At 43.2% G+C, this 72089-nt stretch overlaps 3 protein-coding genes and 1 gene segment (V, D, J or C); all 4 read right to left on the bottom strand.

Annotated features, from left to right (window-relative positions):
* Nucleotides 1–5164, bottom strand: part of LOC111857922 (immunoglobulin lambda-1 light chain-like) — a 21896-nt gene extending 16732 nt beyond the window's left edge. Inside the window, exons 1-2 of the mRNA XM_072705029.1 lie at nucleotides 5086–5164; nucleotides 4671–4996 (exon numbers count right to left, since the gene is read on the bottom strand). Coding sequence (XP_072561130.1) covers nucleotides 4671–4996; nucleotides 5086–5125 — 366 coding nt within the window. The 5' untranslated portion in view covers nucleotides 5126–5164. The remainder of the gene's footprint in view (nucleotides 1–4670; nucleotides 4997–5085) is intronic.
* Nucleotides 5165–24113: 18949 nt separating this feature from the next.
* Nucleotides 24114–33241, bottom strand: LOC140581639 (immunoglobulin lambda-1 light chain-like). The gene is made up of 4 exons (XM_072704998.1): nucleotides 33147–33241; nucleotides 32738–33063; nucleotides 25428–25461; nucleotides 24114–24662 (listed from the first exon to the last, which is right to left on the bottom strand). Exons 1-4 carry the CDS (start codon nucleotides 33184–33186, stop codon nucleotides 24343–24345), a joined length of 720 nt encoding a protein of 239 aa, XP_072561099.1. The 5' UTR covers nucleotides 33187–33241; the 3' UTR covers nucleotides 24114–24342.
* A 1124-nt stretch (nucleotides 33242–34365) lies between these two features.
* Nucleotides 34366–50377, bottom strand: LOC111854105 (Ig kappa chain V-VI region NQ2-48.2.2-like). The segment is given in 4 exon segments: nucleotides 34366–34645; nucleotides 41520–41553; nucleotides 49889–50208; nucleotides 50305–50377. Coding segments are annotated over 4 exon segments (540 nt in total).
* A 4697-nt stretch (nucleotides 50378–55074) lies between these two features.
* On the bottom strand, nucleotides 55075–71373 carry LOC111854074 (immunoglobulin lambda-1 light chain-like). Its single transcript, XM_072705115.1, has 4 exons — nucleotides 71280–71373; nucleotides 70872–71196; nucleotides 56193–56227; nucleotides 55075–55605 (listed from the first exon to the last, which is right to left on the bottom strand). The coding sequence occupies exons 1-4, from the start codon at nucleotides 71317–71319 to the stop codon at nucleotides 55286–55288; spliced, it is 720 nt and encodes a 239-aa protein (XP_072561216.1). The 5' UTR covers nucleotides 71320–71373; the 3' UTR covers nucleotides 55075–55285.
* Nucleotides 71374–72089: the final 716 nt, after the last annotated feature.

Below are 72089 nucleotides of genomic sequence, written 5' to 3'. Positions count from 1 at the left end.
AGTTGAAGGGCTAAGTTTGTTGATATCTTCTGCCATATTTGCTGATTATTGAAGGGATCTATACAAAGATCTGTCACGCCAAAGCCAGACCATTAATCTTTGCACGACTGGAAAAAGTTCCTCATTGGTCAATCCAGCTTCATTAATGATAAATTTAGCTGTTATCTGTTTCACCTGTCCCTTCTTCCAGGTGTATCTGAAACAATAGTCTGTCTCATATCAACCTAAATCTTTCTCTTTAGAGTGATATTCCCTAAATATCAGGTGTTTTCCTGTCCTTCAAAATTCCATCCATCTTTCAAAAGGAGAACCACAAACTGCAACGCAGTATGACATGGTTCTCTCTGTCAAACTACACTAATTAGGATGTCAAACACCATTACAGTAAATGCTATTAATGTGGTTTTTATAATGAAATTGACAGTATTATTTCTTAGGTAACACTTTACTAAAGGGTGCTCTATGAAGAGTACATAACACCAACATAAACTCTTCATGACAGCTGACTTATCTTGAGAAAAGCGTTTATAAAGGTTTGTTCCAGCTTTTGCAGCTGTCATAAATGCTGACATTGGCAACTCCTGTGTTAAGCTGACATATCACCAATGTCGACTGTCATAAGCTTATGCTGACATGAAGTAGTGTTATGGCACATTTTCAAGTGTCATAAAATGTTATGACTGAGTCTACACTTCAGTGTTTCAGAGTGACATAAAGTGACATAATTTGTCATGCAAAGCCAGCTGTAAAACAGAAGATGAATACTTTTTAAAGGAGTGTTACACATGGCGACAATGAACAGCAGCATAGCCTCACACCTCCAGAGGCTGGTGGTTTGTATTTTATCTTTGTGCGCCTGTGGTTCTGTGTGTGCAGAGCTTACATGTTCTTCCTGTGTCTGTGGTGGGTTTCCTCCAGGACCTCGTTTCCTTCCATGGACAGAATTATGAAGAATCAGGATGATAAATTAATGAAGTTTAAGTGTATTTGTTGCTGTGTTCCAGACAACAGCCCAGAACTTTTCTCAGACTGTCACCCATGTGATGCAGGTATATGCTTCAAAAGGATGCCCTGTAGTTTCTCCTTACATGGAAACTGTGTGTAAGGTACATTGACACTTGGTGAATACTTTGATACTAACAGCATTGATTTTGTATGTTTTCTCCTATTTGCATGAATGTCTATGTAATGTCATGACACAGTAATAACTGCATCATGACAGTTTTTTGACCCTTAAATGAGATACAGTTTAGAACATATAAGATTAACATAAATGCCTATGAAATGTAATGATCAGAGGTTGCGTTAGATTTTTTTGACTGACAGGATGTCATCTATTATTAGATGTCATTTAAATTTAATTTTTAAAGACATAATTAGTTGCATTTAATTTTCATTCATCGATTTTCATTTTTTAGTAATTTATATACAAAACAAAGTTATAGATTATTTATTTATAAGGGCATTGAGAGAAAAGATGAACAATGACACTTCCATGTGTCGTTTTCCCATCGCACAACAGAAACTGTGTCATTTATGCTAAATAAGCATTGGAGACACAAAAAGTGTATAGGTGCTGCTATGTAATATGTATGTAATTTACTTCATATGAAAGTACCCCGCCACCACAAAAAATGGAGGATGAACAAGTCGTTTTGTTAGTTATTTGTTAGTTACTGGGAAGATCGATCGTGATCAAAACAGGACACAGTCTTTTATTTATATTTATGTGGGGATCTGAAGGGACTGGCAGGAGTAGTCACATGGCACTGATAATTACACCATATTGGTAACCACATGAGCCAGGTCATGTGATCTACCAGGAATGTATAAAAGGCTGCCAAGGTGGCATCTCATCCTCTTGCTACTGGGTTACCACTGGACATGGGGTGGGTTTGTCTTCCCTGTGGGTAAGGAAAGGGGGAGAGGGCTTTGAGAATTTAAATGTTTATGTGTGATTTTAATTTTACCAGGGTGATTACTAGCAGCGAGTAACTCTTCATGGAGGACACAGAGGTGACTGTTTGGAGTCTTATCATTTGAAGTGATCTCCAATGAGCTGCTGGGCTACAGACATTGAGGCTCTGGTAACTTGGGTTATATTGGGGGATTTGGCAAGGTCTATGTTTTGTTTCTTTGTTGATTATGTTTCTTTGTATCTGTAGCATTGGGACGCGTCTTCTTGGTCTTACTGTGCTGCGAGGGCATTAAGCATTCCTGCAAAGGACCAGACCAGCCACTGTTTTATGGTTATTGAACAGGGTTTTTGTTTGGGTTTCTTTTATTAGTTGCCCTGGTTGCTGCTATGGGCTAAGCTGTAAGGTACTGTAGTAACGCAGCATTGTATATTGGGTGGTGGATACCGGTTGCTCCCCTCCCCCTGTGTTTGTACAGTACCTGAGATCTGTCTGTACAAGGCCAGATCCGCACGGGCTTTTGCTCTTCGCTGTTGGGCGCCACACTTTTGCCGCATATTGCAGTGGTATTTGTTGTGTGTAGTGCTTGTTGTGTTGCATGTTGTGTGGTGTTGGGTTTTGTCTCTTTTGTCACCAGGCTTCCTGAGCTGAGAGCTGCGCGTGCTGATCTGACCTTATTATCTGGAGGAGAGTCAGCTGGCCACCCCTAGCAGCGTTTTTATTTGTTTAATGGATTTTAGTTATTTGTAAAAGTGGATTGGGTTTTAATTTCATATGCCTCTTTGTTATTGTCCCTTTGCGGGGAGGGTTCAAACCTAGCCACATTACAGGCATGAACAGTAGGGGTTCCTCCTGCCCTTATTAGGAGGTGGCGTAGGCAGAGTAGTGTGGGTATCCTGTGCTTGGGGTACCACATTTAATTTATACGACCCGGAAAATGTAACTCGTTTTTAAATCTGGCCAGCAGATCAATCTTTTGTTTTCCACAGAATAAAACGGTGTAACATTATTCCGTTATTCTGGCAAGTTTCACTGTTGACAGTGACGGTGAGACAAAAGTATATTGGTTATACATCAAAAATTCCGATGCAGAAATATGGATACACAAGGAGAAATATACTCTTCATCCATTAAATTTAAATAAAGTACAAAAATAATTCCACCTGCTAAATTTCTGGGGCCGGTTGCACAAAACACCTTAAGTATGATACTTAAGGTTTAATTTCTCCTTAGCTAAGGGATTTATTTAAGGGTGTTGCACAGAACCCCTTAAAAGGTTTCCTTAGTTAAGGAAAAACATTAAGGGATTTACAACATTGAAAGACGTTTTACAGCAGTAAAATTGTCCCGTTTCCATGGAGACAGTTCATATGCTCGCACTCGCACCTGCTTGTGATACCCATTATCGCTTCAAAGTTACTCACAAAGTAAAGAAAAAATGAAAGAATTGTGGAGTGATCCAAATGTAGACAATCGGACAAATCATAAATTGACTGCCAGTCAAATTTATAAAGCAAAATCAAATTGTATCTAAGGGGTTATCCTGGTCGCGGAAAACTCTTTTTGGGATGCGTTCTTTTTCGTTATTATAATAAACTCAGCCATGTTGCAGATAAGGTACGGTTAGAGGTACCTTAATTTTTCCCCCTTAGTTTGGTTGCTAAGGTCTTTTCTGCAACCGTTAAGGGATTCCTTAAGTATAAGACCAAGATGAGGAGAAAAACTTAAATACTTAAGAGAATTTTGAGGAAACTTAAGGGTGTTTTTGTTATGCTGGCCGAGCAGGGAGGAGGCGAACCCCAAAATGCGGAGGTAAATGTTTTTATTTCTGGGATCGGGTTGTACAGAAACCAAGAGGGATGTGCTGAATCGTAGTCGAGAGGCAGGTGAGAGTCGGTAACCGTGAAGATCATTCCGGGACAGGTGGACTGGGAGCATCACACACCCCTTTCCAGCAACCTCATGACCCCCCATGATCTCCCAGTCCGTCTACTGAGTCACCAGAGACATGAACGTCGCTGCCAAGGTAAGTGAACCTCTCAATGCTCTCTCCGCAGACAGACATACTGCTGACAGATGTGCCCAAGAGGTCATTAAAGGCCTTGTCTTGAGAGGGGGTCTCCACAATAAACTTGGCTGAGCAGGTGGGGGGGTCCCCCGCAATAAACGTCACCTAAGCTTAGCACAGACATGAAGAGGTTGCAGACAGACTTTAGAGACTGAATTGCATAGTTTATGAACTTGAAGCCAGTTAGTTCTACTGAAAGTACCAACATGGATGCTTTTGACGAGCGTTGGGGCAGTTTGCAAACCCTACAGACTATTTACAAGGTAATAAAACTTACAGTCCTACACCCTGGTTTGGTTATGTTGTGTGAAAGATGTTTATAATTGTGCGTTACCTGCAAATCACCTATTTCAGATATTGTTATTACGTAATTATTATTTATGTGATTATTTTTAGTATTTATTACTGTATAATATTACTAAATATTATAAGATTTATGGCGTTATTATATTATATAAAACAATGCACAATCCGTATTTCCTTGGTGTGCAGGTGGGTGGGCCGCTGGCAGTGAAGTTTGCCTTGGGCACCACATGGGCTTCCACCGGTCCTGATGCTAGTTATTACTCTAACTGCATTAAGAGTGGTTGTGATTAACTGTAATTGAAATACTACAAATGCTGATGGAATATTAAAGCAGAAGTGAAACTTGCAGATTTTTGTCATGGTGTGAATCACTGTGATACTGCTTCAGTGGGAGAGCTAAACCATTTCTTACAGTAATACACAGCAGAGTCGTCCACCTCCACACTGCTTATTACTAACTGATAATCTGTGTTGGACTGGGCTCTGGAGGTGAAGCGGCTGGAGGAGAATCCACTTCCATATGTGGGAGAGCTGTAAGTACGGTAGTAATACAGGACGAACTGGGGAGCTCCTCCTGGGACCTGCTTGTACCAGTAAATATTATTGCTATCATCTACGGGTTTCTGGCAGTGCAAGGTGGCCGTTTCTCCTTTACTCAGAGTCAGTAAGGAGGGTTTTTGTGTGACCATCCTTTGGCCGCTGATACCTGTGAAGGCAAAAGGAAAGAAATACAAAGAAATCTACAAATAACACGCTAAACAAGTAAAATAAACAGAGAGGAGGCGCGTTTCTTACATGCCAGAGCTGTGATGAAGGTGCACAGAGTGAACAGCATGATGTCAGTCTGTGATCAATGAGCAGACTGGAGTGTGAGGGGAGGGGAGGTTGCAGCCCACAGATATGAGGATGTTGGTCACATCAGGGGGAGGAGCTTCTGTTCTCAACCAATCAGTGACACTATGTGCAGTTACACCCCCAACTGCTGGCTGCAAGGCAAAGTGAAAAATATCATCCATCCATCCATCCATCTCTCATTTAGCTGCTTAACCTGGACAGGTCCATTTGGGCGGTCGGATCTTACCTCGATCCTGAAACATATCATTTACTCATTGATATTTGTCAAATGAACCAAGCTGCATATTAATCTTCAAATCACCTCTGTTTCTACATATAAAATCTGTAGTTGTGGGGCTAAGTCTAGTGGCTTCTGTCATATTTGGAAGTTGTTGCTGGGATCTGAGGATAGATCTGTCACGCCAAAGCCAGGCCACTAATCCTTGGACAAGTGGAACATGTTCCTCATTGGCCAATCCAGGTTCATTAATGAGACTACATGATAAATTTAGCTGTTGTCAGTTCTGCCTGACCCTTTTTCCCCAGTGTATCTGGAACACTAGTCTGTCCTGTATCAACCCAAACCCATTCAGGTTAATGAGAAAAACCAAATGAACAATGTTTGTTTGATAGGTTATTTTCAGAAATATCTTCAAAAATAGCTTTATTTTAATCTTCCCTAAATGTCAGGTGTTTTCCTGTCATAAGTCCACCCGTCTTTCAGAAGGAGAACTACAAATTGCAGACCAATATGACATGGTTCCCTCTGTCAAACTATTTAGGATTTGAAACAGCATTATATGCTTTTAATGTGATTTTTTTTATGAAATTGACAGTATTCTTCTTTCTAATGAGGATGATGATGATAATGTGAATCAAATGAGGCTGAATTAAATGCTGATTCTTTCATCTTCATCAGTTCAATAAAAATATGTGAAGAAAAAAAAAATTCCCCTTGCCACTGTCCAAATGGGTCTATGTAGGACGTAGAACAGGGGTCGACAACCCTAGGCACGCATGAAACAGCATGAGACGAGCCAGCAGGTGTCTCTCAGTTTCAGCTTCAGGGCGGCCATCTTGTTCTGCATGACATCAGCAGCAGGACTCGCATGGCTGATAGAGCAATGAAAACCTATTCAAGCTGCTCATTCATGGACCATTTGCTAGTCTGACATTTTCTAACAGCACTGAAGACAAGCCCACTTTATATTGTAATGACATACTAATAGTTTATTTTAAGTTGAGTAAATGATGGAAAATATTCCTTTTTATTTATCGTCTAGGGGCAAAAGTGTTCTTATTCTCATTTATTCAGAAAATTCTTACATGTCTTAGTTACATACTGATCTCATGTCAATTCACGTGACGCATGTTTTATCTCAACCAGTTACTGTTGCTGTGGTTTTTCCATCTCAGTCAATCAGAAGTTAGGAGGCACTCTTGTAAATATTCAAATACAGTCTTTATTGCAACCACAAAGTTACAATCAAGGCTGGACACTCTGCAGAAGTGTGTCTAATGACATTTTACATAAACTGCAAAAAAAAGTCGGCATTTCAATTTATATCAGGAAATACGTAAGAGCCATTATTACAGCTCAGCAATGTTATGCAGCAATAAAGTGAAGTAAGCTGAGTTCCTGAATCTATTGAATGGCCAGGTTACACCTCCATCCATCATCAATGGATTTTTTTCTTCCCTGTTGGCATGGGCATATTCCAGGACAAGAATTGCAAAATTTATTGGGTTTGAATTGTCAAAGAGTGGTTCAGGGAGCATGAGGAATCATTTTCACTTATGACTTGGTCACCACAGAGTTGTGACCTTAACCTCATTGAAAGTCTTTGGGTTATGCTGAAGGAGGCTTTATGTGTTCAAGTGGCTGTACATTGTCCGACTGAAACTCGCTACAGTTTCCCGTTTTCTGGCATGGAGGTAGGCTAGTCCTGTTCTGTGCTAATAGGAGAGGCAGTGATGGCAACAACAGATATGCTACCTCCGTTTGATGCAAAGCTTCAAATTTGGGAGGAATACTGCAAAAATTTGGAGCAGTTTTGGGAAGCAAATAGGATTTGATGATAGTGACCAGCAGAGAGCTATTCTGCTAAGTGTAGTAGGACCGCAGACGTAGGGTTTGATGGGTAACCTCCTCAGTTCTGAGAAGCCAAAGGAGAAAATATATCAGTTGGTAAATCTCTTGAAGAACCACTTTGACCTCAAGCCAAGTCAAATTGTTCAATGATATGAATTTGACTTGTGTTTTCAAAAGCCCAGTGAAACTGTTACCGATTATGTAGTGGAACTACACAAGATAGCATGGAACCGTAATTAAGGCGATACTTTGCCTGAAATGTTGAGAGACATAATTGTTTGTAGGAATAACGAAGATCGAATCCAATGTTGTTTATTGTTGGAAACAAACCTCACATTTGACACTGCCTTGAAAATTGTGCTGTCAGTGGAGGCAGCTGGTAAAAACACACAAGACTTACAAAATGAAGGTACAGCTCTTCTGTGTCACAAGTTGACAAGAAGTGCAGAAAGTTGAGACCACGGTCGCAGAGGATGGAGCGATTGTGCTGAAATTTGGACCTGCTACAGATGCATAAGAAGTGATCCATCATCAATGGATTTTTTTCTTCCCTGTTGGTATGGGCATAAAATGGAAACCTGCGGGAAGATTGGGCATATCGTGAGAGCCTGTTGAACAAAATAAAATTAAAGTAGAGAAAAGAAAGTTAATAAAAGCAGTGCTGGAAAGGGGAGGAAATACAAGCATTATTCCTGTAAAGTGAAGGATGATGATAGTCATGGTGAAAGTCATGGGCACGATGAAGCATTGGCCTGCATTAAACACCGTGTGGGACAGAGGAGCAACAACAATAATGGAAAAGTGGATCCATATACAGCTGAAAAGGGAAGTAAATGGCAAAACAGTCAATTTTAAAGTTGACACTGGATGAAGTCAGACTGTTATGAATGAAACTAATTTCCAAGAGACATGGGGGGGGGAAGGCCCCCCACTGAAGATGACTGACATTAAACTTGACACATATACAGGTCAGCCTATTAAAGTAATACAAACCACTCAAGGTGATGTTAACTATCTGGGGCAAAGGGAAAAATTCCTACTTCTTGTAGTCACAGGCAATGGACCTACAGTAACCTCTTGGAAAGAGGATGGTTAGAAGAAATCTGATTAAGGTGGGATCAGATAAAGCAGACAAAGCAGGTACACTATGTACAAATGGAGAAAGAGGCACTACAGTGAGTTCTGGCAAACAATGTTTTCAAAGAAGAGCTGGACACATTATGAGGGGTCCAAGCTAAAATCCATGCATCTCCTGATGCTGTGTCAAGATTCTTCCTCCCACAATCAGTGCCATATGCAATGCATGTGAAAGTGGACCAGGAAATAGAGTTGTAGTTCTCGAGATCGGGTCTTGGTCTCGAGACCAGTGTTGAGATTGCTCAACCTGATCTCAGCCTCGTTTCGGTCTTAAGTCTTGACCTTTTCTTGGTCTTGGCCATAAGTCTCAAAATATTACAAAACATATTCAATATGCAAATATACTTCTTTCCCCTCACTAAGCAAAAATTAATTTTCCTGCGCTGTCTTCTTGTAGCAAGTTGGGTAAGTTTTCATCTGGGTAAGTTTCATCTGTGGAGCACTCCCCATCAGGGCCATGGCCAGATATGAGGTGACCAAGGTCCGGAAAGTTTTTTTAAGAGCTAAAAATAAAATTTGAAGCTAAATATCCACCTGACTAAAGAAAAATCAGCAGGCGCAGGTCAAGTGCATTCTTTCGAATGTGTTATTAATAGTGTGTGTGTGTGTGTGTGTGTGCGAGTGGGTATACCTATCCTTATGGGGACACAATGTCCCCATAACTTGATAAATATCCGTTTTCCTGGTCCCCATAAGAGAAAACTCTATTTTATAAAAATCGGTGACTGCTATGCAAAAACTAAAAATGCAAAAACTCTTGTATTTTGCTTGGTTACTTTTGGTTATGATTAGGGCAGGGTAGGGGTTAAGGTTGTCATAGTTAGCGTTAGCATTTTTCCCATGGAAGTGAATGAGCGGGCCCCATAAAGATAGGTATACCCGACATGTGTGTGTGTGTGTGTGTGTATGTGTGTGTGTGTGTGAAAGAGACAGAGAGAAAGAGGGAGAGAGCTGGAGCATTCAGTATGAGCATGACAGAGGATGCTGACTCCTGAACTGCATGCATGCACTTAACTGAAAGCAGTATGAATTCACGTTGTGTGCATGTGACCATGCAGCTTTCTGAGGGAGGTAAGACAGAACAATGATCATTACCTGTAAAAAACGCTCCAAAACTATGACCTGCTATAGCACTTGGAGTAAAGATAATTGTATGAAACATGCTAAATATAGGTGTAGGCTAAGTTACTCTGGTCATGTTAAAGGTTGGGTTTATTTCATATTGTGTATAATGGGCTAGATTAGGCTAACTAACGTTTCTGTCACATCCCGCTCCGTACGATCCCGATGTGTGCCACGCCCCCCTCATTACCTCGTGTTCAGCCCTAAATGTGATCGCCTGTGTCCTATTAAGTCTAGCTTGTCTTGTGTATTTAGTCCTCGTCTGAGTCAGTCTTCCCCAGACTTGTCATTGTAGTGTTACCCTTTGTTTGCCGTCCTGCTTCCCCAGTCCTGTCCTGCCCAATAAATCCCCGCTTTACCCGACTCCCTGGCTCCGTTTCCCTGCTCGCCTTCATCCCGTACCGTGACAGAATGACAAGTCTCCGTAACAACACGACGCAGGAGACCGAGCACCACCGGCTCGGTCTCCTGCAAGACTTCGTGTATTGGCAATCCCAGCCCGAAATCCTGGAGGATCCGGTAGCCCTGGAGCTGGCCACCCGGGGCGCGAACCTCCTCGCGGAGGAACGCCCGCCCGGACAAGACTACCCGCTGACGAGGGCACGGAAATGCCTTCGTCGCCTGCAGCGCCGGCTCACCGAGAGAAGGGAGAAGCTGCAGGAAGAAACGCCATCACTCTTCCTGGGAGCCTGCTCTCTTCTCCCCGCCTGGGATGACACCGCCGCCGCCTGCCTAGCCAGCTTCCACGGCGAGCAGCCGCCTCCGTTGGAGGCTTATGCTACGTTCACACTGCGAGCGGCGAGAGCGTCAAAGCGACCGGAAGTCATTCATTCTCTATGGGAGGGAGCGTCGGGAGGCGTCGAGGAGCGGCGCGGCGCGGCGCGTCGCGATCTTGGCGGCGGGAGCGTCAGACAGAAGTTGAATCCAGTCAACTTTATGGTAATGAGCTGTGACGCGGTTGGGCGGCAACCAATGGGAATGTAGAGATGCTCCGCTAAAGAGAGCGCCGCAGAACATAAGCGTGTAAACTTTTGTTCCGACCCAACCGTTCCTAGGCACAATGGAGGAGAGACTTATTATTGCTGTGGCCGGGTAGCCAGTTATATATGATGTGTCTCTGTTTGCATACAGGGACATAAATAAAAAAAAATGAGGCATGGACCAGAGTGTCCGAAACAATCGGTGTTCCAGGTGAGATGGTGAAGTGCATAATATATTTTTTTGTGAAAAAGGAAGGAGATCAGTAGTAATTTTGGCGCCATAGCAGAGAAAACAGTGCAAATTGTCCGTAATGTTAAACCTATTTATAGCATTAGTGTTTGTCAAAACATAATTATGTGTTTTAGTAGAACTGTCGTGAAACATTTTAAGTACTATTTATGTTAACTAAAGAAACATAAAGCACAAGCAACTACTTGGCGATCATCCATTGTGATCCAAGGTAAATTTAAAAAGAAGCGCTACACTATTTATAGGTAACATTTTCCCTCCAGAACGCTTGATTTTAAGTGGGAATGCAAATAACTATGGAGGGCTAAGAGTACCAAAATTAAATAAATAAATACACCAATAATTAATTAATTAAATGTGTCATGAATTGTTTAAAATGGGAAATATAAAGATAAATTATTACTTAAATGTGTCATGAATTATTTAAAATGGGAAATAAAAATATCGTTAATTAAATGTGCCATGAATTATATCTACCATTAGAAATAAAATCATTATTAATTAATTACATGTGTCATTTATAATTATTTCACTATTTATTTAATTTTGGCACTTTCACCACATCATGAATTAATTTTATCTGTCAGTGTGACCCATCAAAGTCAGTAGGCGGGACAAACAATGATCTATCTGGATCTTGTGCAGCCGATTGTTTTGGTCTGAAGCTGTGTCATTTCCAACATGGCGCTACCAATCATGGACCAGGCCCAATACTGCGCATGTATTCACATTTTGCGGCAGACTGTGATTCAGGGCATGGATGTCGTGTATCATCATTCATTGGTCACGTATTGTGAGATGGGTCATTGATGTTTATATTTATAGTTCAGCCGTCACTTTATTGTGGTATTTAAACCATATTGCTTTGCAGATTGTAATATTTGCATCTGTGTGCGCGTTGCTTTTAGTGCCGGTGTTCTGACAAAACATCCTACCTATCGAGACGTGCTATCGAGCCTTTCTGCGCATGTGCAGTTCCACCGTTTTGGGATTAGGGTTAGGTTTTAGGGGTTAGGGTTAGGGTAAGAGTTTTAGGGGGTTTTGGGGGGTTATGGTTAGGGTAAGAGTTAGGGTTAGGGCTATCGATTAGCACTACGGTAGGATGTTTTGTCAGAACACCGGACAGTAATCTTACACTTTCCCAATTGATATTGCTGAATAGATGCCTTTTCTTTAGAAATCGTAATAAAATTGAGGTGTATATCAATCTTGTGTACCCATATTGCTTATCAAGGGGCTGTGATATATGTACAGCATTTTCTAAAAAAAAAAAAAGTCACTCCAAAATAATAGTTAAGAACTTTTATTTGCACAACATAAACAATGTTTATGTTGTGCGGTTTGGCCCAAGATAAAACAATCGGTCGTCTGTCAGAAACAAATATAATTTGCTTCATTTAGCACCACAAAACACAGCTGCCATAACTGACAGGAGTGTGTGGTAATTACACTGATACAATTAAGAAAAGAAATGACTAAGGAGAAAAAAGCAGGCTTAGTTTAAGTAACTTCACAGCACATCGAACTGGGAGTAGTACATAATGGTAACATTAAAGTAATGTCACCTTTGACTAAAATTGATGGCCATACCCTGTATTTTACGTCGCTCCTTCTGAAGCACATTAGCCATCATTAGGCATTAAAGGCCTATGCGAAATAAAATCTTTTAAAGTCGAAGGACTCCATCATTATCCGGTTAATTCTCTTTCCTCTCGCTGTCGACATTATCATAAAAAATCAACAGACGATGAAATGTGACGCGATGCCATAAAAATAGCACGCCTTCTTCCAGAAGTCGCAAGCGTGCGCATGCGTAGTAGCGGAAGTTACATTTTCGGTAGTGACAGACACCCCTACCTATATCGCTCAATTAAGGCCGTTGCGAAATTCTTCTTCTTCTTGATTATTATAGGTAGCAATGTAAAAACAAAGAAGTTGAATCCAGTCAACTTTATGGTAATGAGCTGTGACGCGGTTGGGCGGCAACCAATGGGAATGATTTTATTTCTAATGGTAGATATAATTCATGGCACATTTAATTAACGATATTTTTATTTCCCATTTTAAATAATTCATGACACATTTAAGTAATAATTTATCTTTATATTTCCCATTTTAAACAATTCATGACACATTTAATTAATTAATTATTGGTGTATTTATTTATTTAATTTTGGCACTCTTAGCCCTCCATAAATTACTGGCTCACAACAATATTTATTTGACAAATTATGTCCTATCAGGAGTCGGTGCAAAGATATAAGCTACACGTTTCTCACAAGTTCTCAGAGCCTGGCATTCAGAGCGGCCTTGTCCCCGCCCACTCTGACGTCAGAGAGCGTCTCCGGCGTTGAGTAGCGTCGCGTTCAGGGCGGCGGGAGCGACGGCTGGCGTCTTTGACGCTCGCGGTGTGAACGTAGCATTATTTTTATCGGCCGGAGCGTCTGGGGCACGGCGGCATTCGTGCCGTAAGAGACGGCATTCCCCGGGTGCCCAAAGCCCGTAAAGGGAAGGCGCCTACGCGCTCGGCATCCCTCCTGCTAGCTCCGGACCTGCATGCTCCGGTTCTGCCCGCGGCTGCGCTGCCTGCTGCCGCCGCCGATCTGCCCGCGGCTGCGCTGCCTGCTGCCGCCGCCGATCTGCCCGTGGCTGCGCTGCCTGCTGCTGATGCCGCCGCTCTGCCCGCGGCACCGCCTGCTGCTGATGCCGCCGCTCTGCCCGCGGCACCGCCCGCTGCAGCTGCCGCCGCCTTGCCAGCGGCATCGCCTGTCCTGCCTGACCCGCCTACCCAGCCTGCGGTCCCTGCTGCAGCTGCCGCCCCTCTGCCCGCGGCACCGCCTGCTGCAGCTGCCGCCCCTCTGCCCGCGGCTGCGCCGCCTGCTGCTGCCACCGCCGCGATGCCCGTGGCACTGCCTGACCCGCCTGTCCTGCCTGATCTGCCTGCAGCATCGCCTGACCCGCCGGTCCAGCCTGACTCGCCTGTCCTGCTTGTCCTGCCTGCTGCAGCTGCCGCCGCTCTGCCCGCGGTACCGCCTGCTGCAGCTTCCGCCGCTTTGCCAGCGGACCCGCCTGTCCTGCCTGACCTGCTTGCCCTGCTTGTCCTGCCTGCTGCAGCTGCCGCCGCTCTGCCCGCGGCACCGCCTGCTGCAGCTTCCGCCGCTATGCCAGCGGCACCACCTGACCCGCCTGTTCTGCCTGCAGTCCCTGCAGCTGCCACCACTCTGGCTGCGGCACCCGCCGCGGTGCCCCCTGCTGGCCGCGAGATGGTGGCACCCGCCGCGGTGCCCCCTGCTGACCGCGTGAAGGCGGCACCCGCCGCGACGCCCCCTGCTGGCCGCACAATGGAGGTGCCCGCTGCGGCGCCCCCTGCTGGCCGTGTGACGGCGGCGCCCGCCGCGGCGCACCCTGGTGACCAGGAACAGAGGGTGCCTGCTGCAGCTCCGACTGAGGTGCCCTCCGAGGCGCCCCTTGCTGGCCACATGACGGCGGCGCCCGTCCTGCCGGCTCTTGACCTGCCCGTCTCGCCTGTCCTGCCGGCTCTTGACCTGCCCGTCTCGCCTGTCCTGCCGGCACCTGAACTGCCCGTTCTGCCGGCTCCTGACCTGCCCGTCTCGCCCGTTCTGCCGGCTCCTGACCTGCCCGTCTCGCCCGTTCTGCCGGCTCCTGACCTGCCCGTCTCGCCCGTTCTGCCGGCTCCTGACCTGCCCGTCTCGCCTGTCCTGCCGGCTCTTGACCTGCCCGTCTTGCCTGTGCTGGTGGTGCCTGCTGCGGCGCCCCCTGTTGGCCACGTGCTGGTGGTGCCTGCTGCGGCGCCCCCTGTTGGCCACGTGCTGGTGGTGCCAGTAGCTGAGTCTGAGGTCCCGGTGCCGCCTCCGCCTGCACCCACGCCCACCGAGGCGCCCCCTGCTGGACACATGCCCGCGGCCCTGCCTGAGGCCGCCTCTCCCGAACTGCCCGCGGCCCTGCCTGAGGCCGCCTCTCCCGAACTGCCCGCGGCCCTGCCTGAGGCCGCTTCCCCAGTCCTGCCCGCAGCTCTGGCTGCCCCGTCTGCGGCCATGCCCGCGGCTCTGGCTGCCCCGCCTGAGGCCCTGACTCCCTCGCCATTACCCCGGCAAGGCCAATGCCCCCCAGGACCCCGACTCTCCGTCTCCAGCAAGGGACGGGGACATAGGCGTAGGACCCGGGTCCCGCCCTCCCTGCCCCCTGGCTCGCCCGTTCGGCCCCTGGCTGTAGCTCGGTGGCTGCCTGTGGGTCCTCCGGCTCGGGGTCGGCGGTCGCCGCCGGGTCCCCCCCTGGATCCTCGGTGCCGGTCCTCGGTCCCTCCTCCGGCTCCATGTCGGTCGCCTCCGGGCCCCCCTGCTCTGGCTGGGCGTCGGACGGCGCCTTCGCCGGCTCCGGCTGCGCCTCCGCCTGCCGCGGCTTCCCCCTTCTGCCTGCCTGCACCGGTGTTCCCTCCTGCTCCCTCCGTGTCCCCTCCGTCACTCCCTCGTCCCGTTCCCTTGACCCCTGGGTGGTCCCCTCCTGCTCCCTTCTCCCTCTCCCCTGCGGCCCCTCCGGCCGCTGCCTGTCACCCGCCTGGGTTCCTTCGGGCTCCCCTTGTTCCTCCTCCCTTTCTGCCTCCTGTCTCTGCTCCTCGGCCCTCTGTGTCTCCTCTGTTCACTCCTGGCCCCTTCGTGTCGCACCCTGTGGGTGTTCCCTCTGTGTCCCCCTTCTCTGTTTGCCTGTCTGCGTTTCCCGTCCTCTGTCGCGTCTTGTCCTTCTTCTCGTCCTTGTTCTTGTTCTGCGTCTCCGTTCTGTTCCCTGTTTTTGGTTGACGTTCTGTTTTGTTTTCCAGGTCCTGTTTTCCCGGTTCGTCTCGTCCGTCGCCTCTCCTCTGGCGCGCCCGGTGTACGCGCCTTTGGGGGGGGGTTCTGTCACATCCCGCTCCGTACGATCCCGATGTGTGCCACGCCCCCCTCATTACCTCGTGTTCAGCCCTAAATGTGATCGCCTGTGTCCTATTAAGTCTAGCTTGTCTTGTGTATTTAGTCCTCGTCTGAGTCAGTCTTCCCCAGACTTGTCATTGTAGTGTTACCCTTTGTTTGCCGTCCTGCTTCCCCAGTCCTGTCCTGCCCAATAAATCCCCGCTTTACCCGACTCCCTGGCTCCGTTTCCCTGCTTCCCTGCTCGCCTTCATCCCGTACCGTGACAGTTTCACATAACGTAATTAATAAAAAATAATAATAAAATGCCTAGCCTTCATCCTGTGTTAGCTCTCTGTTCCTATCTCTTATGTTAGGCGGGTCGGTGCTGATCCATGTCTTAAATCAGCCATAAAATACCCTCAAAACAATTATTTATTATCCAATTTGTTTCTTACCTCTTGGTTACCTTGTCAGCTTCCTTATCCATGAAAGGATTGGTTTTAAATTTTTTGTGTGGCTTTCTGGACCTTTCTTTTGACAGCATACCTCTCACTTTCAAGAAAAAAATAATGGTAAAAAAAACCTCAAGAGAATTATATAAATAAACTGAATTGGTCTTATCTTGTCTTACATGTATGTGTCACGCCCAGCTCCGTCCAATACTTGTGTGTGTTCACGCCCACCTCGTTACCTCGTGTTAATCCCCGATTGTGATCACCTGTTACCTGTTATTTCAGCTTGTTTCATGTATATTAGTCCACGTCTTCCTTAGTTGGGTGTCCGTCATTCATGTTGGTTTGTTGCCGTCTGCCCCGTGTTTCCTTCAATAAACCCACTTGTCAGAGGATTATCTCCTTCCTGCCTCATCCGTCCCCATGACTCTGACAGTATGGGCATGCCTTGCCTTTATTTTGATTTAATTTATTTTTTTAAATAGAGATTCCTGACAAAATCAAAAAGCCTTGATGCAGTACACAACACATATATCGTTTTATCATTTATCTGAATCACCAGCATCAGATCCCCTCCTCAACACTGGCATCTGAGGTCCCCCTTTAGGATTCTATAGGCATCTCTATAATGGCATTCCTTGGGCCATTGATCAGGCCCTGTGGCCTGCTCTGCTGCCCCTGTACATTTCTTTTCCTTCCTCTGACGTGTGCTGGGTTTTCTCCCTGGGCAAATGAGCTTGGGCAGGTCTTGAGTGTGTGTGTCAGGGCTGATTACCGTCCCAGCACATACACTAGGGAAAGCTGGCCTTCCTCCTCCCCTCCCCATACCTGGTGGTCACTTGTTTCACAGGTGAGTCTTCACTCCTCCACTGTTCCGTCTGTTTCAATCTGGAGCCAGATACCAATCAGTATTTTGAGGAGTTCCAGTGACAGAAGGGTGTCAGAATCCCCCAGGCAGTCCTGTAGGGCTCGTGTCTGGAGAGACCACTGGCACCTGTACCTATTTCTTTTTGGCAGTTAACTCTTCCAGCTGCATCCGGCTCAGCTTCTTATTCAGCTTTTTCCCCCTTCTTTGGCATTGTGCTCCCCTTCTCTGTAATCCTCTACTGCATGTATCAGGTGGTCATGGTGCTGTTCTTCCAGCATACAGGTGAGCCCCACCACCTCTGCTAGCCAGTTCCCTAGGCGCCTCCCCACCACTTTTATAAAAAGTCCCCTCATCATTGGCCCCTGCAGGTCCTGTTTAGTTTCTGTGCACCACATTTTTTTTTTGAGCCTGCGGATAACTAGGTGGGTTCTTTTCATCTTTCAGGGGGTCTACCCTCAGCTCTAACATGTCCACTCGCATTGGTCCACCCACTGTCCCTCCCAAGTCGGCACCTCTCAGTCTTCTCCCCATTTGGGGCCAGTGTGTGGCTCAGGAGGCTGGGCCTCTGTGCCTATGATCAGAAGGTCAGCAGTTTGAGTCCAGCCTCAGCGCATCTACAGGTCCTTGAGCAAGGCCCTTAATCCCCAGCTCCCTGGGTCCTGCAACAGGTGGCTGCCCTTTACAGTCAGTCATCTACAGAGATCAAGTTGGGGGAGGTGTAAAGAGGATTTCCCCACAGGGATCAATAATGTATCTATTATTATTATTATTATTATTACTAATTATTATTCCTTCCACCTCCAAGACTCACGCCTTGACATCCCCATCACTAGAAGGCGCCCTGTTTCTTCCTCAAATGCCCTGATCCATTTTCTGCCTTCATCTGCTAGAGTAGGGAGTCAGAGACGCAGGCCTTCCAAATCCTGCCCCCCATAAATGGCTGTGAGTTTAGACAATCTTATTTGAGTAATATTATACCTTCTTATTTGCAACTCATATACTTTCTTTTATGTTCCATTTTGATGTGAATGTGCAATGCTCTAAAGGCTTTTATTTTGGCAGATACGTGAATGGATAACGAAGGTGAAATGATTATGGTTTAATCAATAATTCCAATAATGGAAGGTCAAACAAGGTACAATGTGTTTATTTTTCTTAGGCTATGCAGTAGTTGTGTACCACGAGCTTGGATATGCATTTTATGTGTGTGTCACGTGTGTGTCAACAAATCCATTTTGCTCAGTCAGCATTGTGCACCTTTATAAATGTTAAGTGACAACAGATTTCTGAATCATTGTATGTGTTTGGTATTATTGCATGTTCGTCAATATCTACTTATGTGTTACAGATGTTTAATGCTTATCGTGCTGATTTATATGTTAGCAGAATCTAAAAGGAGACGTGGAAATTATAAAAATTTGTATTGTTTCCTTTCCATTAGATTGTACAGTAAATTCAAGATTCAAGAAACTTTATTGTCATTCCACACATGTTCGCACATGCCGTGGAGCGAAATTTAGTACTCAGGTCACAGATAAGCCACAGAGCTAGTCACACATACTTATAAAAATAAAAATTAAATATAAAGGTATTGGAGTATAAAGTATGGAATATAACTTAGCAGTATGTGCAGTGACCAATACACAGAAGCAGACACAGAATGGGTGCAACATAAAACAGATCCAAGTAAGTTACTATATAAGAGTAATAACTTAGTTACTGTATTATAATGAGCATATACTATGTTATGGGGAAAATTGCACGTATGAGTGTTATATGTCACTATGGTCTGTTGGTGGTGGGGGTGGGAGGGTTTAGCCTATTTGTTATTTATTGTGGTGGAGATGGGGGGGGGGATTTGTGCAGGGGCTAAAGGGGGGGGGGGGGGGGGGCAGAGTTCAGCACTCTTACAGCATCTGGAAAGAGGCTGTTACACAGTCTGGTGGTCCTACTCCTGATGCTCCTCAGCCTCCTGCCTGGGGGGAGAGGAACAAACAGTTTGTGCACTGGGTGGGTGGGGTCCCTCATAATGTAAGAAGCCCATCTGCATAGAAATGGATGGTAAAGATGAAAGCGCGCTGAGTGGTTGCAGGTTAGGGTGATGGAGGACAATGTTTTGCAAGCGATTTCTTGCCATTTCTGAACAAAACGTTCAGCAGCAGCATCTTACGAACTGCCGCCATCAACTAAATCATGATGGGAAATATTTAAGGCCAATTTATATAATACTACTGATCCCCCTCCCGCCCCAAAATGCATTCATAATTTACCGAAGTCACAGTGGAAGGTGTAGATGATGTTGCTCCCAGCTGTGTAGCGATACTGTCACGTTGCGTGGTAGGCGGACAAGCAGGAAGTTGAGTGGAGCCGGGAATACGTACAAAGGGAGTTTATTCCGGGGCAGACTGGCAACAAACATCGAACATGACACCACAATGACGGATCTGGGGAAACTAACTGAGACACGGACTAAATACAAAAGACAAGCTAAGGGTAACGAGCAACAGGTGGGAACAATCAGGCAGAAACAGGAGGTAACGAGGTGGGCGTGGCACACATTAGGATCGGACGGAGCGGGGCGTGACAGATACCATGTTTGCAGCGCGAATACCTGCCAAAACTGCACATTCTATCGCCTCTAAGTGAGCGGAATTCGCCATGTTGTCCTCCATCAGCCCTAACTTGCAACCACTTAGTGCACTTTTGTCGTTACCGCCCATTTCTATGCTGTTGGGCGTGGGGAATTTGCATATGTTCTCAACATTTAGAGTCTACATTTAACATTTATATTTACATTTACGTTTTACATTTAATATTTAGATATGTTAACATTTATATTTACATTTAACTTTTATATTTAACATTTACATTTAATATGTATATATACACATACCATTTATATTTACATATGATACACAATTTTGAAAATAATCTACACAGCAAAAAAATCTGATGATCCACAACACCATTGACTTCTAGCTAAATGTCGTAAAAATGTTGAAAAAGTGGCCAGTACAAAAATGTTTAGTACCTTTACAAACGGCGCCCCATACCATACTGTGCACTGCATTTACTGACATGATCATGTGGTAGAAAAATTATAAATCAACCTCTCTGATAATAAGACTCTGGACCTCTTAGTTTATGAGTAAAGTAATCTCTTTTATTTGGGCAATCCAGCAAAGCGCTCCCGTCACACTCTTCCACTCGGTACCAAGTAACCCCGAGCAACCAGTTAATAAACCATAACCCCCAATTCCCAATAAGGACTTCTAAGTAGGCTACTGATTGGTCACAAAACAATAACGAACCAAGCTCAAACGTATAACAAACACAATTCTCCTGCTCTATTGGTTCACCTTGATAGCAATATAAAATCCACCCATCTTGCCCAATTTACCAGTCTCGACTTCTAGACTCTACTTGAGATATGTATATAGATATTGATTATATGACATTGAATCACTGTTAATGTTTGGGTGTTCCATTGGTTAATGATTAACACATTGACGTACTGTCATTGAATCACTGCAAATACATGGTTAACATATGATTAATATGATTAATATAACGATTACTTATACATTTGCATTACCGCATAACATATTGTATTTTGTCTACTGCAACTATTTTACAACTATAACTCTTTGTGCACCAGTTGGGGCAGCTTTGAATCTCTTCCTGCAGGTGGTTTCTCCCATCCCTTCCTAGGCTGTCTGCCTCTCTAAGGTCCAAACTCTCTTCAGGGTCTGCGGAACTAACCGCAGGCAGCTATCACGAAGCAAGGTCACACAGTATTCAAAACAATCTCTTCTTGCCTAAGGCCTAAGACATAACAGACCCAATATGCCTCCCCTCCCGGGCCTACCAATGTCCAATTTTCCTTCCACAATCAGAATGCTCAATATAATGTGACAGCATTACATTCAGTAACATCGAAAGACGTGGCATCCTAGGTGACAAGGCACCTGTATGTCATGATGTCACCATCATAGAGCTTTGCCATCACTCCTTCAAAGGACAATAAAAGAAACAACAGTACAAAAAATAGACTTTTCAGGGTCCATTACAGTAGGCAGACTGGTTGCCTTCGGTGCACAAACAGAAGTCTGCTGTAGGTCTCTAGCCTGTTGAGATGCTGTAATATAAAGTTCAGGGCCAAACCAACTGAGTCATGACTGACTGCTTGGGTCCGCATGCAAACTGCATAGGGTCTAACAGCAGGTCTGTGATGGTCCTCAGGTGAGTAAGAAGCAGAAGTTCAAACACCTTCATGACCACAGAGGTCAAGGCAACTGGCCCATAATCATTGAGTACTGCAACCTTTGTATTTTTAATGCATGAGGGAAAAGAGCAGATGTCCAGCCATCTATTTAAGACTGGGGCAAGTTGCTCACAGCAGTGCTTCAGGGTGGATGTGTAGACTTGCTCTAGGCCTGCAGCGTTTTTCACCTTATGACCTCAGAAGAGCTTGGTGACTTCTTCCTCTCTGACAGTGGCTACAGGCTGGCAGAAGGGAAGCTGGACAAACTGGATTTGGAAGAGAAATGTCTGGTAGCCAAGAGAGTGGATGAGAATACTAAAGGTGAGGCTGAGAATGGTCCTTTGTTCCCTCAGATCTGCAGTAGAATGTATTCAGTTAATTAGTGTGCTGCAGGTCACTGAGTAGATATAGATTATTATACAACACTGTATAACAGTGAACGTAATCCTTGGGACAATTCTGTAAAGATGTAACCTGCATCTTTAGAGAGAGCAGGTCAATTGCTGCTGCATGATGTGATCAAAACTAATTATGAATAAGGACATTGTGTTAGCTTAGAAGTTTCTGTATCTGTTACTCATCTTATGCTACCTTGGAAGTTTTGCTTTCCCACCATTGTGTCCTGAGATTCTTGCCATATGGTGCTGGACTTTTTGCAATAAATATACAAAAAACATTTTAAGGGCCATTTTGCTACTATCGTGTTTTCTAGAAGGTTCAACCAAGGAAATAATTAGACCCCAAAGACAGGACATAATGGTGAAAACATGTAGTGATGTGGAATAGCTGAGCCCTATAACGAGAAACACAATGGTAGCAAATGTGTCCAGGAAAGATTATGCTTGGGACACTCCTTGTGACGAATATCTTGAAATCAGTGTAATTCAGCCTGTGACATTGTCCTGCAGGGAGTCCGGTCTTGGATGTAACCTATGAGGATACAATAAACAACTGACTTTGGAATTCTACACAAGCGACTTCTGACTTCTGATTTGGCTTAAAAGGATTAACCACGAAAAGGAGTGGGGGTTTATCTCACCTTGTATTCAGTGAGTTTGTGGTGGCCTCTCCAGGCTGAGGATGCGCTGTTAGCAGCCTTTGATTAGCTTGCCTGTACTCTCTTGGCTGCCTTAATCCGCTTCTCGAGCCTGTATATGGACTCCTGGTCATTTTTGTACCTCACCCACATTCTGGATAAAATTCAGTTTGCAGGATCAGGTTATTTAAATTTTCTGTTTCATTCATGCTATTCTGGAAATCATAATCGTAATGATCGTAAAGATTAGGGGTGAATATTCTAACCGCAGACGTGTGAAGCTCGAGTTCAGATTTCTAACGTTCCTAAATGCATGTTATTCGTGTGTGTGTGTTTAAAACAGCTAAAAAAGCAGAAGTGAAAATATTAAGCAGGGAGGTTTTTGTCATGGTGTAAATCACTGTGATACGTGTTCATTAGCAGTGCTGTCTCTGTCCCATGTACTACAGTAATAAACTGCTGAGTCTCCAACCTCCACGGTGTTGATGATCAACCGATAATCTGATTTACTCTGATGGTTTGATGTGAAGCGGCTGGAGGAGAAGCCTGTCCCATAGTTGGGGGAGCTCCATGTATGGTGATAACGAAACACAAACTGGGGAACTCCACCTGGGACCTGCTTGTACCAGTCAGCAACAGTGCTGCCTGTCCCAAGGTTACAGTCCATAGTCACTGTCCCTCCTTTGCTTGCTGTCAGAGCAGGAGGCTTCTGGGTAACCACTGTCACTCCACTCACACCTGTCAAATAAAATCGTTATTAAAAGAAGATCATATAACAGACTTACAGCGCTACAAAAAGTGTTTTGATTGTTATTTCTTACATGAGAGAGCAGTGATGAGAGTACAGATTTTTGCCAGCATGTTGTCAGCGTGTGGAGTGCAGAGTCCTCACTGTCCAGCTGAGATATGAGCAGGTCACAGTATGAGGAGAGAGGCAGCAACAGGGCCCAGATTTAAGAGGGGGATGGAGAGGGCGGGGCCTGTGCTCCCAGCCAATCAGAGACGCTGTCAGTGTCAAAAACAGTCAGTTATAAGAATGATGTTGTAAAGTTGCTTAAAAAGGCACTTCAAGTGATCCAGGATGTGCTGTATGATTACAACTTATGTTGATTTACAGGATGACCTGAGAATAACTACAACTACTTACTGCAGTGATTATCTGCATCCTGTAACACAGAGTTTGAAGGGCATCAGAATACTGTACATGTAATCAATCTAATACAACCTTACAGCAGCAACATGAGGAACCTGCCAGTTGCTGCTAGTAAAGGTCCCATCTCTCCCTGACCTGAAAGGAGCTCATCTCACTCCCTTATTTACATAGAGACATAAATAGCATGAGAAGAGCCAGCAGGTGTCTCTCAGTTTCAGCTTCATGGCGGCCATCTTGTTCTGCATGACATCAGCAGCAGGACTCGCATGGCTGATAGAGCAATGAAAACCTATTCAAGCAGCTCATTCATGGACCATTTGATAGTCTGACATTTTTGTAACAGCTCTGAAGACAAGCTCACTTTATATTGCAATGACATACTAATAGTTTATTTTAAGTTGAGTAAATGATGGAAAATATTCCTTTTCTTCTTATTCTTGTTTACTCAGAGAACTGCATACCCTGTTCACATGGACCTGATCAGTAAATAGAGTAGCAGGGTTAAAATTCACCCAGCATTGCTTTCAAGGTTCATTTTTATACTTCATAAGGTGTTATGATCTCACCTTGGACTCACAGTTTGTGTCCTTAATGGCACTAAATCAGTTTAGAAGTCAGTCAACTTTCCTAAACTGATAAAAGTACATCATTCAAAAACATTACAGCATTTTGTGGCACATTATTAAACTTCTACATTCCTGAATGAAAAAGACCAACACACACAAGAGCAGTTTTTTTTTTAAATGCCATGCTTTTTATTAAATAGCCGCACAGTTTTAAATCAAGTGCATCAAGACAAACACACAACTGCAGATAATGCAGAAAATCATCAAAAATTAGACTTACTATTAAGTATATCAAATCTCCTCATTGGATAAACCGAAAGGTTGGCTACAGATAATAGTCACAGAAAACATGATTTAGCTGGAAATACATGAAAGGCAAATGAAGATGCACTTTTCACTCGGCACAGATGCTCTTCTTTATCTCTGCCTCTGTGGATTTAGCCCCCTGTGTCGCTCTGCAGGTAAAGACGCCGTCGCTGTCCCACTCTGAGGGCTTCACACTCAGGAAGCTGCTCAGACCAAAGGTTTTATCTGCCTGCTGTGTAGCAGAGCTGGTGAAAACTCCATCGGTCAGTGGGCTCCCGTTGTACGTCCAGCTGACGTCGGCAAATGCAGCAGACATCTTAGCCAGGCAAACCAGTGTGGCTTTACCTGTCTTGAGCTCCTCGCTGGATGGAGGGAGGAGACTCAGTGAGGGAGCCTCCAGGGAGGGGTCTGGATAAGGGAGGAGAGCCAGCAAATGTATAGATTACAAATCAATGGCAATTAATTTACAACCATTTGATATTTTATATTATTGGTCCAACACACAATTACAGTAAAATGATATCAAATAACTCCTAATTTTCACTCTTAAGTAACCTTAAGCCATTGTTCTACTGGTTAAAAATTTGTTAATATAATAACAGGCAATAAAATGTAAAGAATCATTTTAAATTATGAATCTGCAGTCACTGAAGTTGCCATACTAAAATCATTAAATATTAACTTATTTACAAAAGTTATATCATTTAAAATGGCGTATGGTACAGAGAAAATATATATGGCATGATTAGGCATTTGGACATACAATAACTATATAAATATGCTTAGCATATTTTGAAGATCTATTTTTAACAGCATGACTTAAAAAATTACAGTTCAGTATATATTCATGTTTAAGAACACCAGCTTTAAAATAAAACAACTCAGGTCCTACTGTCTAAGTTTTGAAATACTTTTTCTTTTCTTCCCTATTTCTCTCCTCTCTGATATAAACATATTTTTGTTTAAAATCTATGTGCTATGTCCAAACTCATATTCAGACAGTTTTCATCAACATGAATGTATCAAGGCACTTTCTTAAGCATATATCTAATGATAAAATTAACCACTACAGAGGCAGATTATAACTTGCTTAATCTAAGACAACTGCTGTGAGCATTTTACTAAAGATTTAGGTAAGAGAAGCAGAGCAGATGGGAATGGAGAGGTACTTACCGCTGACGATCAGTTTAGTGCCTTGTCCGAATACCACAGTGATACAGGTCTCATACCCACCCGTACAAAAACTGCTCTTCACTTTCTGTACGGAGAGGAAGGAACTGAGAGACCCTGCTCCTCTTCATCCAGTTTTTGTTTTTCACTTGAATTCAGAATAATTTGTATAGTCCATAATGGCAACATTACATTGTTTCAAACCACTTTACATTCTCTCTGCCCAAAGTACCCAGTGAGTAAGCCAGAGGCGACAGTGGCATGGAAAACCCCTGTACAAGGGAGAAACCTGGGGAGGAACCAGACTCAAAGGGGGGGCATCCTCCAGGGACCAGCAGAGGAAATCAAGTGAACAAAATGACAAAATCCTAATTTATATGGTCCAAGAGTCGAGTCTAAATGTGGAGGGCAGGCATGTGCTGGTGCTGCTTCTGACATCAGGATGAACAGTGATACAGCAGCAGGGCCGGCAGGAGAGACGTCACAGGCAGAAGGGGGGGAGGGAGGCATCACAGACAGTAGAGTAGGTAGGATATCTTGATTTTTAGGTCTCCAGGCAGCACAGCCAGCCCAGGAGGGGTGGGGGGGATAAAAAGTGCATTATGCAAAGTAAGGGAGACTGGAGGGAGTGCAAACAGGTGAGTGCAGTATGTAAGATCTGGCAGATATGGCTATGGCAGCATAAATTGGAGTGAGAGGCAAGTGGGAATGCCATGTCAAATGTTCTCCAAATGGAGAACATTTGGCATAGTGGCGAATCTTCCCAGGAAAGGCCTGTTTGCCAAAATTTCTCCAGACTAGTGACAATTCATTCAAAATGTCACAAAAGATCCATGAACAAGAGTGAAGAAACAGCAGGTTTCTCTATCCTGAGATAAGGGTCAAGACTCCATATAAAAAAACAGAGGAAAAAATAGGATGGTTGGGAGAGTAACAAGGTGGAAACCACTAGCTATTCAAGAGTAACTTAACTGCTCATCTCATGCTTGCAAAGATACACCTGAATGATCCTCAAACTTTTTGGAATAATGTTCCTCTATATTTTGAGGAGTAGATTGTCAAAGTGACAGATTTTAGTTTAGTCAGTGATGGTTACTCCAATGTATCCCCACCTCGATCAGCTTCTTAATGCCAGTCGCCTTCTGCTTCCTGAAGTCAATGACCAGCTTCTTAGCCTCGCTGACATACAGACAGAGGTTGTGTTACAGACACAACTCTAATCCAGGGGTGTCAAACTCTAGTCCTGGACGGCCAGAGCCCTGTGTAGCTTAGTCCTTTCCCAGTTCCACCACAAATGATTTCACTGAAGCTGTGTAGTATTTCGCACTAGGAGTTACAAGGAGTTGAATCAGGTGTGTTAAATGAGGGGAAACCCAAAAATGTGCAGGGCTCTGGCCCACCAGGACTGGAGTTTGACACCTCTGCTCTAATCCATCTCAGTAGCTTTTCTGATCAATCATGTGATGGTGATGACTTCCTGATTGTAGGAGGTGTGGATTTAGCCAGGTTTTGCCTTCCAGGGGAAGACACATGACATGTCCTTCTCATCCTGCCTTGGTCTGACTGAGAGCCGTTCTGAAAATGATTGCACCTGGAGTTTAAGTATTTCAGGGTCTTGTTCATGAATGAGGGAATAAGGGAGTGGGAGATCGATAGGCGGATCGGTGCAACATCGACTGTGACGCAGATGCTTACCATTCTATCATGGCAAAAAGAGAGCTGAGGCAGAAGGCAAAGGTATTAATTTACTGATCTACTTTCCTACCGTCACCTATGGTTATGAGCTTTGGGTAGTGATGGATAGAATGAGATCACAGATATAAGTGGCAGAAATGAGTTTCCTTCACAGGGTGTCTGAGCTCAGCCTTAGAGGCAGGGGGAGGAGCTCAGACATTCGGGAGGCGCTCAAAGTAGAGCTGCTGCTCCTTTGCATCGAAAGGAGCCAGTTGAGGCGGTTCAGGCATCCATGTAGGAATCCTCCTGGACACCTCCCTCAGGAGGTGCTTTGGGTAAGTCCAAGCGGAAGGAGACCCCAGGGCAGACCCAGACCAAACTGGAAGGATTATGTCAAGGCCTGGGAACACCTTGGTATTCCAGCAGTGGAGCTGGAGCAGGTGGCTGGTGAGAGGGGCGTCTGGGCATTCCTGCTTAGACTGCTGCCCCCGCGACCCGACCCCAGTTAAGTGGCAGATAATGGGTGGATGGATGGATGGATGGATGGATGTATATTAGTGTTATTTAATATTTGTTAGAGTAAGTGCATGATACATCTTTAATATAAAAGTTATTTTTGGGGGAAAATAACTGTAGGATCTGGGTACACCAAGCATCTTTGCCTTGACAGCAAGCCTCACTCACATGAAAGTTATCTCTCTGACTGTAGAATCTTGCATGTCTCGCATTAACTTAAAAAATTTTCAGTGTTGTTAATTTCACATTTTTAATACTGGATACAAGTTTATTTGTGAGTTTTCATGCTCATCGTCTTTCCCTAACCTTCGCAAATGTGAAGGGGTGATTATATAGGCTTGTTGCTGAGATTCCTGATCAGGGCCATGTATGATACCCTTCCCAGTGCCCAAAAGTTGCTCTTCTGGCATGGCTCAGAGAAGACCAGCCAACTGCTAAAATATTGGGAGCATCACACACCCCTTTCCAGCGACCTCGTGACCCCCCATGATCTCCCAGTCCGTCTGTTGATTTCATAGGAAGAGTCACCAGAGACATGAACGTCACTGCCAAGGTAAGTGAACCTCTCAATGCTCTCTCCACAGACAGACACACTGCTGACAGTTGTGCCCAAGAGGTCATTAAAGGCCTTGTCTTGAGAGGGGGTCTCCACAATAAACCTGGCAGAGCAGGTGGGGGGGGGGTCCTCCACAATAAACGTCACCTAAGCTTAGCACAGACATGAAGAGGTTGCAGACAGACTTTAGAGACTGAACTGCATGGTTTACAAACTTGAAGCCAGTTAGTTCTACTTTAAATACCAACATGGATGCTTTTCACGAGCATTGGGGCAGTTTGCAAACCCTACAGACTATTTACAAGGTAATAAAACTTACAGTCCTACAGCCTGGTTTGGTTATGTTGTGTGAAAGATGTTTATAATTGTGTGTTACCTGCAAATCACCTGTTATTTCAGATATTGTTATTATGTAATTATTATTTATGTGATTCTTTTTACTATTTATTACTGTATAATGTTACTAAATATTATAAGATTTATTGCGTTCTTATATTATATAAAACAGTGTACAATCTTTATTTCCTTGGTGTGCAGGTGGGTGGGACACTGGCAGTGAAGTTTGCCTTGGGCACCACATGGGCTTCCACCGGTCCTGATGCTAGTTATTACTCTAACTGCATTAAGAATGGTTGTGATTAACTTTAATTGAAATAATATTCTGTCAGCATTAGTAGTAAAGCAGAAGTGAAACTGGCAGGTTTTTGTCATGGTGTGAATCACTGTGATACCACTTCAGTGGGAGAGCTAAACCATTTCTTACAGTAATACACAGCAGAGTCGTCCACCTCCACGCTGCTTATTACTAACTGATAATCTGTGTTGGACTGGGCTCTGGAGGTGAAGCGGCTGGAGGAGAATCCACTTCCATACGTGGGAGAGCTGTAAGTACGGTAGTAATACAGGACGAACTGGGGAGCTCCTCCTGGGACCTGCTTGTACCAGTTAATATTATTGTAATCATCTTCAGGTTTCTGGCAGTGCAAGGTGGCCGTTTCTCCTTTACTCACAGTCAGTAAGGAGGGTTTTTGTGTGACCATCCTTTGGCCGCTGATACCTGTGAAGGCAAAAGACACAAGGAAAGAAATACAAACCAATGTACAAATAACATGCTAATCGAGATAAATAAACAGAGAGGAGGCGCATTTCTTACATGCCAGAGCTGTGATGAAGGTGCACAGAGTGAACAGCATGATGTCAGTCTGTTACCCGTGAGCAGACTGGAGTGTGAGGGGAGGTTGCAGCCCACAGATATATGGGGATGTTGGTTACATCAGGGGGAGGAGCTTCTGTTCTCAACCAATCAGAGACACTATATGCCGTTATACCCCCATCTGCTGACTGCAAGGCAAAGTGAAAAATATCATCCATCCATCCATCCATCCATCCCTCCTTTAGCTGCTTAACCTGGGCAGGTCCATTTGGGCGGTCGGATCTTACCTCGATCCTGAAACATATCATTTGCTCATCGATATTTGTCAAATGAACCAAGCTGCATATTAATCTTCAAATCACCTCTGTTTCTACACATAAAATCTGTAGTTGAGGGGCTAAGTCTAGTGGCTTCTGTCATATTTGCATGTTGTTGCTGGGATCTGAGGAAAGATCTGTCACGCCAAAGCCAGGCCACTAATCCTTGGACAAGTGGAAAATGTTCCTCATTGGCCAATCCAGGTTCATTAATCAGACTACATGAGAAATTTAGCTGTTGTCAGTTTTGCTTGACCCTTCTTCCCAGTGTATCTGGAACACTAGTCTGTCCTATATTCGCCACTGGTGTGTGAATGTGAGTGTGGATGGGTGAACGTGAGGCATGTATTGTAAAGCGCTTTGAGTACTCGTAGGAGTAGAAAAGCGCTATATAAATGCAGTCCATTTACCATTTACCATTTATACAACCCAACCCCAGCTCAGGTTCCACTAATGAGAAAAACCAAATGAACAATAGGTTATTTTTAGAAATATCTTCAAAAATAGCTTTATTTTAATCTTCCCTAAATGTCAGGTGTTTTCCTGTCATAATTCCACCCGTCTTTCAGAAGGAGAACCACAAATTGCGGACCAATATGACATGCTTCCCTCTGTCAAACTATTTAGGATTTCAAACAGCATTACATGCTTTTTATGTGATTTTCTTATGAAATTGACAGTATTCTTCTTTCTAATGAGGATGATGATGATAATGTGAATTAAATGAGGCTGAATTAAATGCTGATTCTTTCATCTTTGATTCTTGGAAGCCATCACTGGAAGAGAAAAGTCTTTAGTTCAGATTTGAAGGAAGATAAAGAAGAGCAGTCATGGAGAGATTGTGGAAGAGAGTTCCATAGATTGGGGGCCATGGCAGTGAAGGACCTGCCATCCATGGTGGAAAGCCTAGTGGGTGGAACAGCGAGGAGATCTGAGAGAGCGAGAGGGTGAGTAGGGAGTCAATAGCTCACTGAGGTAGTAAGGAGTGAGGTCATGCAGAGCTTTATTAGTGAGAAGCAATATTTTGAATTTGATCTGAGACTGAAACAGTAGCCATTGTAGCTAAGAGAGGATGGGTGTGATGTGAGCAGAGCATTTAGTGTGAGTGAGAACTCAAGCTGCTGAGTTCTGAATACACTCACCTAAAGGATTATTAGAAACACCATACTAACACGGTGTTTGACCCCCTTTTGCCTTCAGAACTGCCTTAATTCTACGTGGCATTGATTCAACAAGGTGCTGAAAGCATTCTTTAGAAATGTTGGCCCATATTGATAGGATAGCATCTTGCAGTTGATGGAGATTTGTGGGATGCACATCCAGGGCACGAAGCTCCCGTTCCACCACATCCCAAAGATGCTCTATTGGGTTGAGATCTGGTGACTGTGGGGGCCATTTTAGTACAGTGAACTCATTGTCATGTTCAAGAACTCATTGTCATGTTCAAGAAACCAATTTGAAATGATTCGAGCTTTGTGACATGGTGCATTATCCTGCTGGAAGTAGCCATCAGAGGATGGGTACATGGTGGTCATAAAGGGATGGACATGGTCAGAAACAATGCTCAGGTAGGCCGTGGCATTTAAACGATGCCCAATTGGCACTAAGGGGCCTAAAGTGTGCCAAGAGTACATCCCCCACACCATTACACCACCACCACCAACCTGCACAGTGGTAACAAGGCATGATGGATCCATGTTCTCATTCTGTTTACGCCAAATTCTGACTCTACCATTTGAATATCTCACCAGAAATCGAGACTCATCAGACCAGGCAACATTTTTCCAGTCTTCAACTGTCCAATTTTGGTGAGCTTGTGCAAATTGTAGCCTCTTTTTCCTATTTGTAGTGGAGATGAGTGGTACCCGGTGGGGTCTTCTGCTGTTGTAGCCCATCCGCCTCAAGGTTGTGCGTGTTGTGGCTTCACAAATGCTTTGCTGCATACCTCGGTTGTAACGAGTGGTTATTTCAGTCAAAGTTGCTCTTCTATCAGCTTGAATCAGTCGGCCCATTCTCTTCTGACCTCTAGCATCAACAAGGCATTTTCGCCCACAGGACTGCCGCATACTGGATGTTTTTCCCTTTGCACACCATTCTTTGTAAACCCTAGAAATGGTTGTGCGTGAAAATCCCAGTAACTGAGCAGATTGTGAAATACTCAGACCGGCCCGTCTGGCACCAACAACCATGCCACGCTCAAAATTGCTTAAATCACCTTTCTTTCCTATTCTGACATTCAGTTTGGAGTTCTGGAGATTGTCTTGACCAGGACCACACCCCTAAATGCATTGAAGCAACTGCCATGTGATTGGTTGATTAGATAACTGCATTAATGAGAAATTGAACAGGTGTTCCTAATAATCCTTTAGGTGAGTGTATGTACATTTTGCGGAGAGGCCAATGAAAAAGGAGCTGTAGTAGTCAATGTGTAATGAATGCATGTACCAGAGTTAGGGCATCAGTATTGGACAGAAATGGGCCTGGACGAGCAATGTTATGGAGGTGAAAAAATGAGATTTTGGAGAGGGAATTAGGTGAAGATCTAAGTAGAATGAAGAGTCAAATAATACTCCAAGATTTTTGATAACAGTAGCAGGTTTTGCAGGGACACCATCAATACTAACAGAAAATCTGGAGGATTTGGATACTAATGATTTAGGGCCGACCAGTAAGACCTCAGTTTTGTCTGTGTTAAGTTTGAGGAAGATATATTGTATCCAAAGCTTTAGATTTGAGATGCAATCATTTAGTGTATTGGGAGGGGAGTCAGTGGAGAAGTATGAACTGAGATACAACTATAGCTATGGAGCCCTTAGCGGCAAACATCAGACAAGATGCAAGTATCAGATGAATCCTTTTCGCAAACATTAGACCCAAACATCTCACAACCTTTTTGCTGGTCCCCAGCAGGATTCTTATATTTAGGTATAAAAGTTTTGCTGCATTTAAAAGATTTACATAGATTAAACTTTGTTCTTCTTTTACAAACTATAAGTATGATCTCGATAGGTGCTGCGTGTATTTTTAGCAGCTATATAAGCAGAAGTGAAAATGTTAAGCAGGCAGGTTTTTGTCCTGGTGTAAATCACTGTGATACATGTTCCTTAGCAGAGTTGTCCCATGTTTGACAGTAATAAACTGCTGAGTCTCCCACCTCCACTGTGTTGATGATCAACCGATAATCTGATTTACTCTGATGGTTTGATGTGAAGCGGCTGGAGGAGAAGCCTGTCCCATAGGTGGGGGAGCTCGATCCATGGTAAAAATACAAAACAAACTGGGGAACTCCACCTGGGACCTGCTTGTACCAGCGAGCACCACTGTCAGTGACTGTCCCAAGGTTACAGTCCATAGTCACTGTCCCTCCTTTGCTCACTGTCAGAGCAGGAGGCTTCTGGGTAACCACTGTCACACCACTCACACCTGACAAATAAAATCATTATTAAAAGAAGATCATATAACAGACTTACAGCGCTACAAAAAGTGTTTTGGTTGTGATTTCTTACATGAGAGAGCAGTGATGAGAGTGCAGATTCTCAGAAGCATGTTGTCAGTGTGTGGAGTGCAGAGTCCTCACTGTCCAGCTGAGATATGAGCAGGTCACAGTATGAGGAGAGAGGCAGCAGCAGGGCCCAGATTTAAGAGGGGGATGGAGAGGGCGGGGCCTGTGCTCCCAGCCAATCAGAGTCAGTGTCAAAAACAGCCAACCACTGTCAGTTGTAAGAATGATGTTGTAAAGCTGCTTAAAAAGGCACTTTAAGTGATCCACGATGTGCTGTATGATTACAAGTTATGTTGATTTATAGGGTAACCTGAGAATAACTCCAACTACAGTACTTACTGCAGTGATTATCTGCATCCTGTAACACAGAGTTTGAAGTGCATCACAATACTGTACATGTAATCAATCTAATACAACCTTACAGCAGCAACATGAGGAACCTGCAGGTTGCTGCCAGTAAAGGTCCCGTCTCTCCCTGACCTGAAAGGAGCTCATCTCACTCCCTTATTTACATAGAGACATAAATAGCATTAGAAGAGCCAGCAGGTGTGTCTCTGTTTCAGCTCCAGGGCGGCCATCTTGTTCCGCATAACATCAGCAGCAGGACTCGCATGGCTGATAGAGCAATGAAAACCTATTCAAGCTGCTCATTCATGGACCATTTGTTAGTCTGACATTTTTGTAACAGCTCTGAAGACAAGCCAGCATTATATTGTAATGACATTTTAATTTGTTTAGAAAATTATGTCTATAAAAAGTAATGTTCATTCGATTGGTTTGTCATAATATTGTTGTATATTGTTAAGGTAACACCATCAGTTTATTCGAATCACAGGGTAAGTTTGGTAAAAGATGGAAAATTGTAGACACTGCAATCTAGCAAAAGTGTTCTTATTCTCGTTTATTCAGAAAAATCTCACTGCATACCCTGTTCACATGGACCTGATCAGTAAATAGAGTAGCAGGGTTAAAATTCACCCAGCATTGCTTACAAGGTTAATTTTTATACTTCATAAGGTGTTATGATCTCACCTTGGAATCACAGTTTGTGTCCTTAATAGCACTAAATCAGTTTAGAAGTAAGTCAACTTTCCTAATCTTATAAAAGTACATCATTCAAAAACATTACAGCATTTTGTGGCACATTATTAAACTTCTACTTTCCAGAATGAAAAAGACCAACACACACAAAAGCGTTTTTTTTTTTTAATGCCATGCTTTTTATTAAATAGCTGCACAGTTTTGGATCAAGTACATCAACACAAACACACAACTGCAGATAATGCAGAAAATCATCAAACATTAGACTTACTATTAAGTATATCAAATCTCCTCATTGGATAAACTGAAAGGTTGGCTACAGATAAGTATTTGCCGACGTCCAGCTGAAGTCGGCAAATGCAGCAGACATCTTAGCCAGGCAAACCAGTGTGGCTTTACCTGTCTTGAGCTCCTCGCTGGATGGAGGGAGGAGACTCAGTGAGGGAGCCTCCAGGGAGGGGTCTGGATGAGGGAGGAGAGCCAGCAAATGTATAGATTACAAATCAATGGCAATTAACTAATTTACATTAAATGTCACACTTCATATTTTATATTATTGTTTCTCCTGATTTTCACTCATACGTAACTTTAAGCAGTTCCTTACTTTTACACTGGTCAAACATTTGTTGACATAATAACATGCAATAAAAGATAAAACAGTATATATTAAACCAACCAGACTAAATCATATTCAATTATTAATGAACAGTTACTATTACGCTGCTATCTACAACACGTAACAACACCACCGGGTCCCTAAAAGAAAACCAACTCACTACAGTCCATGTCCACCAGTGCTGTGCAATTTATTGTGTTTCTCCCGCTAACATAAACCTACACATATAGGAAATAAAAGTCAAACCATAACTCCAGGGGTAAGCCAGGCCAAAATAACAAACATAATCCCAAAATGTCTCCACCCCAACACACACTCTATACTTACCTAACCAAAAGAAAGAAAAGAAAAGAAAAGACATGCATCTGCCCTATCTCCCTAACTACACAAAAACAAGAACAAAGGAGAAGTACAAATGAGATGGCGCTTACCCCCTTCCAACAATGATGGGCAAAAACTAACAAAGTACAATACAACACAAATATGTGCACAGTGTCACAGGCCAACGCTGGGGAAAACCCTCACAACACAATAGGCATAATGTACCAAAGCACAGCAGAGAAAACAAGCACAATCCTCTCTCCTCGGTCTTCTTCTTCTGACCTTTATCATCTCTCTCTGGACTTCCTTCCACCACGCCTCCAGATGTCATATCGCCCCCTACAGGACAGGAGAGGAACAGGTATCGAGGAAAAGAAGGAAAGAAAATAACGGGCAAGCCCGTAACACCTCCCCACCAAAAACGGAACTGCTCGCAGTTTACTGTCCATATACCCGTGATAGGGCATCAGCAACAAGATTCTCAGTCCCCTTTTTGTGCACAATTGACAAGTTAAATGGTTGCAGAAACAGCGCCCAGCGCATCAAACGTTGGTTTTTATTACTCATTCTGTGGATAAAAACTAAAGGGTTATGGTCAGTATGTACTAATATGGGTCCCAACATGAGAGCTTAAGTACACATCAAAATGCTTAAGGGCTAGAACCAACGCTAGAGCCTCCTTTTCAATGGTACTATAGTTCAATTGGTGCTTATTGAACTTCTTGGAGTAAAAACAAATAGGATGGTCCACACTTGACTCATCCTCCTGCATTAACACAGCACCAGCGCCTGTGTGAGAGGCATCAATGTCCAATTTAAAAGGGCAGGTAAAATCAGGAGCTGCCAATACAGGTTCACTGCAGAGCAAGGACTTCACGTTGTCAAAGGCCTCCTGGCAGAGTCCCGACCATGCAAACACAGTGTCCTTTTTCAGCAAGTCAGTCAAGGGCAACACAACAGAGGCAAAATTCCTACAAAACGGCCGTTAGTATCCAACCATCCCAAGAAACCTTCTCAGTTCACGTTTTGTACGAGGTTTTGGATAACTCGTAATCGCACACACTTTATCAGCTAAGGTGCGAACTTTTCCTTGACCTACCTCTTTCCCCAAGTAGGTTACTGTAGCTTTAGCAAACTCACACTTTGCCAGGTTGAGCGTTAAACAGGCCACATCAAGCCGTTGGAATACCTGCTGGAGAGTTGCTATATGGTCTGACCAAGACCTGGAATACACTACCACATCATCAAGATAGGCAGAACAGTCTGTCACTGGGCCCAGCACCAAATTCATGAGCCGCTGGAATGTTGCCGGGGCATTCCTGAGCCCAAATGCCATAACTGTGTACTGGAGGAAAGCATCAGGTGTAACAAAAGCAGAAACATTAGAGGCAGTTTCAGTCAGTGGAACTTGCCAGTATCCCTTCAAAAGATCCAGCTTGGTCACAAACTTAGCTGACCCCACACGATCTACACAATCCTCCATACGAGGTAAAGGATAAGAATCAGGAACGGTCACAGAATTGACCTTTCTGTAATCAGTACAGAAACGGAAAGTGCCGTTGGGTTTAGGCACCAGTAAACAAGGGGAGCTCCAAGGGCTCTGGCTCTGCACAGCCAATCCATTTTCTAACAGATAATCCACTTCAATGGACATGATCTGACGCTTATGTGGATTCACACGGTAAAAATTCTGTTTAACTGGAGATGTAAACAATATCATGTTTAAGAACTGTGGTCTGACGTGGCACATCAGTAAATAGATCAGGGAAACCATTCACTAAGTTTCTCACATCCTCACACTGTTCTGCTGATAAATGAGCCAACAACTGGTCTAGGTTGTCCAGCATCTCAGTATTTTTCATTCTGGCAGTTAAAACAGAGACCTCACAAGGCACATCTCTGTGATCCTCAGTATCACTGTGCAACATTGACATAGCAAGGACAGGCTGGGCAGTCTCTGACATCACAGCAGCAGTACGAGTAGAATATTATTTCAACATGTTAACATGGCATGTTCTGGTTTTTCGTTTCCTATCAGGAGTGGAGATCACATAATTTGTAGGGCTAATCCTAGTTCTAACCAAATAAGGACCGGAGAACTTTGTTTGAAGAGAGGAACCAGAGGAGGGTAACAACACCAATACTTGGTCACCTGGATGAAATTCACGAACAACAGCACGCTGATCATACCGTCTCTTCATCCTCTTTTGAGAGGACAAAAGAGCCTGGTTAGCAGCCTCACATGCAGCCTGTAACCTGTCCCGAAATTTCTCCACATAAGAAAGAACATCCATCTGAACTGGCTTTTCCGCCAACAACTGGTCTTTAAAAAGCTTTAATGGGCCCCGCACAGAGTGGCCAAATACCAGCTCTGCTGGGCTAAAACCAGTTGATTCCTGCACCATTTCGCGCATTGCAAACATAAGCAGAGGCAACCCCTCATCCCACTCACGTCCACACTCCAGACAAAAAATCCGTAGCCTGGTTTTTAGAGTCTTTTGGAATCTCTCCAGAGCCCCTTGTGACTGTGGGTGAAACGCATGTCACATGCTCAATCTTTAAGGTTTGTAGTATCTGAGCGAACAATTTTGATGTAAAATTAGAACCTTGGTCGGACTGAATGATCTTTGGTAACCCAAACATAGAGCAAAACTGCAGTATAGCTCGGGAAACAGACTTGGCAGTGATTGTCCGCAACGGAACCGCCTCAGGAAATCTTGTAATCATGCACATTATTGTAAGTATGTATTGCTTTCCAGATTTCGTTTTCGGGAGAGGTCCCACACAATCAATCAGCAAACGATCAAATGGCTCTCCCACAACAGGTATGGGATGGAGAGGAGCCTTAGGGATGACCTGGTTAGGTTTTCCCACCACTTGACATGCATGACATGTCTTACAATAATTAACCACATCAGCCTTCAGCCCAGGCCAAAAGAAATGATGAAGGATGCGCTGGTAGGTCTTGTTAATACCTAAATGACCTGACATCACATGATCATGCGCCAGTTCCAACACATAGCGCCTAGAAACAGCAGGTACAACAATCTGGTGAACACTTTCACCAACAACACCACGGAGAGGGGTCCACTTCCTACACAGCAAACCATCAAGCACATAATATCCACATGGACACTCATCTAATTTGTCCTGTTCCACCACTGATGAGAAGAGGCGCAAGATGGTTTGGTCCTCTCTTTGGGCCTTACAGAATTCCTCTCTCCGAACAGGCAATGCCAAAGATCCTGTAAACAGCTCCTGGACAGTAGTCTTCACCTGTCCCTTAGAACCTTGTGAGTCCACAACTGGCCTGTTCCCACGATCCAAAGCATTTTTTTCAGTTGCATCGAATACACTGGACAACTCCAGATCATCACCATACTTCCTTGCTTGAGCACGGGTCAACACACAAGTGGGGAAAACAGAGGGGTACTCCCTTGTTAGACCATCATTAGCCCTAACCGGGATTGTAATAACCTCTGGCAGGGGAAACACTTTCCCACCAGCCACATCGTTTCCCAAAATTATGTCAACACCCTTGACAGGGAACTCACTCAGAACTCCCAACCGAGTGAACCCAGAAAACAAAGATGAAGTAAGAAAGGCCTGATGCAAGGGCACCCTTAATAGATTCAAACCAATACCTCGCACAACCACATGTGAACCACAAAAGGACTTATCAGTGAAGTCAAGAACTTTGTCCAACACAAATGACTGGGCTGCCCCAGTGTCCCGCAGTATCCTAACAGCAACAGGTACCTCAGCTTCAGAAACCGATAAAAACCCATCTGCAATAAATGGCTTGAATGTCTCCTCAACATCAGTCTTATAACCTTCAACATCCACACTACCAACAGGCTTAGGCAGTGATAGCTTATTCCAAGCCTTACAGTCGGCAATTAGATGGTCTGGCTTTTGACAATAGAAACACAATCGCCTCCCCCGAACACCAAAAGAGAGGCCAGGTTGAGAAGCACCAACTTCTCTCTGGTCCCGTTTAACTGACGGGACAAATGCTTTAGCTGGTATATGTCCCCTGGGAGTTTGGTCACGACCATGTGCAACAAAAACAGACCGGCCACTTGACACAGACTTAAAAACTGTTTTATGCGTCAGCACAAACTCATCAGTCAGCACCGCTGCATCAGACAAGGAGGCCGCTTTTTGCTCATTCAGATGCACCACAATTAGCTCTGGTAGGCAGTCCTTAAAATCCTCTAACAAGATGAGCTCTTTTAGCTGCTCCATAGTAGCCACCTTAGAAGCACTACACCACTTATCAAATAACACTGCCTTTTCACGGGCAAATTCTACATATGTCTGATGGGCAGATTTTCTGTGTGAACGAAACTTCTGCCGATATGCCTCAGGCACAAGCTCATATGCACGAAGCACCGCTGTTTTTACCACCTCATAATCCAAACTCTGTTGTATACTTAAAGAAGAACAAACCTCTTGTGCCTTCCCAACTAACTTGCTTTGCAAAAGCAAGGACCACATGTCCTTTGGCCAGTGTAGGGTTGCAGCTACACGTTCGAATGCAGTAAAGTAGGAGTCAACCTCTGATTCTCTGAATGGTGGCACTAATGAAACATGTTTACTTACGTCGAAGACTGGATTGGGAGCAGTGTGGGGTGTCTGCCCTCGGACAGCAGTCTCTGCCGCCACAGTGCGATAACGCAATAGCTGCGTATCATATTTCTGGCGTTCAATCGCCAGCTCCAACTCTTTGAGCTTTATTGCAGCTATGTGATCGAGTGGCACAGGCTCAGCCTTGTGAGAAGACACAGGATCTATGCCTTGACCAGAAGCAATCCCTAGGGACTCCGCCAACGGAGAAGCTTCCGCCCTCCCATATGCAATGCCTGGCTCACTCCTCTCAGGTTCAGCAGGCAATATACCTTCCCCAACTAATTTCTCCACAATCAGGCTCCGAATATCAGCCTTCCGTGCACTACGAAGGAAGTCCACATTATAAAACTCAGCCACCATTTCCAACTCGGCCTTTTTACATGAGTGCACAGCCTCCAGAGATGGCTGAAGTACAAATGCCTCCAAAGAGAATGCCATCGTCAGACGAGGTCGCACACGATACTACAAGGCTGACAACCAGATGCAAAATCCCACTTAGTCAAAAATCCACAGATGCCAAAAGCCAAAAGGCACTGCCGAACACTAAAGGATCCCGGATGAGCCCCCACTTATTACGCTGCTATCTACAACACGTAACAACACCACCGGGTCCCTAAAAGAAAACCAACTCACTACAGTCCATGTCCACCAGTGCTGTGCAATTTATTGTGTTTCTCCCGCTAACATAAACCTACACATATAGGAAATAAAAGTCAAATCATAACTCCAGGGGTAAGCCAGGCCAAAATAACAAACATAATCCCAAAATGTCTCCACCCCAACACACACTCTATACTTATCTAACCAAAAGAAAGAAAAGAAAAGAAAAGACATGCATCTGCCCTATCTCCCTAACTACACAAAAACAAGAACAAAGGAGAAGTACAAATGAGATGGCGCTTACCCCCTTCCAACAATGATGGGCAAAAACTAACAAAGTACAATACAACACAAATATGTGCACAGTGTCACAGGCCAACGCTGGGGAAAACCCTCACAACACAATAGGCATAATGTACCAAAGCACAGCAGAGAAAATAAGCACAATCCTCTCTCCTCAGTCTTCTTCTTCTGACCTTTATCATCTCTCTCTGGACTTCCTTCCACCACGCCTCCAGATGTCATATCGCCCCCTACAGGACAGGAGAGGAACAGGTATCGAGGAAAAGAAGGAAAGAAAATAACGGGCAAGCCCGTAACAGTTACTGAAGCTGCCCTGAGTATTTTTGAAAAGAAATGATTAAATATTACTTTATTTACAAAAGCTACAACAACCACATCTTTTAAAATGGCATATGGTACGGCACAGAAAATATATATGGTATGATTATTAGACTCTTAAACTTTGGGACATACATCAACTATCTATAAATATGTTTAGCATATTTTGAAGATCTGTTTTTAACAGTATGATTTAAATACAGTTCAGTTGAAAGTCCTGTTTAGGAAAACCAGCTTTGGCAAAAAAAATAAAACTACAACTCAGGTCCTACTTTTAAGATTTGAAATACTGTTTCTTCCCTATTTCTCTCCTCTCTGATATAAACAGATTTTTGTCTAAACTCTATTTACAACTTTCTCATGTGCTACTTCAAAACTCATGCAAAAGAAATTCAGAGTTTTCATCAGCACTTTCTTAACCATATGTCTAGAAATAAAATTAAGCACTACAGAGGCAGACTTGCCTAATTTAAAACATCTTCTGTAGCATTTTACTAAAGATTTGGGTAAGAGAAGCAGAGCAGATGGGAATGGAGAGGTACTTACCGCTGACGATCAGTTTAGTGCCTTGTCCGAATACCACAGTGCTACAGGTCTCATACCCACCCGTACAAAAACTGCTCTTCACTTTCTGTACAGAGAGGAAGGAACTGAGAGAGCCTGCTCCTCTTCATCCAGTTTTTGCATGTTTTTCACTTGAATTCAGTATTATTTGTATAGCATATTATGGCAACATTTCATTGTTTCAAACCACTTTACATTCTCTCTGCCCAAAGCACCCAGTGAGTAAGCCAGAGGCGACAGTGGCAAGGAAAATCTCTATGGAAGGAAGAAACCTTGGGAGGAACCATCCTCTAGGGTCTGGCAGAGGAAGTCAAATGAACAAAATGACAAAATCATAATTTGCGTGGTCCAAATTTTAAGATTCAGGTTTAAATGTGGAGGGCAGGCAGGTGACGGGAAGCCAGCCCTATTGAATCTCTATGTCACCTTGACTATGAGAGTGAAGAACTCCCCACGAGGATTCCACAAGAACACTATGCTACTATTACATAAATTCCAGAAGTTATGAGTTATTGAAACCCACCAATCAGATAAGTTACAGAAATGCCATGTCTAAGTTTCTGGGATTCCATGATACCAGAGTGAAAGCCATTATCTCCTAATGGAGAACATAGTGGTGAATCTTCCCAGGAAAGGCCTGTCTGCCAAAATTTCTCCAAAGACCCTGTGACAATTCATTCAAAATGTCAAAAAAGATCCCAGAAAAAGACTGACAAAATGGCAGGTTTCTCTATCCTGAGATAAGGGTCATGACTCCATATTAAGAAAGAGAGAAAAAGTAGGATGGTTAGGAGAGTAACAAGGTGGAAACCTCTAGCTATTCAAGAGTAACTTACTGTAAGTGCTCATATCATATATGCAAAGATGCACCTGAATGATCTTCAAACTTTTTGGAATAATTTTCTTCTATATTTTGAGGAGTAGATTACCAAAGTGACAGATTATAGGTTCTCAGTGATGGTGACTCCACTGTATCCCCACCTCTGTCAGCTTCTTAATGCCAGTCGCCTTCTGCTTCCTGAAGTCAATGACCAGCTTCTTAGCCTCGCTGACATACAGATAGAGGTTGTGTTACAGACACAACTCTGTTAGGTACCTGACTTCCTTTCTCTAATCCAGGGGTGTCAAACTCTAGTCCTGGAGGTCCGGAATCCTTGAGTTTGACACCGCTGCTCCAATCCATCTCATCAGCTTTTTCTGATCAATCGTGATGGTGGTGTTATGACCTCCTGACTGTAGGAGGTGTGGATTTAGCCGGGTTTTGCCTTCCAGGGGAAGACACATGACATGTCCTTCTCATCATGCCTTGGTCTGACTGAGAGCCAGTCTGACAATGATTGCACCTGGCTATGAAGCTTGGACCAGCTTGCAGCACTGCACTGATGTGGGCTGCTAAGATCTCTGTGACACTTGGTGCCTTATATGTGTCCTGCTGTGCAGTTAGTGGTTATGTGTCAATACCTTTTGTCTATTGAGCACTTTGTTGTTCTCTGTTTTCTCCTGTTTTTGTAAGTTAGGAAGAGCAAATATTGTATGTTAAGTTGGGTTTTGCTGTATAAGTGGGTGCTGTTTTCTAGTTAAGGTGGCCTGAGTTCACCCCAGTGTGGGGTAAATACTGCTCTTAGGGACTAAGAAGCTTATAAGCTGTGTACGTATTGGAAATTTCTCTCACTGTACGCACTGTAATTAAAACTACCACTTCAGCTTCATATGTAACGTTATTGTACTGTTTGAATTGTACCTATTGTCCTGATTTCATTCTGTTGAGCCACTGAGTCTCTAACAGGTGGTGTCATCAGCAAAATTTCAAATAGTTGAAACTGTTTCTGCCCATATTGTAGTACACAGTACACTGTTATGTTTGATGCCATTGCTATGACAGAATGTGGATGGGGGACATTCCCCTCTACTCAGCTTGTAACCTTAGAAATCTTACAAATATATTTTAAATTAAACTACAACATTTGCATTTTTTCCATTTTGAACTATTCAAAATATTGAGCTGCAGAACATATAGATGGACTAGGACAGACATATATGCTAAGTAAATGAAGTTTCTTTTTTAAAGGTGACCATTCTTTACCAGAAGGAGTTAAACCAGGAGACTGGTTAAACAAAATGACTCATTTGCATCATGTTGTTCAGAGCATTTGAGAACTGCACATTCACAAAAATGTCATTTAAGAAAATGTTTAACTACATAAAATCTAAGAAGTGATAGATTTCTTCAGTGAGACCCCAGGTCCATTAAGAGTTGAACGATGAGGCAGCTTCCTTAAGCTTAAGCAGTTAATTGAGACAGAGTGAAGATGTTACAGAAAGATGTTTCACACGGCGTCTGTCTGTCCCCACTGAGAGAAGCAGGCCCTTTATCTATGGTCTTCATACAGACTCCTGGACTCCAGGAGGTCACATGGCCTCGGTGAGAGTGCATTACATGACAGACAAAGAGCATGATGTGAGGAACAAATGGGTGACGGTAGCAAGTAGAGAGGAAAGAACAAAGAGGTATAAAAAGGAAGAACTACAAAAGCTATTAACGAGTGAATTAAATGAAAATAACTACAAATTAACAAGCAAAATCCCTCAGAATGTATAACTAGATGGAGATAAATGCAGGAAAGAGAAACACTAAAATGTTCAGTGTTTCTCTAATGTGTTTCTGCATCCCCCTAATCTAAACACGACTGTGTTCAGAACTAATATCTGAATGCACATCACAGAAAAGTTCATGTACAAATGTATTCTGCAATATTAATGATGGTAAGATATTCAAGTCCAACCAGTTCTTTAAGGATAACCCTTCATGTAGAGGTCAGCGCCGGACCGATTCTTCAGGTCCATCCCCACCAGCTTTCATTCCACTCCCATCCCATATCTGCAAAGACTTCGAGCTTCTCTCACCTGCTCCTGCCCTCAAACCCGCAATTAAAATTCTTTGTTTTAGTAGCTTAGATAGATGAAGGAATGTATATTCAAAAGAAGAGTAATTTTAATAGCATTTTTTTCTTCCAGTGAAATATAACTAAAGTCACTCTAGTATTTGCAGCAAACCTCCAATATGCCCATGTATTTTTTCATTTGACCACTATCACACCTCATGTGGCTAATCAATACCTCATTGACTTTTTAAAAACTAATTAAATCAAGTGAGTTGGTGATAAAATTTAATGAATATATGGAATGGCTGGGCTGTCCCTGAGTAAAAATTTGGGGACTGAAGCCAGGCACGTGCAGAGGTGGGGGCAGAGGGTGCTTTTCTTGGGTTTTTTTTGTTGTTGTTGTTGTTGTTTGTTTTTTTTTTGTATTTTTTTTATGTGTATGTGCGTATGGAGCCCTGTCTTTGCCCCTCAACAATAAAATGTAACTATTAATCTCAATTTTGCTAAATAAAAGGATCTGGCTTGCATCAGTCACATGACTGCCATTAACCAATGCTCGCCCTTGAGGGCAGAGCACGCTCGTTACGAGCCGGGTACGAGCTCGCAAAGTGCACGCGCATTTTCTGCAGGCTGGGTGGTGCGGAGCTGGAGGAGAAGCAGGCAAATTAATTGGAAGGTGCAGACTGCAACAAAACAGTAAATAGGGTGTACAGCGCACACTATAGTCTATAACAACAAATGAATTGAAATAAATGCGCGACAAACATTACCTGTCCTTTTATGAACTGCACAAGTAGTGGTGGTCATTAACTGCTAGCTAACTGGGTAAGGGTGTTACAAGGGGGTCTGTAGCTCTGTCCACCGTTTTAGGGAACATGTTTTGTTTTAAAGTAAGTTACAGGACTTTTCCCTTCTTTTCTGGAGGGCTTTTATTTCACTAAAAACGATCTAATATGGATATCCACATAATTCCATATTAGATTTGTCATGAATGTGAGTTGTTGTTATTCAGTCTGTTCTATCTTTTTTAACTTTGAGCACCCGCCCCTTTAAACGTCTCTGCACGGCCCTGCAAAGCAGTGTTCTATTACACATCCAGTAAGATAGCAGTAACTTTGTGGAAATTCTTGTTTGTTTTTGTTGTTCTACTCTCAATATTTATGCGTTCTAATGTTAAATTGTGATTTTTGTTCTAAGCACAAACACCCTTACTACTCAGATAAATAACATTAAGCATTCCCTCTGAGTCCCTGCTGAATTCATTCCAAGACATTTATCACAAAAAACTTTAAAACTATATATTATTAAACTATATTACTAGGCTAAACTAGCCTATTTAAAACAGCCTTGTGTGAACAATATGTTCTTCACTGATGAGGGTTTTAACAAAGAGCGTCTCTGCTCCAATATCTGACCACAGATGCTGCTTGCTCTTTCAGACAGAATACTCAAAGCCAGTATGCAGAGAATATAGAGTACTCAAAGCTAGTATGCAGAGAATATAGAGTACTCAAAGCTAGTATGCAGAGAATATAGAGTACTCAAAGCTAGTATGCAGAGAATATAGAGTACTCAAAGCTAGTATGCACAAAACATGTCATGCTAATTTGATATTTGAGTACAGTTACGGTGAGGCATGATAAAGGGAAGGACGATCCACATAGCAACTCTCAAACAAACTAGGATTTATTGCACGAAACTGAATGATCCATATTGCCTCTGTATTTAAAGTCATTTATTTATTATTGTTCATAGTTCATTGTGTGTCTATTGTGTGTCATCTGTTGTGTCAAATGTTACAACTGTTATGTGTGTGCGCTGCTCCTCTATGCCTTTTAAATTGCCCCTCGGGGACAAATAAAGTTTTTTGAATTTGAATTTGAATTAGAACTGCTGGCCAAACAGGTAGAAGACACATGGGACAGGGCTAGACGGGCACTGATCCTGATGGAGTACCACCACCGTTGTGCTCAGCATTTAAAAAAAATAAAAACTTGTGTCATACGTTAGCTGAGAGACATGAGGTATTTGAGACTTATGTTACTGTTAGATTATTGTGCCCCCAGTTTTGATAATAAAGGATGCCTTTCCATTTTTCTGTGAGCTTCATGCTGAAACAGAAAAAAATGCAGTCTGTTACAAAATCAAATGCTAAAGTTGTCTTACTTCATGTAAACATTAAGTTTAACAGAACAGAGTACAAGAAGGCTCTATTTGTAGTCATCTGGAATGATGTTTTGGAATTTGGTGAGATTATGAGCTGAGTTTTTGTCAAACTTGGTTTGGATTTGTATCTTTTGACAAGATGGTTAGGTCGGATGTCTACCAACAATTTCTACCAATAATTTCTACATTTGTATACTCTTAGAAATCTGGAAGAAGTATTACAGTATGTTATCTTCATTAATTCATTAATTGACTTCTATCCATTGCACTACTACATGATGAATGGCTAGCAGGGAGTCCCTTTGAAAAACAGCAGTTTGTGTTAAAAGAAAACTCAAATGTGACACACTGTGTTCCATTACATTCTTGCATGAAAAGTCAGTGTGAGTACAGTAGTTCCACCAGATTTGTGAATTTCATATTTGTGGTTTTGGTTATTCGCAAGTCGACTATGAACAATTAAATAGGAATGTTTTTGAAGCTTGCTGAAAGATCACAGAAACAGATGACGATTAAGCCAGAAATATATAAGCAATACAGAAAATGATTTGGATCACATTACATGATATAATAAATATTTCAGACTTTCAGTCGACCTCACACACATTCTGGAAAACTGTCAGGGGGCTCAAGAGGAGGAAGCAGGGATTTTCCTCATGCTATTTAATGCTGGGATGGAGAACCATTGGTCAAACTTTGGATACAAGAGGAACAATGCAGATTCCATCCTGGTCATGGACCTCTAGACCATCTCCTCTCCCTCACAAGGATACTGGAGGGTTCAGGGGACTTTGCCCAACTAGTCTACATGTGTTTCGTGGACTTGGAAAAGGCATACGACCGTGTCCCTCAAGGGGTCCTGTAGGGGGTGCTCCAGGAGTATTGGGTACAGGGTCCGTTGTTGCGGGTTATCAGATTCCTGTACAAACAGAATGAGAGTTTAGTTTGCATTGCCGGCAGTAAGTCAGACTCATTGCCAGTGGGTGTTGGTCTCCGCCATGGCTGCCCTTTGTCACCAATTCTGTTCACAACTTTTATGGGCCAAGGGGTGGAGGAGGTCCGGTATGGGGGCGTCAGGATCGCGTCTTTGCTTTTTGAAGATGATGTGGTTGTGTTGGTGTTATTAGGGCAGCGTGTGGCTCAGTGGGCTAAGCCTGTGTGCCTGTAATCACAAGATCGCCAGTTCAAACACAGCCTCAGGATGTCTGCGGGTCCTTGAGCAAGGTCCTTAACCCCCAGCTCTCTGGGTGCCCCAACAGGTGGCTGCCCTTCGCGGACAGCTTACCCTACAAAGAGCAAGTTGAGATAGGTGTAAAAAGAATTTCCCCATGTGGACAATAAAGGTTTGTTTATTATTATTGGCTATGACCTGCAGCAGGCACTGGGGTAGTTTGCAGCTTAGTGTGAAGCGGCCAGGATCAGAATGAGCACCTGTGTATGAGGCCATGGTCCTCGACTGGAAAACGGTGAATTGCCTTCTCCTGGTGGGGGAATAGTTGCTGCCTCAAACAGGGGAGTTTAAGTATCTCAGGGTCTTCTTGAGTGAGGGAATAAGGGAGTGGGAGATCGATAGGCGGATCAGTGCAGCATCGGCTGTGATGCAGATGCTTACCATTCTATCGTGGCAAAAAGGGAGCTGAGGCAGAAGGCAAAGGTATTAATTTACTGATCTAATTTCCTACCATCACCTATGGTTATGAGCTTTGGGTAGTGATGGATAGAATGAGATCACAGATATAAGTGGCAGAAATGAGTTTCCTTCACAGGCTGTCTGAGCTCAGCATCGAAAGGAGCCAGTTGAGGTGGTTCGGGCATCCATGTAGGAATCTTCCTGGACACCTCCCTGAGGAGGTGCTTTGGGGATGTCCAAGCAGATGGAGACCCCAGGGCAGACCCAGGACAAACTGGAAAGATTATGTCAAGGCCTGGGAACACCTTGGTATTCCAGCGGTGGAGCTGGAGGAGGTGGCTGATGAGAGGGGCGTCTGGGCATTCCTGCTTAGACTGCTGCCCCCGCGACCCGACCCCAGTTAAGTGGCAGATAATGGATGGATGGATGAATGGATGTATATTAGTGTTATTTAATATTTGTTAGAGTAAGTGCATGATACATCTTTAATATTAAAGTTACTTTTTGGGGAAAGAAACTGTAGGATCTGGGTACACCAAGCATCTTTGCCTTGACAGCAAGCCTCACTCACATGAAAGTTATCTCTCTGACTGTAGAATCTTGCATGTCACGCATTAACTTAAAAAAAATTCATTGCTGTTAATTTCACATTTTTAATACTGGATCCAAGTTTATTTGTGAGTTTTCATGCTCATCGTTTTTCCCTAACCTTCGCAAATGTGAAGGGGTGATTATATAGGCTTGTTGCTGAGATTCCTGATCAGGGCCATGTATGATACCCTTCCCAGTGCCCAAAAGTTGCTCTTCTGGCATGGCTCAGAGAAGACCAGCCAACTGCTAAAATATTGGGAGCATCACACACCCCTTTCCAGCGACCTCATGACCCCCCATGATCTCCCAGTCCGTCTACTGATTTCATAGGAAGAGTCACCAGAGACATGAACGTCGCTGCCAAGGTAAGTGAACCTCTCAATGCTCTCTCCGCAGACAGACACACTGCTGACAGTTGTGCCCAAGAGGTCATTAAATGCCTTGTCTTGAGAGGGGGTCTCCACAATAAACTTGGCAGAGCAGGTGGGGGGGGGTCCCCCGCAATAAAATTCACCTAAGCTTAGCACAGACATGAAGAGGTTGCAGACAGACTTTAGAGACTGAACTGCATGGTTTACGCACTTGAAGCCGGTTAGTTCTACCTTAAGTACCAACATGGATGCTTTTGACGAGCGTTGGGGCAGTTTGCAAACCCTACAAACTATTTACAAGGTAATAAAACTTACAGTCCTACAACCTGGTTTGGTTATGTTGTGTGAAAGATATTTATAATTGTGCATTTCCTCAAATCACCTGTTATTTCAGATATTGTTATTATGTAATTATTATTTGTGTGATTGTTTTTACTATTTATTACTGTATATTGTTAATAAATATTATATGATTAATTGTGTTATTATATTATATAAAACAGGGCACACTCTTTATTTCCTTGGTGTGCAGGTGGGTGGGCCGCTGGCAGTGACCACATGGGCTTCCACCGGTCCTGATGGCAGTTATTACTCTAACTGCATTAAGAATGGTTGTGATTAACTGCAATTGAAATAATATTCTGTCAGTATTTGTAGTAAAGCAGAAGTGAAACTGGCAGGTTTTTGTCATGGTGTGAATCACTGTGATACTGCTTCATTGCTAAACCATTTCTTACAGTAATACACAGCAGAGTCGTCCACCTCCACGCTGCTTATTACTAACTGATAATCTGTGTTGGACTGGGCTCTGGAGGTGAAGCGGCTGGAGGAGAATCCACTTCCATATGTGGGAGAGCTGTAAGTACGGTAGTAATACAGGACGAACTGGGGAGCTCCTCCTGGGACCTGTTTGTACCAGTAAATATTACTGCTATCATCTACGGGTTTCTGGCAGAGCAAGGTGGCCGTTTCTCCTTTACTCACAGTCAGTAAGGAGGGTTTTTGTGTGACCATCCTTTGGCCGCTGATACCTGTGAAGGCAAAAGACACAAGGAAAGAAATACAAACCAATGTACAAATAACATGCTAATCGAGATAAATAAACAGAGAGGAGGTGCGTTTCTTACATGTCAGAGCTGTGATGAAGGTGCACAGAGTGAACAGCATGATGTCAGTCTGTGATCAATGAGCAGACTGGAGTGTGAGGAGAGGGGAGGTTGCAGCCCACAGATATATGGGGATGTTGGTCACATCAGGGGGAGGAGCTTCTGTTCTCAATAGAGACACTATGTGCCGTTACACCCCCAACTACTGGCTGCAAAGCAAAGTGAAAAATATCATCCATCCATCCATCCATCCTTTAGCTTCTTAACCTGGGTAGGTCCATTTGGGCGGTCGGATATGACCTCGATCCTGAAACATATCATTTGCTCATCGATATTTGTCAAATGAACCAAGATGCATATTAATCTTCAAATCACCTCTGTTTCTACACATAAAATCTGTAGCTGAGGGGCTAAGTCTAGTGGCTTCTGTCATATTTCCAAGTTGTTGCTGGGATCTGAGGAAAGATCTGTCACGCCAAAGCCAGGCCACTAATCCTTGGACAAGTGGAAAATCTTCCTCATTGGCCAACCCAGGTTCATTAATCAGACTACATGAGAAATTTAGCTGTTGTCAGTTTTGCCTGACCCTTTTTCCCAGTGTATCTGGAACACTAGTCTGTCCTGTATCAACTCAAACCCAGCTCAGGTTCCACTAATGAGAAAAACCAAATGAACAATGTTTATTTGATAGGATATTTTTAGAAATATCTTCAAAAATAGCTTTATTTTAATCTTCCCTAAATGTCAGGTGTTTTCCTGTCATAATTCCACCCGTCTTTCAGAAGGAGAACCACAAATTGCGGACCAATATGACATGGTTCCCTCTGTCAAACTATTTAGGATTTGAAACAGCATTATATGCTTTTTATGTGATTTTCTTATGAAATTGACAGTATTCTTCTTTCTAATGAGGATGATGATGATAAGGTGAATTAAATGAGGCTGAATTAAATGCTGATTCTTTCATCTTTGATTCTTGGAAGCCATCACTGGAAGAGAAAAGTCCCAATGAAAAAGGAGTTGTAGTAGTCAATGTGTAATGAATGCATGTACCAGAGTTAGGGCATCAGTATTGGACAGAAATGGGTCTGGACGAGCAATGTTATGGAGGTGAAAAAATTAGATTTTGGAGAGGGAATTAGGTGAAGATCTAAGTAGAATGAAGAGTCAAATAATACTCCAAGATTTTTGATAACAGTAGCAGGTTTTGCAGGGACACCATCAATACTAACAGAAAATTTGGAGGATTTGGATACTAATGATTTAGGGTCGACCAGTAAGACCTCAGTTTTGTCTGTGTTAAGTTTGACGAAGATATATTGAATCCAAAGCTTTAGATTTGAGATGCAATCATTTAGTGTATTGGGAGGGGAGTCAATGGAGAAGTATAAACTGAGATACAACTATAGCTATGGAGCCCTTAGCGGCAAACATCAGACAAGATGCTAGTATCAGATGAATCCTTTTCGCAAACATTAGACCCAAACATCTCACAACCTTTTTGCTGGTTCCCAGCAGGATTCTTATATTTAGGTATAAAAATTTTGCTGCATTTAAAAGATTTATATAGATTAATCTTTGTTCTTCTTTTACAAACTATAAGTATGATCTCGATAGGTGCTGCGTGTATTTTTAGCAGCTATATAAGCAGAAGTGAAAATGTTAGCAGAGAGGTTTTTGTCATGGTGTAAATCACTGTGATACATGTTCCTTAGCAGAGTCGTCCCATGTGTGACAGTAATAAACTGCTGAGTCTCCCACCTCCACTGTGTTGATGATCAACCGATAATCTGATGTACTCTGGTGGTTTGATGTGAAGCGGCTGGAGGAGAAGCCTGTCCCATAGCTGGGGGAGCTCCATGTATGGTAAAACCTCAACACAAACTGGGGAACTCCACCTGGGACCTGCTTGTACCAGCGAGCAACACTGTCAGTGACTGTCCCAAGGTTACAGTCCATAGTCACTGTCCCTCCTTGATTCACTGTCAGAGAAGGAGGCTTCTGGGTGACCACTGTCACACCACTCACACCTGACAAATAAAATCGTTATTAAAAGAAGATCATATAACAGACTTACAGTGCTACAAAAAGTGTTTTGATTCTGATTTCTTACATGAGAGAGCAGTGATGAGAGTGCAGATTCTCAGAAGCATGTTGTCAGCGTGTGGAGTGCAGAGTCCTTACTGTCCAGCTGAGATATGGGCAGGTCACAGTATGAGGAGAGAGACAGCAGCAGGGCCCAGATTTAAGAGGGGGATGGAGAGGGCGGGGCCTGTGCTCCCAGCCAATCAGAGTCAATGTCAAAAACTGCCAACCGTTGTCACTTGTAAGAATGATGTTGTAAAGTTGCTTAAAAAGGCACTTTTAGTGATCCAGGATGTGCTGTATGATTAAAAGTTATGTTGAGTTACAGGGTAACCTGAGAATAACTACAAGTACTTACTGCAGTGATCATCTGCATCCTGTAACACAGAGTTTGAAGGGCATCAGAATACTGTACATGTAATCAATCTAATACAACCTTACAGTAGCAACATGAGGAACCTGCCAGTAAAGGTCCCATCTCTCCCTGACCTGAAAGGAGCTCATCTCACTCCCTTATTTACATAGAGACAGAAACAGCATGAGAAGAGCCAGCAGGTGTCTCTCAGTTTCAGCTTCAGGGCGGCCATCTTGTTCTGTATGACATCGCGTTTACTCAGAAAAATCTCACTGCATACCCTGTTGACATGGACCTGATCAGTAGAGTATAGCAGGGTTAAAATTCACCCAGCATTGCTTACGAGGTTCATTTTTTTACTTCATAAGGTGTTATGGTCTCACCTTGGACTCACAGTTTGTGTCCTTAATGGCACTAATTCAGTTTAGAAGTAAGTTAACTTTCCTAAACTGATAAAAGTACATCATTCAAAAACATTACAGCATTTTGTGGCACATTATTAAACTTCTACTTTCCTGAATGAAAAAGACCAACACACTAGAGATGCGCGGATGGCGGTTATATCCGCGGGCGCTGCGTATAATCCGCGGGTTGGGTGGGTCGGGTAATAAAAAAATACATTTTAATTGGGGCTGTCAAAATTAACGGGTTAACGTGGATTAATCCATCATCATGATTAATCTGATTAAAATTTTTAACGCAATTAACCCATCTGCAGCGCAGAATGAGTCCAAATCCCTGAAATGTCTATGTCAACCCATTTCGGGCAGTTTTGGTGCGTTCCATTTGCCCTCAGAACTCGAATTCCAAGTCGGATTCCGAGTTTTGAAACCGGAAGTGACGACATGCAGGCTTCGGTTTCTCAGAGATCTGAGAAATATCTCGGAGCAGCACAGAGGATCCCGAGTTCAGAATCCAAGATGGCTGCGCCCTTTATCAACAGAAGGGAAAGTTATAGTTTTATACTGTTTAAGCACTACTGCTCATTTGTGGCTCATTAAATCGGTCGCACACACTATACCGTCCAACTTATCTGTGGACGTGTTGCTACGGAGATTTATACGTAAAGCACCGCGCGTAATGTGTTATCAAGTGATATTGCTAACAATGGCAATTAACCAGGCTAGAATTGGAATTCATGATAAGTCGAATTATTTGTCGGATTTACAGTAGTTCGGGCTAATTGTAAGTGAACGAAGATAAAGACCATTTAAACTGAGGTACCTTAAATCCGACAAGTTGTCCGGCTAAGCAAAAAATCTTGCTTTTTGATACGGGTCCATGGCATTGCACTTCTGTGGCAGATGGAATGCATCCGATTCGTGTTCAGGATGTTCAATAAATATGTTAAGTGCATAAATATTCCTTTTTTTCTTGAGTCTGTTTCCTCATGTAAAATGAAATGCAATAAAGATTAAAAATGAATATTTAATCATGATTAATGAAAATTAATCCACAGCAACCCTGTGATTAATCTGATTAAAAATTTTAATCGTTTGACAGCACTAATTTTAATTAATTGCGGGTGGGTCGCGGGTGGATGAGATCAATCATTAATGATGCAAATATCAACTACATTCTCTAAAATACGAACATGTTTTAAATGCATTTTTCATCAGGCAGACAGTCGCTAATTTGCGCTCTCGTCTTTAAAAAATACGTGCGTGGCGGGAGGAGGGGGGTCCATTTCTTAAAGCAGAAATGGAGGCGAAACAGATCCGAGAGAGACTAAAAAAGGGAGAATTAAAAACAAAACAAAAGGAAGGAAAGAAAAGTGCTGTGTGGGAGCGGTTTAGCTTAGTGCCTATCGCCTGTTACCTATCGTCTGTATTAGTGCCTACGAGTTTTTTTGGGGGAAAAAAAGTTCTTAGTTGTTCTCTCTTTTTTTATCTATTTGGAAAGCATAATATTCTGTATTATTTGAATAGATAGGGCTAATAAATTTGCCGTTATCCAGTCATTGTGTGTTTATGTGTTGCAGCGACAGAAACAGTGATATTCCCATTAAAGTCTGAATGGAGTAGGCTAAAGACTTTATTTTATTGAGAAAATTTTGGTTAATCTGGCCAAAGACAAAATCTGTTTTATGAATAAATGTTCATTTAAAGCAGCATACGATACGCGTATTATTTTACTATCAGAGATACGCAGATTAGCTCTAAATTTGTCACTGAATCTGCTGTTAAAAACGAAGAAGCGGGTGCGGATATCTATATCAGAGAAAATTATAGGTGCGGGCGGGTGGATGATTTGTTTAAAGCCGCGGATTCGGTTGACATTTTAGCTGATCCGCGCATCTCTACAACACACACAAAAACGCTGTTTGTTTTTTTTTTTTTTTAAATGCCATGCTTTTTATTAAATTGCCGCACAGTTTTGGGTCAAGTGCATCAACACAGAAACATGCAACTGCAGATAATGCAGAAAATCATAAAAAATTTGACTTACTATTAAGTATATCAAATCTCCTCATTGGATAAACCGAAAGGTTGCCTACAGATAATAGTTACAGAAAACATGATTTAGCTGGAAATACATGAAAGGCAAATGAAGATGCACTTTTCACTCGGCACAGATGCTCTTCTTTATCTCTGCCTCTGTGGATTTAGCCCCCTGTGTCGCTCTGCAGGTAAAGACGCCGTCGCTGTCCCACTCTGAGGGCTTCACACTCAGGAAGCTGCTCAGACCAAAGGTTTTATCTGCCTGCTGTGTAGCAGAGCTGGTGAAAACTCCATCGGTTAGTGGGCTCCCGTTGTACGTCCAGCTGACGTCGGCAAATGCAGCAGACATCTTAACCAGGCAAACCAGTGTGGCTCTACCTGTCTTGAGCTCCTCGCTGGATGGAGGGAGGAGACTCAGTGAGGGAGCCTCCAGGGAGGGGTCTGGATGAGGGAGGAGAGCCAGCAAATGTATAGATTACAAATCAATGGCGATTAATTTATTTACATTAAATGTCACACTTCATATTTTATATTATTGTTGCTCCTGACTTTCACTCATACGTAACTTTAAGCAGTTCCTTACTTTTACACTGGTCAAACATTTGTTGACATAATAACACGCAATAAAAGATAAAGCAATATATATTAAACCAACCAGACTAAATTATATTCAATTATTAATGAACAGTTACTGAAGCTGCCCTGAGTATTTTTGAAAAGAAATCATTAAATATTACTTTATTTACAAAAGCTACAACAACCACATCTTTTAAAATGGCACAGAAAATATATATGGTATGATTATTAGACTCTTAGACTTTGTGACATACATTAACTATCTATAAATATGTTTAGCACATTTTGAAGATCTGTTAAAGAGTTTTCATCAGCACTTTCTTAACCATATGTCTAGAAATAAAATGAAGCACTACAGAGGCAGACTTGCCTAATTTAAAACATCTTCTGTAGCATTTTACTAAAGATTTGGGTAAGAGAAGCAGAGCAGATGGGAATGGAGAGGTACTTACCGCTGACGATCAGTTTAGTGCCTTGTCCGAATACCACAGTGCTACAGGTCTCATACCCACCCGTACAAAAACTGCTCTTCACTTTCTGTACAGAGAGGAAGGAACTGAGAGACCCTGCTCCTCTTCATTCAGTTTTTGCATGTTTTTCAGTTCAATTCAATATTATTTGTATAGCACATTATGACAACATTACATTGTCCCAAAGCCTTCTACATTATCTCTGTCCAAAGCAAGTCAGAAGCAAGAGTGGCAAGGAAAACTCTCTAGTAGGAAGAAGCCTTGGGAGGAACCAGACTGAAAGTGGGGGGGGGGGGGGGGGGGGTGGGGGGGGGGCTCCATGGACTGGCAGAGGAAGTCAAATGAGCAAAAAGACAAAATCCTAACTTTAACATTCAAGTCTAAATGTGGAGGGCAGGCAGCTGCTGGTGCTGCTTCTGATGGCAGGATAATCAGTGGTACAGCAACAGGGCAGACGGGAGAGACATCAAAGGCAGAAGGGGCGTCGTAGGCAGCAGGGTGGGGGGGGAGATAAAAAGTGCATTAGGCAAAGTAGGGGAGAATAGAGGTAATGCAAACAGTTAGGTGAGTTCAGTATGTAAGCTCTGGCAAATATGGCTATGGCAGGATAAGTAGGAATGAGAGGCAAGTGGGAACGAAGGCATGGGGAGTCCCTGAAATGTCAGCACTCCAATTCCACAGGGGAGTGTGAAGCTAGAGTGACAGCACTAACAGTTCAGCTCATCCAAAGCCAATGGCACCAATCCCACCCAGCTCAGCACCTTAGTCTGTCAGCCTAACTAGGGATGAGTAGCTAGCTAGAGCTACAACTAGAGTCCCTATAAGCTAAACAAGCTAAACAATGTGTTTTAGTCTAGATTTGAATATTAAGAGTGAGCCTGAATCTTGCATATCCGCTGGAAGACTATTCCACAGCTGTGGAGCTCTATGAGAGAATGCTCTACACCCTGTCATAGTTCTTTCTAATCTAGGTACTGATAAATATCCTGCCTGTTGAGATGGAAGCAGGTGAGGAGGTTTGTAAGAGACCAGTAGATCTCAAAGATAGTCTGAAGGCCATTCAGTGCTATAAAGCTAATAGCAGTATCTTGTAATCAATCTGAGATCTAACTGGAATCCAGTGAAGGGAACATAGAACAGATTTCATAAGACCATATTTTTTTAATTCACAATGAATAGCTTCAGATCTGTTGACAAAATGACATATTTGTTATATATAAAAATGCATTTTCCTCCTTAGTCATTCATCCAACTGACCTACTTTAATAATTGCTAATTAGACTCTAAGGGCTTTATTTTGATCATCTAATGCAAAGCATAAAGCACAAAGCGGAACTAACAGGTATGGGTGTGTCTAAATCCATTTCGCTATTTTGATGGTAGAAAAAAACAGACTTTGCACCAGCGGAAGGCGGAAAAGGGTTGTCCCAACTCTCTTAATGACTCAGAGGTGTGTTTTGGAAGTAACATGCAAGAACCAATCAGAATGGTACCTCAACGTTATAAGGTAGCGGTGCGTGATCTAATGCTGATTGCTATTACAATGGCACGTTTGTCCAACAAACAAGATTTCTTTTCAGCCAAGGAAACAGATGTACTCGTGTGTGAGGTGAAAATACGTGAGCACATCATCGACGGGAGCAGCACTATACTGTTCTACCTAAGCCTTTCAAGGTGAAGCAGGCTTGGGTTTTTTAATTATATGGTTTGTTCTTTACTTATTATATATTGTTTTCCTTTTGGTGTTTCATAAACAGTATGATTACATGAAAAGACATACTCTACAAAGTAAAACATATATAAATTAAATAAAATAACAAAATACCATTGGTGCACTTGGAGCGCGTATCTGTGTCAATAATAAGCGTCAGGCACCCACACATTTCTAAAGCATGCCGCTTAAATACCGTTTAACAATGCACCACTCACCTTTGGCAATATTTTTGTTGGTCAAAGGCGCAATGACATTGCGCTGCTTTAAAATAGCAATGAGCCAACAATGTGCCTGGCCACACCTCATTTTAAAAGCACCACTCCTACGAGTAGAAAGCGGGTGCAAAACGATTTACTATTTTGACGATGTGTGCGCATGGCGTGAAAATGAGCAATCAGCTGGTACGAAACTAGTAAAACCACTTTGTGCAGGTGGAAAATAGAGCTCTAAGAGTTCAACAAAGCCAGACCTGAAAACCAGCCCTACACCTCACCATATATTGACCTTTGCTATGAGAGTGAAGAACTCCCCACAAGGATTCCACAAAAAGATTATGCTACTATTGATTAAATTCCAGAATTCATGAGTTATTGAAACCTACCAGTCAGGCAAGGGACAGAAATGGCATGTCTAAGGCTCTGGGACTCACCATACCAACATGAAAGCCAATATTTCAAAATGGAGAGTATTTGGGATAGTGAAGAATCTTCTGAGGAAAGGTACATCTGCCAAAATGTCTCCAAAGGCAATTCATTCAAGACGTCACAAAAGATCCCAGAGAAAGAGGGAATAAACTGCAGGATTAAGATAAGATTAGATAAGAGTCATAACTCAACATTAAAAAAGAGAAAAATAGGATTGACAGGAGAGTAACATGGTGGAAACGATTAGCTGTCCAAGAGTAAACGAAGGACAACCTGAGTGCTGGCTGAGGCTAAGAAAACCCCTCACAGGGGTGTTTATTAAAGGGAGAAGGCAGGGTTGCACATGTAGACAGGGAACAGAAATCACAGGACTGAGATAACCTTATAATCCCCACTTATAGGAAGCAAACATGAGGCAGCTGTGAGAGGGTAATAGGAGGGCTGGTCCAAGAGGGAAGATTAACAAGCCATGGGCGGGGCTAGTTTCGAGCCACACCCATGGAGAAACAAGGAGATCAGGCAGGTGGAGTGGGCTGGATGTGATAGTAAATCCCCCCCCCCCCCCCCCAGAAAGGCACACACTCTGGGTGTGCAGAATAGGCAGGGAGGGGACCCAAGGGACCAGATGGGAGAATGAACACATGGGGGCAGGACCAGGTACACTGGACAGGGTTGAACACCAGACGGGTCTTGGGACCAAGGACCTAGGGAGCCAAAACAGAACCAGGAACAGGACCAGGCAGACTGAACAGGGAAACACTGCACCAAAGGGATGACAGCAGACATCACAGGGAATACCCATCAGGTGACATCACAGGACAAGATAGAACCCCCAAACAGGACGGACAACAGAAGTGTACCTAATGGGACCAGACGGGACACTACTTGGGCCAGGAGATGGACAGAAGCAGGGCTACGGGGGTAAGGGGCTGGACAGACATGCGGAAGGCCCACAAATACAGGGACAAAGATGTCGTGTTGATTTAGGGGTGCTGTTGGTTGGATTATAATTTAATGTTTTTTTCCCTGTTTATTATGGTTTGATTGTTAATTAACAAATCTTCCTTCCCAGTACCAGGAACATCTCGATTGCTAATTTACGGGTTAGTAATGGGTGCTGGGTGGGGATAGGCTGTGTTTTATTATAAATTAGGTGGGGTATGGAGAAGGAGGGGACCCCACTGCACACGGGGTATGGAATGAGCTCGGTGGACAAGTGCACGTGAGCGGCCGCGGACAAGGCTGCTACCTTTGGAGGCGGCGGCATTGGAGATCGGACAGGCGGGTGCTGTGTCCTGCCAGCGGAGGATAAGGTGCCAGTGGCCGGACGGGGGGAGTGACGTCGGGATCGTCTGTGTTCTCAAGCACCACTGTTCCGGGAGAGTCCTGGCTGTATTGTAAATCCCAAGTGAAGTTCAAGCTGTGGGGTTCGGAGCCTGCAGTTGGGCACAGACTGGGACCTTGGAAAGTTGGATCTTCTGTCTTCCTGCTTCCCCTGAAGACGACGTAGAATGCTGATGACGCCATCGCCGTAGTGGGGGGATGCCGGTATTGATTTTCTCTGGGTTGTTAGCAATTGGACATGAGTTTGTATGAATCAAGGTTGGTTTAGGGGCGGATCCGGGTCTGTGTTTTCATGTACTGGTCGGAGGGGCCTGCCGACCAATACTAAAGTTTTATTTATTTGCTTTGTGTGCGGAAAGGGGTGGGGGAAGTTTCCGCTAAGGGGACATGTGTGGCTGTCGCCGCTGTGGTCACCTGTCTGTAATTGGGTGTGTGGTTTGATACTAATCTATAAGGTTTTGGGAGGTGTTGTATACTTGCATGTGTACGCTAGATTGCTGTGATGTGTTGTATTTATTTGCTGTGTAGTGTGATCATTCTCATGGTAATTCGGGAGTGTTGAATCTGTGGGGGTGTACTCAGTGAAAAAGGCGTACGTAGGGCATGTCCTCTCCCCCCATTGCGGTGTTTGACATTCTGCTTCCCCCGTATATTAAGTGAAGTCTCTTGTGTTTAATAAAAGATTGTACCGTTCTGCTTGTCCTGTTGTATTGTCTGAGGCTCGGGAGGTTAGTTAACGGGTGGTGTCACTAGTGACGCGACAAAGACACAAGGGGGGACCACAGCGGAAATGCGCCCAGGCAAGATGACAGGACAGGGTGCAGACCAGGGGGAAACCAAGGCAAGACAGGGTAGGAGGGGAACCACTGTGGCAGGGGAGGGGAAGAGATCAGACTGGGGGCAGGGGGTCTGGAGGACCCCAGGATGCTGGGGGTCAGTCCCATGGTGCGGATCCCCCTAGGCACTTGTGGAATAGTGGGACCAGGTGGCACCGAGGGAACCACAGGGATAGGGCCAGACGGCACTGAGGGGCCCACAGGCCCGGGACCAGGACAGGAATCGGTGGGTGCCGTGGGAACTGAAAGGCAGGAAGACACTGTTGGTGCCAGAGCAGAGACCGGGATGGTATGTCCCCTTTTCGGGAGATGGAGACTTGGCCTGCCCCCCTTTTTGGACCTTTGCACTTGAAGCCAGTTAGTTTAAAATTATCTAATCATGCGCAATTATAATCACCACTAGCTAAAGATACTACTTCTGACAGAATCCATTCCAAATTCGTCTCTTCCTGACATTTTCATATATTTTTTATTCACTGATGACAGTGTCAGTACATTTCATCATTGTTTTTGGCATCATAAATTAATTTTTCTTCTCGTTTTTGCCAATTTAAAATCTTCACTGACAAATAGTTTTCATCATAGTTATTGTCAACAAAATTAACCCTGGTTAATGCATTAACTTTGACAGCCATAGTTCTTTAATTCATTCATTCAGTCTTACACCCTGCTTAGATTATGTTGTGTGAAAGACGTTTATAATCATGCATTTCCTGCAAATCACCTGTTATTTCAGATATTGTTATTATATAATTATTATTTGTGTGATTATTTTTACTATTTATTACTGTATAATGTTACTTAATATTATAAGATTTATGGCGTTATTATATTATGTAAAACAGCGTACAATCCTTATTTCCTTGGTGTGCAGGTGGGTGGGCCGCTGGCAGTGACCACATGGGCTTCCACCGGTCCTGATGGCAGTTATTACTCTAACTGCATTAAGAATGGTTGTGATTAACTTTAATTGAAATAATATTCTGTCAGTATTTGTTGTAAAGCAGAAGTGAAACTGGCAGGTTTTTGTCATGGTGTGAATCACTGTGATACTGCTTCAGTGGGAGAGCTAAACCATTTCTTACAGTAATACACAGCAGAGTCGTCCACCTCCACGCTGCTTATTACTAACTGATAATCTGTGTTGGACTGGGCTCTGGAGGTGAAGCGGCTGGAGAAGAATTCACTTCCATATGTGAGAGATCTATCAGTACGGTAGTAATACAGGACGAACTGGGGAGCTCCTCCTGGGACCTGCTTGTACCAGTGAATACGATAGCCATCATCTTCAGGTTTCTGACAGTGCAAGGTGGCCGTTTCTCCTTTACTCAGAGTCAGTAAGGAGGGTTTTTGAGTGACAATCCTTTGGCCGCTGATACCTGTGAAGGCAAAAAACACAAGGAAAGAAATACAAAGAAATGTACAAATAACACGCTAAACAAGTAAAATAAACAGAGAGGAGGCGCATTTCTTACATGCCAGAGCTGTGATGAAGGTGCCCAGAGTGAACAGCATGATGTCAGTCTGTGATCAATGAGCAGACTGGAGTGTGAGGGGAGGGGAGGTTGCAGCCCACAGATATATGGGGATGTTGGTCACATCAGGGGGAGGAGCTTCTGTTCTCAACCAATCAGTGACACGATGTGCCGTTACACCCCCAACTACTGGCTGCAAGGCGAAGTGAAAAATATCATCCATCCATCCATCCATCCTTTAGCTGCTTAACCTGGGCAGGTTCATTTGGGCGGTCGGATCTGACCTCAGTCCTGAAACATATCATTTTTCATCGATACTTCTCAAATGAAACAAGCTGCATATTAATCTTCAAATCACCTCTGTTTCTACACATAAAATCTGTAGTTGAGGGGCTAAGTCTAGTGGCTTCTGTCATATTTGCAAGTTGTTGCTGGGATCTGAGGAAAGATCTGTCACGCCAAAGCCAGACCACAAGTGGAAAATGTTCCTCATTGGGCAATCCAGGTTCATTAATGAGACTACATGGTAAATTTAGCTGTATTCTGTTTCACCTGTCCCTGCTTCCAGGTGTATCTGAAACACTAGTCTGTCTCGTATCAACCCAAACCCAGCCCAGTCTCTTAATGAGAAAATCAAAGGAACTGTGTTTGATGGTTTTTTTCTCTTCAGAAATACTGGAGCGGCCACAATCTTTACTCTTGAATGTAATGTAAAATAAAGTTGTCCTCCGAAGAGGGGGGGTGGTGGTGGGCAATAAAAAAAAAAAAAAAAAAAAAAAAAAAAAAAAAAAAAAAAAAGAAATACTGTAGCTTTACTTTAATCTTCCCTAAATGTCAGGTGTTTTCCTGTCCCCTCCATAATGTCATCCGTAACTCGACTTTATTATTTGTAACCCACAGAAGACAATCCATAAATATGTTCTATGGTCCACAGATATTTAACCACCCACAAATATGGATTTGATGGAGCCCCTGAAGTCCCAGAAGGTGATTCTTTTATTTTGTTCGCACCAGTAATTGTGTGGGAGCAGGTCGGCTTTAACTGTTATGTCATGTGGTAACAAGTTCATTTCGCATGCTGACTGACGTTTTTTAGACCACTGGGATGAGTTGCATTTAGAGCTTTTAAGAGTCTCTTGATTTCTCAAGTATATATTTGAAATATGGCAACGTCCATTACTATATTAGGACAGTGGATTTTGCTGTGTTTTTGGTGGGTGAGCTGGACGAAGATTTCTGTTACTTGCTCATTTTACCAAAGCGCTCATGTCCACCTAAACCAAACCTGTCGGATATTAGGCTAAAATCAGACACAATAGCCTTGCAATTAGTGTATGATATGCTAACGTTTGAGCAAACAACAGCAAAGACAAAATAGTGCAGCATTGCTGACTTTGCTGTAGCCTGCAGTGGACCGTGAAAGCCTTGTTGTCTACATCATTGTCATTTTTTAAACGTGCATTAAATAACAAAACATGATCTCGATATGGATGCCATTGCTATGGAAACTAGAATCGGAGTTTTGTGGTTAGGGGTAGAGTTTAGTGTGGATAAGTTCTCATAACGGTTAGGGTGAGTGTGGATGCACATCAGTTCATTAATCCTGATTTGCCAAGTGAGGTGACAACAGGGCAAGTGAGATAGGATAAGGAAGTCCCTGTAAGTACAGTAGGCCTGTATCAGGGACATGCACTTCCACCTGGCAAAGTTTATTGATTACATATGTGCTGTCCTCGGTGCTGAATCATTTGGGGTTTATTTTATCTTGTATTGGACTGGCTTAATAGCCGATGTGATGGTTGTCTTTGATGGCGAGTGTACCTGATGTTTTAAATGTTTTTAATGTGGTGTCATGTCTTATGTGCGAATTGGAGTAATAGCTGTATGATATTTGTTTAAATTTAAATTGGTTGTGTGGGGGGGGGGTGCATTTGGGCCCTCCCAAATAGCATATTGTGCCCCCCATATTAAATGAAAATGTTTTCACTAAATGAAAACAGAATTACGAAAACACCCTGCTGCTCGTATTTGCATAACGGTCACTCTGAGAAACATATTTTCGAATCACAGATTCGCAGTGATCCACGAAAGAAAGGCCCAATTGGTTCAGTAATGAGAAGAGGAATGTAACCAGAAAATGCACAACCGAAGCCCCTTTCACACCAAAACCTGTTAATGTACCAGATAAAAACAATATGGGTTAGAAAACAAATTTACATCCCACCCAGTCTTCCATAGTGGTAAAGTACCAGGTGCCACATATTTGCACATGACTGGATTTAGCAGCTGGATATGGAGCACAAACCTTGAACCTTGCGAAAGTGGTCACACGCCGTGAGCCTACAAGTCAAAAATGTTTTAAGCAGGTTTGGCAATATGGGGTATAAGTGGAAGGACAAAACTCTTGGCTTCAGCATCAACAATCGCCACCTTCAGCTCTTCTAAATGTAAGTTGGATGTGTTTTATTCACGGTATTATGCCAGCATTGGCTTTTATGATTAACTATCTAAAGATTATGCAAAACGGTGAATAATTATTGGGTCTGCTTGCATTTATTTGGTATGACAAATGACAATATTTGTTTGTATGTAAATGAGTTGGATAGCCCTAGCCCTTTTTCTAAAGCACTATTGGCAAGTGGGCTTTGCTGATCTGTGCTCCGTTACCTTCGCCTTGCTTGGATGAGAAGAAATGCTAGCTTGCATTCCTGTTAGTAATGATAAGTTTCCAAGTCATCAGATCGCTAAACTGTTCATATGTATGGGGTTCCACGTATGCCAAAAATATGCCGATATGCTCACTGTCCATGTCGACTGAACATATAATATAACATTTGACTGTCAGTTCAACTTTAAACTGTACTATTGTCGTCTTAGCACATATGTTGTGCTCCTTGTCGTTTGACTGCCTCGTTATGTAATGTGATGTGTTAGCTGACTGTGTTGTGATGAATGTTGTCTTGATGTGTTATTTGTCTGTGTCGTTTTGCTTCTAGTCCATGTTGTTTTTGTTGTTCTGCATGTCGTTTTCTTATTCTCAAATACACCAATCATTCTCCGATACACTTTTGTTTTTTCATGGGTAAAGCGGGAGGAGAAGCAAAAAAACAAACAAACATCATATCAGGACGATGTGCATAACGATGCAGTTAAACAAGGATATGGGAGGCCATCAGGGTCAAAACATCATAAACTTTTCGCGTAGAGGCACCATTATTTCACACTTACACACAGGATTACTCTGGAATATTTTAGTACACAACCTTGCAACTTGGATGAGTTGGGGACGTTCTTAGAATGCCCTCTCCTGGTTATGAAAGTGTCACAACTCTAAGTTCCCATTATGATGTAAGAGGGACATTCCATTTTGGTTATTTTATGGTCACAATGATACATTACAAAGAGGACATTTGGGACGTTAAGAGGACGTTCCCATTTGCTTCAATGTTGGTCACATGGGCATGTTTCATTTAGGACTTAATCAGAACATTTGCATATGGATCCCTGTTTGTCATATAATAACCATTCATATATGACTTTAGTGAAATATAAATGTGTTGGGAGGGCGGGCACAACATGTACTCAACAAAAGGAGGAGGAGGTAAGGAGCATGCCCTGGTTACAGTGCCTCACCACACCCCCACATCATAAACAACCTCACGGATGAGAACCTGAGTGTAGTCATGTGGCACCTCAGCACTACACTAGTCCAAACAGACCAGTAGAATTTTTTTTTTCTAGTGGTTGGAGTGCCAATCCTGCCACCAACCTGTAAGTTGGAGGACCTCCTTATCGACTGGATGTAGATTAACGTCATAGCCCGGACAAAGCAGTTTCAGGCTAAAAGCCTTGCTCAAGGGCCCGACAGAGTAGAACCACTGAAGGCATTTATGGGATCTGAACCAGCAACCTTCCGACTGGTGGTACAGGTCCCTAGCTTCAGAGCCATCACTCGACCCAACAAAAGAATTGTCTGTAAATTAATATGCTCTTTAAAGAAAATGTGCCAAGGACATTGAATCTCAGGTTGAAAAAAAAATGTTCCCTCACACCCAATAGCCATGCGCACAAGGCTTAAACTATAGTTATCTGTTCTTGTAGCAGTGTTTATAGAAAATTGTATATGGGGAGTGACTGTACGAAGCAAGTATTATGTGGGAAGGGGTTGCAAACAAACCAGCAAACGACAGTATTTTTTGTTTTAATGTGGGTGTCAGTGGGGGTGGTACCATAGGTGTGCATGCATGGGTGTGTGTGAGTTTCCATAACAGGTCTGCCCAATGCTACTGATGAGCTGTGGGACGGGCAGAACTGGAGATAAAGACGCCATGGCAGCAGGAGCAGGAGAAAGGACGATCGGAACAGGTTTGAAGTTTATGCAAGTTTATGATCTTCAGGAGCAATTGCCAGCGGACAAGTGCAACGATGGAGGACTAGTGAGATTATTCAACGCGCTCTAGTTCTTTCCGATCAGGGAAGTGACTAAGTTTTACTTCTGGTGAACGTACGGACGCGAACTGTGTGGGTGTGTGTGCGTGGGTGGGAACTGATACCCCCCCCCCCCCCAGATCCACGTGGATGGTCCTTGTGCACCTGAGGAGCTACTGGGAATCGACGATCGACGGGCAGTGCGCTGAAGCCTACACTGCTGCCATATATGCCACTGATTGGTGCCGCTTCTCTATTACGGCAGCATTGGAAGGGGGCTGAGCTGCGTGTGGAGGTTCAGATCTCCGATCAGCACCGACCATTTGATACTCCCTTTCCTGTGGGTCCCTGCAGAATCGGCAGGTTATTCCACGGGTCTCCTTAGTTAAATCTCCCCGCTGATAAGCGCTAATTGAAGGGGCATTATGCTGGGAGTGAATACCACTGTCCTAATGCAGTCGGGGTCCGGTGTTCCTTAAAGTGTGTTGTGTATCTTATCTGAGGGTGGTTTTATTGCATATTCTGTATACATCTGAGTGCATTACCCGAATGGTGACTTTTATGCTTTTATTTGCTGTGAATCTCTGAAGTGTGTGATATTGACTGCTGCTAATTAACAAGAGTGCTGTGTATGCTAGTGAGTGCTTTATCCACGTTGACCGCTTTAGGGGTATGTGGTAATCACCTGGTACCCTGGTTGGATAGGCTAGGTAGGGAGGGGGCACCCGCTAGTGCTTGGTTACCTAACTATTAAGTGGAGGCCGGGTGGTGTAACCTGGTTAAGTGGGGATCTGATTTTTTGTGTGTGTGACACTTGGCTAATATCTTTGGAGATTTGTGCCTTTGCCTATTCCTTGTGTATTGCAAGGCTTGGAGGTTTGTGCCTGTTGCAGCATCATTACATTCTCATCTGTACCTCAGCGACTCTCAGTCATTCATACCTGATGTCACATTGGTCTATTGCATGGCATCATGGGATTAGCGTCATTGGTGATTGGTTTAATTGCAAGTCCCGCTACACCTGAGACTGCTAAATTTAACCAGTCACTCCACTGCAAATCACTCTCCTATACTTTGGCTGTGCTTTCTTCAATTTGCATTTGACAGGAGGAGCAGCAAAGGTGAGTAATTTTTTGGTCCAAAACCAAAAGACTTTCAGGAGCTCATTCTCCCCCAGATAACAAATTTTCGATCACCTAAATGTTATGCAAAAGTCCCAGTTATGTTGCTAAAGTTCTGCAAAAGATCAGAGTAGCATGGTGTGATAAATCCGCCTCAGCGTCTTCATTGCGATGTGCGCATGCACAACACTGACATCACATTTGTAGATACTGCTTTGTGCCTGTTGATACAACTCGCGGCAACACCACTAACTTATTTGGTACACGTTGTTGGTAGATAAGCCCCATTTGGTTATAGTTTTTTTTGGGTAAGTTCTCCTCCTTTTCTGTTGTATGAATATCTCAATCTTACGGAAGTATCACGTATAGAGCCTTAGCCCTAGTTCTGAGAAGGTGGTGCAAGGACTAAAAAAATAACATATTCTTGGTTTGTCACCTGAAGTTTACTGTAATTCTCATTAAGGATTTACAAACATTTAGGGAAACTGATGAAAGGACCTAAAGATGATAAAAGAGGTTTGTTCCCTAAATGTTCTGAAAACGTCTTGGGAATGTGATGGAAAGACCAAATAGGACCAAAAAGGAACATTAAAGTTTGGTCCCCTAAACATTCCCAACACATCCTGAAAGTTCCACGAATGTCCCTAAAATAACGTACCACGAACATCTAAAGAATGTCCTGGGAAAGTTACATGACGTCCTTCACACCAATGGGGACGTTCTCGGAACATACAATTACTAGCTGGGTATTTTTGCAGACTGTGATCTTGTGAACTCCAAAAAGATCTCCTGTCAACCATCTGCTAACTTCCTGTAACATAAAAACACAAAGCTACTAGGAGCTGGAGAAATGGAAGTAGAGCAGAGTTCCTCTCACTTCCATGAATGATAGCTGGTCCAACCATCACACTGAGTTATATGAAACACTCTTTTGTAAATTGATACTGCTGGGGAAAACTCACTATTACTGTACTTTAAAAAATTCAATTGGGTTTAACCTGTCTCGAATTTTCCTAAATGGGTGTCATGGTTGCGGGCCTCTTGGGCACGGGAACGAGGCATAGTGCAGGCACAGAAAGGGCGGACGACCCGCTTGCGGCTCCAGGAACAGAAAAGGGGTTTATTAAAGAAAACAGAAAACACTACAAACAACTAACCAAAAACAAAGGACCACAAGGGGTCAAAAGCTGAAGGGGATTAAACAATACAAAATAACAAAAACCGAATACACGTAGAACACCAAAAAGACCTAAACCATCAAACATCACAACCATCAAAGAACAACTACGACAATGAACCACTAGTGAACTAAACAGAAGCAGGAACTAAAATACTAAAGGAGTAACGAGACTAACACAGGACAGGTGAGACTAATTAACAAGGACCAGGGAAACAGGGCACAGGTGAAACTAATAACTCAAAGGAACTAAAAACAGGGAAACTAAGAACTAACCAAAGAAACATAAACCAACACTAGGGAATTAAACAGGTAAAGACACAAGCAGGGGCACAAGGAACAAAACCAAAACCAACTACTGTACAAAATCAGACACAAGAACTAAAGAAACTCAAATGAAACACTAGGGAGCAAAATACAAAAACAGGAGGTGGGATTCAAACATAGGACAGAAGAGTACACAGACAACCACATGCTCAACACATTGAGCCACATGACCAGACAGGTAAAAGGGGAAACTCAAAGACAAACATGAAGGACGGGATGACCAGCAATGCCTGCTGGTCAAACGGGGAAGGGACACGGAAGGACCACAGCAGGGGCTGACCCTGACAATGGGACTCTTTCCACTAATTCCACACAGCAAATAAATGTAGCTATGTTGTCAATAAAACTGAAACAGACCCAATATGAACCTCCTCATGGGATGGTTTAAATATGACTGCTAATTTAGCTTTAGAATAGAATAGAATGCCTTTTATTGTCATTGTATGAATGTACCACGAAATTAGGTAACGGGAGACCAAAGCCGCTGCGTCCATCCACGCCGCCATCTTTATTCTATATCTAGCTTTATACTAGGTTTAAATTCACTGGTGCAACAGACTTGAATTTAGTCTAGATATGGCCATGCAATAGACCAATGTGACATATAACAGACTTACTTCTATGTGTAAAAACAAGCAAGCACTACAAAAAATGATTGATTCTGATTTCTTACATGAGAGACCAGTGATGAGAGTGCAGATAATCACCAGGATTGTAAACTAAATTTAAACTAGGTTTAAAGTTTGGTGCAACAGTATTAGTAGATAAATCTTGATTTAATCCAGTTTAAAAGTTAAACTATGTTCAAGCAACCTAGCCTAAGTGTATGAACAATGTACTTTATTGATTTGGACATTGTCTGGGAAAGCGGAGGTGATCATTTTAATCCTTCATGACATTCTTTGTAAGGACAACTGCAGCAGACAAATTAACAAACCTTTTTCCTCGTCTTCCAGACTCCCAGGTTTCAGCTTGACTTTCCATATTAACAACTCTTTCTAAATTATATCAAGCTCCGGTGGTCTTGTACAGATCCCTCACACTGTCTGTTTCTATCTGACAAATGCACTACTCACCTTATTGAACCATATAAAACAGGGGTGGCCAATCTTATCCGCAAAGGGCCGGTGTGTATGTGGGTTTTCGCTGCAACTCCCTATTTATATTACTAATTAGAGGATTGATTGGCAGAGGAGTCCTCACACCTGGGTTTGAACAGCTGACCTACAGGTTATCCCAAAAACCTGCATACACATCGGCCCTTTGCGGATAAGATTGGCCACCCCTGATATAAAACATTAAAAAATGGCCCTACACTATGTATCCGATGAGTGTTTGTGATTGTTAAATGCCTGCTTTGATGCCTGCCTCTGCTTCAGGCTCCATAGTGGTGTGTGTATCTGGATCCCTGAGGCTGATGGAATCTCTCCACTGCAACTAACATATAGCTCAGTTATATGCAGTAGCATGAAAGCAGTAAAGGTCAGAAATCACGCGCAGACCCTATAGGTGTGAAGCTATAGAGAAGCTATAAAAGCAGAATTGAAAACATTAAGCAGGGGGGTTTTTGTCATGGTGTAAATCACTGTGATACCTCTTCCTTAGCAGAGTCGTCCCATGTACTACAGTAATAAACTGCTGAGTCTCCCACCTCCACTGTGTTGATGATCAACCGATAATCTGATTTACTTTGATGGTTTGATGTGAAGCGGCTGGATGAGAAGCCTGTCCCATATCTGGGGGAGCTCCATCCATGGTAAAACCTCAACACAAACTGGGGAACTCCACCTGGGACCTGCTTGTACCAGCGAGCACTATTATCAGTGACTGTCCCAAGGTTACAGTCCATAGTCACTGTCCCTCCTTTGCTCACTGTCAGAGCAGGAGGCTTCTGGGTAACCACTGTCACACCACTCACACCTGACAAATAAAATCATTATTAAAAGAAGATCATATAACAGACTTACAGCGCTACAAAAAGCGTTTTGATTGTGATTTCTTACATGAGAGAGCAGTGATGAGAGTGCAGATTTTTGCCAGCATGTTGTCAGTGTGTGGAGTGCAGAGTCCTCACTGTCCAGCTGAGATATGAGCAGGTCACAGTATGAGGAGAGAGGCAGCAGCAGAGCCCAGATTTAAGAGTGGGGTGGAGAGGGCGGGACCTCTGCTCCCTGCCAATCAGAGATGTACTTTGCATCTTTATGTCAGTGTGTGCTAGAATATGTAAGAGCAATGTTGTAAAACACTGGTGAAATGTCTCTCCAGTCATGCACATTCTCTGCAATTAGAAGTTATATTGATATATTGAAGATAATAACAATAGCTACTGTCTGCATTGATCATTTGCATCATGTAATATAGAGTTTGAATAGGAAACCAAAACTACATGTAGTTAAACTGATAGTGGTCCTACTACAACTTTATTTTATGATGAGGAACCTGCAGGCTGCTGCCAGTCAAGGTCCCGTCTCTCCCTTCATAGCTGTCAAGTCTCCCGTTTTGGCCGGGAAACTACCGTATTTTACCCCTCTTTCCCGCCGTCCTCCCATTTTAGTATTTTCCCGTAAATCTCCCGTTTTATAATATCATTTTAAAAAAATTTCATCTGAAATGTCATCAATTTGAACTGTCAGTAGCCTTGCGAGAACTGCAGTAGTCTGCAGGTCATTTACAACATTAACCAGGTCATAAATGCGGAGGTTAAAATGGCAATGCTGTGTGCCAAAAACAATGTTACTCTCACCTTCTGTGACGACTTCATCAAGGATACAAAGTCTGCAACAAATCTGTATAATAAGTCATTAGTGAATGCC

The sequence above is a fragment of the Paramormyrops kingsleyae genome, chromosome 22 (assembly GCF_048594095.1).
Source record: "Paramormyrops kingsleyae isolate MSU_618 chromosome 22, PKINGS_0.4, whole genome shotgun sequence".
NCBI lineage: Eukaryota > Metazoa > Chordata > Actinopteri > Osteoglossiformes > Mormyridae > Paramormyrops > Paramormyrops kingsleyae.
This window is presented reverse-complemented; position numbering and strand designations above follow the sequence as displayed.

What these genes read in the sequence shown, in the direction of transcription:
- LOC140581639 (XM_072704998.1), bottom strand. Translation starts at nt 33,186, where the DNA reads ATGCTTCTGAGAATCTGCACTCTCATCACTGCTCTCTCAT. An exon ending in TCTCATCACTGCTCTCTCAT is followed by an intron (nt 33,064 to 33,146) that starts GTAAGAAATCAC and finishes TTTATTTGTCAG; the next exon opens with GTGTGAGTGGTGTGACAGTG. An exon ending in ACAACTCTGCTAAGGAACAT is followed by an intron (nt 25,462 to 32,737) that starts GTATCACAGTGA and finishes TGTATCACTGTG; the next exon opens with GTATTCGGACAAGGCACTAA.
- LOC111854074 (XM_072705115.1), bottom strand. Translation starts at nt 71,319, where the DNA reads ATGCTGGCAAAAATCTGCACTCTCATCACTGCTCTCTCAT. An exon ending in TCTCATCACTGCTCTCTCAT is followed by an intron (nt 71,197 to 71,279) that starts GTAAGAAATCAC and finishes TTTATTTGTCAG; the next exon opens with GTGTGAGTGGTGTGACAGTG. An exon ending in CACTAAACTGATCGTCAGCG is followed by an intron (nt 55,606 to 56,192) that starts GTAAGTACCTCT and finishes TCCCTCATCCAG; the next exon opens with ACCCCTCCCTGGAGGCTCCC.